The following is a 72,089-nucleotide window of genomic DNA, read 5'->3' on the forward strand; positions in this document are numbered from 1 at the left end:
AGGTTTCCTAAAGCAAATAAAAATATTTTTCATTTCTTTATTATTTTTTAAAAAAACTCTTCATCTCCCTGAGGCAGCTCTGTACCTCAGGGAGATTATCAACTGCACACTCTCGCGCATGCGTGAAGTTTGCACTCGCCCTGCCTGCACAGGCAGCACTGAGCGTTGCCACTTGCATTTCACGCTGGGCGAGCCTTAGTTGGCCCGTCAGTGTGAAACCACCTTCCAGCCTCGATCGTGGGCAGCAGTCGGCTTCCCGATACCCCTGCCCATCCCCACCAAGTCCGCCTGGCAAGGGCTAAATTCTGCCCCGGGAGTTATACATCCTGTGCATTTCTCAGAATGGGCAGCACCCATAGTCCCCGTACTTAAATCTGACCAAAGCATTCTAATTTGTGGAGACTACAAATTGACTGCTAATACAGTGGCTAGATTGGACAGACACCCTACACCAAAAATTGAAGACCTGTATGCTAAGCTGGCAGGAGGAACTGCCAACACAAAGCTTGATATGAGTCATGCTTATCAACAATTGGATTTAGAGAAGGCCTCCCAGAAATTTGTCACAATTAATACATACAAAGGGCTGTACTAATATATCCATTTGCCTTTTGGTGTATCCTCTGCATGTGCCATATTCTGGAGAACAATGGAAAGTTTACTGCAGAGATTGCCTCATGTTGTAGTTTGTTTAGATGATGTTCTGGTGACAGAACTCACAAAAAAGGAGCATTTGGCAAACTTAGAAGAAGTTTTAAGACGTTTCTCACAGGTCGGTGTGTGTTTAAAAGACAAGTGCTTGTTATAAATGAAAGAAGTAACTTATTTAGGTCACAGGGTAGATTCACAAGGCCTCCACCTGGCTGAGGAAAAAGTGAGAGCCATTAGAGAGGCACCAGCGCCAAAGAACACCTCCAAGCTCAAATCATTCTTGTGGATGATCAATTATTATGTACACCTCTTGCCTAATTTCTTGACAGCACTGGCACCTCTGTATTACCTACTCAAGAAAAACCAACGCTGGTCCTCGTAAACACTACAGAAGCTTTCACAAAGGTGAAACAACTGTTACACTCATCCACCCTTTTAGTACATCTTGACTAAAGGAAAGAGTTAGTTTTGACATGTGACGCATCACCCTATGGAGTGGGAGCAGTTCTCTCCCATCAAATGGACGATGGCTCAGAATGATCTATTGGATATGTATCAAGAACACTTAACCCAACAGAAAAGTATTCTCACAGATAGAAAAATAAGGTTTGTCAATCATCTTTGGTGTCAAGAAATTTCACCAGTACATACACAGCCGTCATTTTGTTATCATTTCGGACCTTAAACCCTTGCTAGGATTGTTCATTGAGGACAAGGCTATACCACCCATAGCCTCAGCAAGAATACAGAGATGGGCATTGATTCTGGTAGCTTATGGGTATGCTTTCATCCACAGGATGAAATCAGATTGAAAATGCTGATGCATTTAGTCATTTGCCTTTGAAACAAAACAATGAGGATGTTCCAGTTCCTCAAGAACTTGTTTTATTATTGAACTTCTTAGATTCAACACCAGTATGTGCTAGACAGATCAGAGATTGGACAAGTTAAGACCCAGTCTTATCCAAAGTACGAGAACAAGTTCATCACGGTTGGTCACAAGAACAGGAGTCTGACAAAATGAAACCATATTCTCACAGAAGAGACTAGATAACCAGCCAGAATCGTATCTTATTGTGGAGAGCTCAAGTGATTGTTCCTCCAAAAAGATGAAAGCCATTGTTAACTGAACGACGTAATGCGCATCCAGGTATTTCCTGAATGATGACCATAGCATGCAGCTACCTATGGTGGTCTGAAATGGTTTGTGAAATAGAGAGCTTAGTGAGTTGTATGCAGTATCAGCAAGTGGAAAAGTTACCTCCAACAGCTCCGTTACACCATGTCAAAGTTTTGCCATCAACGACTACCAGAAGTGATTGTTTCAGATAACAGCATGGCATTTACGAGTGCTGAGTTTCAAGGGTCTATCAGCCTCAAAGGTATCACTCATATAAAAACTTCACCGTACCACCATTCATCGAATGGACTGGCCAAGAGAGCAGTTCAAACATTCAAAACTGGCATGAAGAAATTAACCAGACTTCATAGCAACTAAGCCAGCGCGTTTTCTTTTCCATTATAGGAAATTTAGTAGGGAAGGTGGAAAGGAGTCAGGGAAGTCAGAAAACTGGACATGACTGGCATAGGTGTGACAAAAAGTTTACCGCAGGAGAGACAGTATATGTGAAAAACTTTGGAGAAGGACCCAAGTGGTTTTCAGGCGAAATAAGTGCAGTGACTGGACCTCATTATTACCAGGTGAAAGTGGAAGACTGAGTCATATGGAGACATATAGATCACATAAGGAGGAGAGAAACAAAGTATCAGGAAATGATTCCTCCAGTGTTCATGACTGCATCAACACCTCCCGTTGAAAGAACTCAATTGAGTACAGATGTGTCTGGAGGATTGGTTGTGCCTGCAAAAGTTGAGGAAACAGACTTGCAGGTGCCCACTGAAGAACCTGATGTTCGGACAACACCAGAAAAGGAGGCTTCTGAATCTGTAGAGCTGAGACATTCTACATGCATAAGGAAACCCCCAGAAAGACTGAATTTGTAAATTACTTATATGTATAAATAATTTGTATTTTGAGAAAAATTGTAATTGTAACCGTAAAATGTAATTCTAAGTAAAGGGGGAGGGATGTGATAATCTGATGTGTAATATACGTTTAAGAAGAATGTTATGATGGAAGATCACATGATCTTAGTAACTAATAGCAGAGTAGCGCAGGATACCTTAGTAGTCAATAGTCAGTAGGAGTAGTCTAGAGTTAGTCTGTAATGTAGAGATAGGATTTGATTTGTAAGCACATAAGTGTAACTGCTGAGTTCCTTTGTAAATAAATAGAATGTGTTCTACATAAGAACTATCTGCTATTCTACTCTGTCTATGGTACCAACTCAGTCATCACGAAACAAGAGTACAACCTGGGTCCATTTGTTCAAATAAACTAGTGACCAGGATCCAACAGGCATGCTCATCATTTTCTTGTAAAGGCAAACGACTAAGGGCCTTAGTTTTTGTGATTTGATTGCCAGGCCTATGTATGAAAGTATATTCATATGCTGCCAGAGTTAAAGCCCATCATTGTATTCTTGCTGAGGCTGTGGGTAGTATAGCCCTGTCCTCACTAAACAATCCTAGCTGGTTTGTGGTCCAGAGCAATTGTAAAATGGTGGCCGTGTATGTACTGGTGAAATTTCTTGACACCAAAGATGATGGACAGGCCTTCTCTTTCTATCTGCGAGTATCTCTTTTCCACTGTGGTGAGCATTCTTGATATGTAGCCTATTGGCAGTTCCGTGCCGTCGTCCATCCGATGGGAGAGAGCACTGCTCCCATTCATAGGGAAATGCATCACATGTCAGCACTAATTCTTTCGTTTGGTCATAATGCACTAATAGGTTGGACAAGTGCAACAATTGTTTCATCTTTATGAGAGCTTTCTGGGTACCTCCCAAGACCAACGTTGGTTCTTTTTGAGTAGAGAATGCAGGGGGGCCAGCACTGCCCAAAATAGTTGATCATTTCTAGAAATGATTTGAGCTCTGAGGCATTCTTTGGTTCAGACACCTCTCTTATGTCTCTCACTTTCTCCTCAACCGGGTGGAGGCCCTGTGAATCTACCCAGTGACCCAAATAGATTACCTCCCTTGCTCAGAACATGCACTTTTCTTTCTTCTAGCACAGACTTGATTCTTGGCCTTCTTTTTGACTTCACTATTGGCCAGACTTCTCTCAGTTGCCAGCTCAACTTGCCTGAGCTCAGTGGCTGAGTCTCTCAAAATTTCATTATCTGTCTGCTTCTTGGGAAATTCTGCAACATTTGCTTTCAAAACCTCACTGGCTTCATGTAGCTGATTCTTCAGCTCTTCCATTACTTTTTGTATTTGTTTGCTGCCTCCTGGAAATTGAACATTGTTGTGTTTTCTTTGCCAACTCATTCTTCAGTTTGTTCAGAGAGGTGCTGATTTTTTTCTGTTTCTCCTCATACTTTTCCAGATGTACAAACTTTGACCTGAGGGGATCTTGTAATGGGTGAAGGTCTTTCAACAAATTTTCTTTTTCCCTGCAAAGGTTGCTCATCTCGTCTTAAACGCTGTCATCAAGCAGGGTCTCTTTGAGTTTCTTCTGCTAGTTCTTCCAGGTTTTGGCTTAGGACAGCCTGCATTTCTTCAGGTTGTCGAGTCCTTACACACTCCTTTTTCAAAACAGGAACGCTTCCAGCTTCCTTTTGGAATCCCAATGGCCAATCAAAGTTGATTTCCCTTAGTCAATTTCGCCCTAGAAGGCTTGATCCTCTGCTTCGCAATACTAACACTGGTAGCTTTGCCGATTGGCTTTCATAATGGACAGTTACTCTGTTTATGCCTTTTACTTGAATGTCTTCATCCATATATGTTTTTAGCTTGGCGTCTGTTTGTTTCAAACTTAATTGATGTTAATCATTATTCAAATATCTGAAGGTATGTTCCCCAATTACTGCAGTGGAAGGTCCTGTGTCTACTTTCATTCTAAGAGGTTTGTCATTTACTTTCACGGTGACAAATATTGGTTCTGTTCTTCCAACTTTCAGATTAAACAACGATTAAATGTCTGAATTTGTTGTTTCAGGCTCTTCTACATTGTAGATTTCATTGGACTTCTTATTTTGTTTACAAGTCTGCTTCAATCTTTCGTTGCACTGCCTCATCATATGTCCATTTCTGTGCCAATAGTTGATTTTTTTAAAATGCCAATTGCTAAAAGACTGTTTGTTTCTGCCTCTATTAAAATTATTCTTCAATTTCACTGCTAAGTTTTTTTCTTTATTCTTCAGTTGGCACAGGCTGTTTCCTGCTTCTCAGCAGAGTCTTGCTTTTTCACTCCTTTTTCGGCTGAGGTTTCCTGCCCCATGTGGAGGATGGCGTCATTTTGTGTGCCCTGTATTACTTTTGAATCTCTTACTGTGCTTTCTGTAGCCAACACTATCTCTAGTGCTTTCTTGAAAATCCAGATTCACTTCGGACAATAACCTTTTCTGAATAGAGTCCTCTTTCACACCACACACTAAATGATCTCTGAGCATGTCGTTCAGAGTCGTACCAAACTCATAATGTTCCATTAACTGCTTCAAGTCTGCCAAGTAGCGTGCAATTGTCTCACCCGGGGCTCTATTTCATAAATTAAACCTGAACCTCTGCATTGTGACTGAGGGCTTGGGTTGAAAGTGACCCTTCACGAGGTCCACAATTCATTGAAATTCTTTGAATCTGGGGTACTGAGTGCCATCAAACTTCGAATCAGACTATAGATTTTGCTCTCACAAGTACTCAGGAGGATCGCTCACCTCTTCTCTTCACCCATAATCTCATTCGCTTGAAAAAAGTTTGTGACGCATTTTATGTATTGAGACCAATCGTCTGTGGCTGGTTAAAAAGGATCAATTCTCCCAAATTGTGGCATTTTGATAGAGGATAACTTCTTCGAATCTAATGGAGCTTGCTACTTACAATCACTTACAATCTTCTGTTCAATCTTGTTTTATCCTCATTGCCAGTCTGTTGTAGAGTGGTTGAGTTGTACTATTAGTGATAAAGTTAATCTGCAGACACTTCTTGAGTGGAAACATTATGTTTATTTACAATATACTGAGCAGCAACTACAAGTGTGTTTTCAACTCCAACTCTATCTCTACACTGACTGCTGAGGTAGCCTGTGCTACTCTCCTATTGGTTACTACAGATCATGTGACCTTCCCTAACAAGTATTATTCTTAAAGGTACATTTCCCCTTAAATAAAACCATAGTTACTACAACTACTTTCCTCCCTCAGCCTCTGCACTGGATGATTTCTTATCACCAGTGATTTCAATCTCCTACATCATCTCCTCATGCTTTCTCTCCTGAGTTCACTGCCATCTTATCTTCCTTTGATCTCTGCCTCCATATAAACTTGCCTACTCATATTCCTGATCACCCCCTTGACTGCATCATTTCACATGGTTTTTTAATCGCCTCGAGTCAATCGCAGATAAATCCATTTCTGAACACTTCCTTGTATCACCCTCTACCCACATCCCACTTCGATCTCCCAATCCCACTTCCTTCTGCCTCCACCCCTAGAAAAACCTCCCCTGAAGAAAATTAGAACTGCACTTTCAAATTGCTAATTGTCTAGCCTTTGACTGTCCATTCACCAGAACATTTCTGCAGCTACAAAACTGCTCAATCACACTCTAACCTCCACCTTTGATGCCCTTGTCCCCATTAAAACCATTACTCTCTCCCCTACTGGTCATTCCTCTTAGTATAGCCCTCATCTCTACTTCTTTAATTCCAAAGGATGAAGACATGAACATTTATGGTGCACAGCTGGTTTAGCCATTCACTGTCAGACATGACTACACCATATAAAGCACTGATGCGTCCTGCTTGCGTCTGTGAAAAATGCTCACTATTCCTGGATCCTTCAACCGGCATCTGACCGGCACATGTTGGGTCCTGATTTCATAACCAAATGCGCCTTCCAAGCCCATGTAGACAGATGATGGGGTGGTGGGGGAAATTTGACTGGTGGTGGTCAATTAAGGTCACAGCTGGGAGAGTGGCCTGGTTCTCCATCCCTTCCTTATCAGGGAACAGGCCAATACATGTGGCCACTGCTGAGGTTGTAAGAGGAAGGAGAGGGAACCTCTATGTTGAGGCGCACTCAAAGGGCTGGAAAGTCCTTCATGGATGTGGCAGGGGGAAGGCAGACAGGCCCCAACAATCAGAGAAGTGAACCGTCCAGCAGGAATGGGGTCAGCCACTGCTGTCGGGCAGCCCCACTTGGGCCATAGAGCCTCAGGAAAGAAAGACTCCTGGGAAGCCGCTCGGAGGTCACTTCGATGCAGCTGGCAGACTCACCATGTGCCGCGGGACCCAACTGAGGCTCGTAACACCTTTGCTGTTGAGAACTACTTTGGTTCTGCCTTCATGGAGGAAGACATAAATAACTTCCCAGAAATACCAGGGAATCAAGGGCTTAGTGAGAAGGAGCAGTTGAAGGAAATTAGTAGTACTAAAAAAAGTACTGGAGAAATTAATGGGACTGAAAGCCGAATAATACCCAGGGCCTGATAATCTACATCCCAGGGTACTAAAGGAGGTGGCCATGGAAATAGTGGATGTGTTGGTTGTCAAGTTCCAAAATTCTGTAGATTCTGGAACAGTCCCAGCAGATTGGAGGAAGGCAAATGTAACCCCACTATTGAAGTGAGGTGGTGACGTAGCGGATTTGTTGTTGGGTTAGTAATCCAGAGACCAGGGCAATGCTCTGGGGACCCAGATTTGAATCCTGCCACAGAAGATGGTGATTTTGAATTTGAATTTAATAAAAATCTGGAATTAAAAGTCTAATGATAACAATGAAACCATTGTCAATAGTTGTAAAATCCCATCTGGCTCACTAATATCCTTTAGGGAAGAAAAATCTGTCATCCTTACCTGGTCTGGCCTACACGTGACTTCAGGCCCACAGCAATGTGGTTGACACTGAAGTGGCCGAGCAAGCCACTCAGTTGTGACAAACGACTACAACGTCACAAAAAAAGGAATGAAATTGCACGGACCACCTGGCATTGACCTAGCCAGGCACTGGAAACGAAAATGGCAATCTCAGCCCTGTCGACTCTGCAAAGTCCTCTTTATTAACATCTGGGGGCTAGGGCCAAAACTAGGTAGCTGTCTCACAGGCTAGTCAAGTGACAGCCTGACATAGTCATCCTCATATCTTACAGATAATGTCCCAGACACCACCATCACCATCCCTGGGTATGTCCTGTCTCAGATGCAGGATGGACCTAACAGAGGTGGCGGCACAGTGGTATACACTCGGGAGGGAGTTGCCCTAGGAGCCCTGAAGATCGACTCCGGACCCCATGAAGTCTCATGGCATCAGGTCAAACATGGGCAAGGAAACCTCCTGCTGATTACCATGTACCACCCTCCCTCAGCTGATGAATCAGTACTCATCCATGTTGAACACCACTTGGAGGCAGTGCTGAGGGTGGGAAGGGCACAGAATGTACTCTGGGTGGGGGGCTTCAATGTCCATCACCAAAAGTGGGTTGGTAACACCACTACAGACCAAGCTGGCCGAGTCCTAAAGGACATAGCTGGTAGACTGCGTCTGCGGCAAGTGGTGAGGGAACCAACAAAAGGGAAAAACATACGTAACCTCATCCTCACAATCTGCCTGCTGCAGATGCATCTGTCCTTGGCAGTATCGGTAGGAGTGACCACCACACAGTCATTGTGGGGACAAAGTCCTGCCTTCACATTTAGGATACCCTCTATTGTGTTGTGTGGCACTACCACCATGCTAACTGGGATAGATTTTGAACAGATCTAGCAACACAAGGTTGCAGGGCAGGGAAAACAATGGACCCCTACAGTTCCAAACATGTCATCTTCTGGGCTTCACTTTCTTGTCCCTTGAATCATTAATGTCTTCAATGTTTCCTTCCAGAAAGAAGGCCAAAGAACATATGGGTCCAGCGCTCAATGCTGCCTTTGTCAGGGTCCAAATGCAATTGATGAAGCAAAGCAGATAGAGGCAACTCCGTGCGCTACTCCAGCAGGAAGGACTTGGTCAAGCAGAGCCAGAGCATGAGCAGGAGGGTCAGGAGGAGAGACTCAGACAATGGAGGCAACGAGCCAGAACTAGTGTATATTGTAGAAGAGTCTCCCATTTATAAATGAGTGCAAGGCACTGCTGTGCACGTCTGCACTTGCCCCAAGCTCTGGTACATCACATATGCCACATTCTTCATGAAGACCTGATGCCACGTGGAGTTGGAGGGTATCCCCTGCCAGTGGCTTTGAAGGTGACCGCAACATTCAAATTGTTGGCCTTTGGTTCTTTCCAAGGATCAACAAGGGACCTGCACGGTGTGACTCAGTCTTTAACACATAGGTCATAGGTGCCCTTTACAGGAAGATCCATCACTATGTCAGGTTTGCTCTGGACAAAGATAGTCAGGCTGCAATATTCACTGGCTTCACTGCCATCTCAGGCATCCCAAGAGTTCAGGATGCAATAGACTGCACCCTTGAAGCTGTACAGGCTCCATGGCAGCAGCCCCTAATGTTTATAAACTGGAAGGGTTATCATTCCATCAATGTACAACTGGTGTGTGATCACCGGAAGAACATTTGTGCATGTACCCTGGGAGTTGCCATGACTCCTACATCCTGAGGCACTCCCATGTGCCTGAGATTTTCGAGGGGCCATTATGTCTGCAGGGATGCTTGTGGATAAGGGGGACCCACTGAAATGCTGGCTGATGACACCAATGCATCGCCCTTAGAGTCCTTCTGAGGAGTGGTACAACACTGCTCACAGCTTCACACCCTCCCTTATAGAGCAGACCATAGAGCATCTGAAGCAAAAACAAAAATAGCTGGAAAAACTCAGCAGGTCTGACAGCATCTGTGGAGAGGAAGACAGAGTTAACGTTTCGAGTCCATATGATTCTTCATCTTCGACTCCACAGATGCTGTCAGACCTGCTGAGTTTTTCCAGCTATTTTTATTTTTGTTTCAGATTCCCAGCATCCGCACTATAGGGCTTCTGAAGATGTGTTTCAGATGCTTGGACAGCTCAGGTGGCTCAATACAATGCACTCCTGACAGGGTTTCCAGCATCATTGCAGTGTATTGTGCCCTTCATAATCTGACAATGCAAAGAGGTGACCCCCTGCCAGAGGGTGAACTGGAGGAAGATGAGAGATCATCAGAGAATGAAAGTCTGGAGGCCCAGGAACCTCACAAGGCTGTGGAGGGTTTCTAAAGACCATAAGATGTAAGAGCAGAAGTAGGCTTCTCGGACCATCGAGTCTGCTCCACCATTCAATGAGATCGTGGCTGATCTGATAATCCTCAATTCCACTTTCCTGTCTTTTTCCCATAACCCTTGATTCCCTTACTGATTAAAAATCTGTCTATCTCAGTCTTGAATATACTTAATGACCCAGCCTCTACAGCCCTCTGTGGTAAAGAATTCCACAGATTCCATGACCCTCTGAGAGAAGAAATTCTTCCTCATCTCTGACTTAAATGGGTGACCCTTTACTCTGAGATTATGCCCTCTAGTCCTAGACTCTCCCACAAGGAATCTCAGCATCTACCTTGTCAAGCGCCTTAAGAATCTTATATGTTTCAATAAGGTCACCTCTCATTCTTCTAAACTCCAATGAGTACAGGCCCAACTTACTCAACCTCTCCTCATAAGAAAATCCCTCCATATCTGGAATCAACCTAGTGAACTTTCTCTGGACTGCCTCCAATGCCAGTATATCTTTCCTTAGATAAGGGGACCAAAACTATTCATAGTATTCCAGGTATGATCTAACTAGTGCCTTGTAATGTTTTAGCAAGACTTCCCTATTTTTATACTCCATTCCCTTTGAAATAAAGGCCAACGTTCTATTTGCCTTCCCTATTACCTGCTGAACTTGTATGCTAGCTTGTGATTCATGCATGAGAACCCCCAAATCCCTCTGTGCTCCAGCTTTTTGCAGCCTTTCTCCATTTAAATAATATTCAGCTCCTCTATTCTTCCTGCCAAAGTGCATAACCTCACATTTTCACACTTTATATTCTCTCTGCCAAGTTTTTATCCACTCACTTATACTGTCTATATCCCTCTGTAGACTCTTTGTGACATCCTCATCATTTGCCTTCCCACCTATTTTTTTCTCATCTACAAACTTGGCGATAGTACATTCACTTCCCTCATTCAATTATTAATATATATTGTAAATAATTGTGGCCCCAGTACTTATCCCTGTGGCACTCCACTAGTTACAGGTTGCCATCTGAAAATGCTCCCTTTATCCCAGCTCTCTGTCTTCTATTAGTTAGCCAATCCTCTATCCATGCTAATAAACTACCCCAACACCATGGGCTCTTATCTTATTAAGCAGCCTTATGTGCAGTACCTTATCAAACACCTTTTGGAAATTCAAATATATTACATCTACTAGTTTCCCTTTATCTATCCTACTTGTTACCTCCTCAAAGAATTCTAATAAATTTGTCAGGCATGATTTCCCCTTCATGAAGCCATTCTAACTCTGCTTGATTATATTATGTATTTTTAAATATTCTGCTATTATATCCTTTATAATCCCACCAACAGATGTTAAGCTAACTGGCCTATAGTTACCTGCTTTTTGTCTCCCTCCCTTTTTGAATCAGGGTGTTGCATTGGAAATTTTCCAATCCTCTGGGACTTTTCCAGAACCTATGGATTCTTGGAAGATTACTATCAGCACATCCACTATCTCTGTAGTTAATTCCTTTAATATCCTAGGATGCAACCCATTAAGTCCAGGTGACCTATCAACCTTTAGCCCCATTAGTTTCCCTAGTACATGTTCTCTAGTGAAAGTTATTGTATTTATTTCCTCCCCCCTTTTGCCCTTGATTGTTAAGTATTTTTGGAATGCTTTTAGTATCTTCTACCATGAAGACTGATGTAAAGTATTTAATTAACTCCTCTGTCTTTTCCTGGTTCCCCATTATTATTTCCCCAGCCTCATTCTCTAAAGGGCCCATGTCCACTTTGGCCCCTCTCTTTCTTTTTATATATTTAAAGAAGCTCGTACTGTCCATTTTTATATTACTTGCTAGTTTACCCTCAATTTTTATTTTCTCCCTCTTTATTTTTTTTGGTCATCTTTTGTTGGTTTTTAACTTTCCCATCCTCTGGCTTACCACTAATCTTTGTCACATTGTGTGTTTCTTCTTTCAATTTGATACTACCCTTAACTTCCTTGGTTAACCATGGTTTATCCCCTTCTAAGAATCCTTTTTCCTTACTGGGATGTATCTTTGTTGTGAGTCATGAACTATTTTCTTACATGTCTGCTATCCTTCATTAAATGTCTTCTCTGCTAAACTCCTTTCACAGTCCACTCCACTCAACTCTACCCTCATTCCTTTGTAATTACCTTTAAAGTTTAGCACAGTTGTTTCTGACCCATGTTTCTCACTCTCAAGCTGAATGCCAAATTCTACCATGTTATGCTCACTGTTTCCTAGGGAATCTTTTACTCCAAGATCATTCATTAAACCTGCCTTATTACACATTACCAGATCCAAAATAACTTGATCTCTGGTTGGGTCCGCATATATTGTTCTAGGAAACTATCCCGAATGTGTTCTATGAATTCTTGCCCGTGTCTACCTCTGCCAATTTGATTTTCCCAATCTACATGAAGATTAAAGTCACCCATGATTAATATATTGCTTCTTTACGTGCCCTCATAAGCTCCTGGTTTATCCTCTGAACTACAGTATAGCTATTGTGAGGGGGCCTATAGACTACTCCCACCAGTGTCTTTTTCCCATTGTTATTTCTTACCTCCACCCATATGGATTCTATATCTTCCAATTCAAGATCATTTCTTCCTACTGTACTTATTCCATCTCTTACTAACAAACCTACCCCACCACCCTTTCCTTCCTGCCCATCCTTTCCAAAAATCACAATTCCATGAATATTTAATTTCCAGCTTTGATCTCCTTGTAATCACACCTCCATAATGGCAATAAGATCATACCCATTGGCCCCTATTTGTGCCATTAATTCAGTTATTTGGTTCTGAATACTATGGGCATAATTTTCCTGTTGGCTTGCGGGGGCGGGACACTCACACCAATGTGTATAATGACACGTGGTGACATCGGGTGAGCGTCCCAACATCACCCTGCGCCATCATGATATTTCGTTGGGCAGGCGCGCGATGATCTCTGATGCTCAACCGCCATTAATTAATGGGCTGCTAAAGGCCCTTGAGGCACCAATTGACAGTGATTTTGCTGTACCTGTGCGATCTTCAAGTCGTCGCATGGATACAGCAGGCCGGCAGGTTGGAGGCATTTGTATAAACTTCATCCACGGGAAGGATAAGAGGGCTCAGTGGGGTTGCGAGTGTGCTCTGTCAAATATTGATGTTTCAAAGTTACTGATACTTACCTGTGTGATCTGCAATAGTTCAAAACACATACCAGCTGCTTGGTCTGGACTTACAACCTTCAGGTCAGCACTCTGCAGTGAAGAATCGTGTCTGAACCTGCAGGTTTCAGGAAGCCTTCCCTTAGCCTGGGAATGGGGGTTGAACTTTCCACTGGAGACACCTCCTCTGAGGAGGAAGGGGGGCTAGAAGGGGGAGGCGGTCAGGAGTGCATGTTCAGCCTCCAGGGGAGCCACCTTTGGGAGGAGAGTCGCAGGCACAAGGGGTGCAGGGCCAAGAGGTAGTCCAAGGTGGAAGGGGCTGTAGAAGATGTCCCTATCCTGCTGCCAGGGTATACAGGTGGTGAAGCAGCTACCTCAATATGTCTGAGGTGCAGTGCCGAAGGAGGCTCCGTCTCTCAAGGGAGACAGTCAACTATATCTGTCAGATGATTGGGCCTCCGCTAACTGTATGGGTGGACACCCATGCCAGTGGCTCTAAAGGTCACAGCTGCCCTCAGCTTTTATGCCTCTAGCTCCTTCCAGGGGTCGGTGGGTGATCTTTGCGGTGTCTCCCAATCAGTAGTTCTCACTATTGTGGCCGAGACCGCTGCCAAAACTGCCCGTCACCGCACTGATTCTCATAAATGGAAAATTCCGTCCGCAGTTCCCAAACTGATGTTCGAAGTCTTTCAAAGCCTACGCTTACTTTGGCGATTCTTACATGTCTCATCATCAATATAGGCAGGTCGAGAGAATGTGTTGCTGAAATAATGAACTTATTTGCTGTTGACAGGTTCTGGTCATAAAGCTTGGGCTCGAGATCAGACCTTCCTGGAGCAAGCTACAGCAGGCCTGAAGCGAATACAGAGGTGCAGCTGAAGCCTCAAAATTCTTATGCCCCTCCCCAGTCTTCTCATTGAATTCCACACATGGCTGTAATTTTATGTAGATTGCTCATCAGTTCCTCCGGAGGTAAACAGAGTAAATGGCTGGGAGTTGTTATTACATGACTATGACAACTGCTTGCATCAACAAACAATGGACTGAGAATCCCACAAGATAAGTAGAAGAAAGACATCTGTTAATGTTGCTCTTTTGAAATTCAAGATAGCTCAAATTCTGATGAGAAAGCAATTCTTCACTGCACATTGTTGCCCAGGCTGTGGAAAATCTATCTCTATTGTACTAGGATTCTGGCCTTTATGAACTTGGTGCATGTTTTCAAATGAAAACAAACAGTTGTTTATTTTATTTAAGTAAAGTTATTAAGAGCAATCAATCTCCATAGTAGTTCCCATTCACAAATTTTCGCTTTAAAACATTGCACACTTTGTTTAAAATGTGAAACTTTGCTGCTTGATGAAAATTCTCCAATAATCCATTTAGTTTGCTGCTTTAGCTCCAATTGCAACTCTGAAGTCAACAGTAAGCAGATAATGATATTTATATAATGCATTGAATAGCAAGCATTGATTTGCAGGATTGTTATGCTTTGTCCAGCTGGTAAATGGGTCAACCACATGTTTTTTAATGACTCAACCATTGAAAGGTTTTACAGTTACAAAGTTTTAGTCTATGTGTTCTGTGAAAATAACGAGGCACCGAGCATTACTGAAGTTACTTGAATAAGAGACATCATTACAGGATTTATCAAAATTATACACCCTGCTTCTACAATCCATTAAAAATACTCTATTGATTCTGGCAGTGCTTCATTTTTATTTTAGTTGCTAAACTTATTATAATTGAGTACCAATTGTAATAGATTTGATTATATCAAGTATGATGAATAACAATCAATTGTAGTCAAGGCAGTGGCACTTTTGACGAGCAATCCTCCCTGATTGGCAAGGCCTGACAAGGGTTTTTCAGTCAGTTGCGAGCACATATTGCAGTACATTGGTGCATTAAACAGACATGTTCATCTTAGGTAGCTTATTATCATCATACTCCTCATGAGCACAGCCATTACTCAACTTCAATGTTACCATTTTCTGATGTTGCATCTAATTCAGTCATAGGAGAAGAGATGGAAAGTTGCAGTTAATTTGACCATCAGAGAACGAGCAGCAGAAATTAAATCATGGTGTACATTCTGTTTTTCATTAAGTAGGATTAAGAAGCTCCTCCAAAGGGCCATTTGATAGATACTACTGCAGCAAATCATACAGACTAAAAAAGTCTTAGATTTAAATCTCAGCCTATACTGATGGTGTCAGCTGGGTTTAGAGGCATTACTAAGATAAAAGCAAAATACTGTGGATGCTGGAAATCTGAAACAAAAACAAAAATTGCTGGAAAAACTCAACAGTTCTGACAGCATCTGTGGAGAGGAAGATGAAGAGTCATACAGACTCGAAACGTTAACTCTGTCTTCCTCTCCACAGATGCTGTCAGACCTGCTGAGTTTTTCCAGCAATTTTTGTTTTTGTTCGAGGCATTACTATTGGTTTCAGTAACTATAATCCAGGAAGGGGAAATGAAGGTTCCTGCTTGTGATTGGTATCCAGTGGCCTTCACTGGTTAAGGAGATCAAGGAAATATGTGGTGCCCATCGTGGTCAAATAGTGCAGCGACATTGACAATCTTGCTCCAGAGATACAGCAGACTTTTCAATTTTCATTCTTTTGGAATAAGATCCATTCACTGGCCTTAAACTATGAGTAAATGGACAGGGGTGATGGGTAAGCATTGTCATGAAAATGAGGCAAACAATGTAAAGGTATTCAGAGCAGGAGTGAGACAGGATCTCCCAGGTCAATAGCTGGCCTCGCCCACAGATTTCCCTTAAAATACATTCTCAATTCTGATATTATCTTTTTTTTTGGTCCAGCTTCCACTCTGATATTTTATTTCAACTCCTGGCCCATGTTTCTGTTTTCTAAATAGTTGCATCTTAATATATGAGAAAGGATTAGCCTTCTTTTCCATCTTTTCCTCCTCAGATCCTTCTCCTGATGTTTTTTTTTACACACTTCTGTCATGTTTTTAACATGAACCTGCCTTTTTTACTTTAATTTTCCCACACTGAAACTTCCATTGCCCTGAACCCCCAAGAATCCTCTTCCTGAGTCTTAAACAAAACCCTTACTTTTTCTCTCTCTTCATTGTGACTACACGCATCCTCTGTAACTCCTCTTCCTACTTATACCTTATGCCACTAACCTCTACTGTGCTCACTACTTGCCACCCACTCCCTTCCTAACAGCACTGTGGGCATTCACATATGCTTACAACAGTTCAAGAAGGCAGTTCACCACCAACCTGTCAAGGGCAATAAATACTGACCTAGCCAGCGACACCCACATCCTGTGAAAGAATATATTTTTTAAAACACCCAACTAGCTGGATCTTGACCTTCTTTCTTTTGTAAGCTTTTGTGGCCTGATGGGAGTTTTTGAAATTATGAAGGGGTTTGATAAGGATGTAGGCAAGGTATTTACACTTTACACTTGAATCCAAAACTAGAGGTGAGATGAAGAGAGGTGGTAGAGGCTCTTGTGGAGCAAATAAAAACAGTTCAATCTCACAAGAATACCAATATAAGAGGAAAGCAACAATTTATATATGTGTATGTGAAGAGAGTGCTGATTTGTTGTCAATTGGCATTGCCATGAAGAATGCACTATTGATGGTGACTGATAGTTAACTGCCAAGCATTTTTTTGAAATTTAAACCAGGCAGCCTGACCCTGATTTGTCAAGTTTTTGCCCTGAGGAACGATGGCTGGGATATGCTGTTTGATCCATTTTCTTACCATGTAAGCTTGATGCTGAAATAGGGTGCATCAAAAGCATCTGGCAGGATGATAGCTACCCTGATCAGAAAATTTTGTGCTGTATATCACGCAAACTCATGACGGGTCTAAGGCCGTCATTTTTGGCCCTGAAAAGTGACCAGTCTACCTTAGATTACCCTGGAAGGGCAAGGTATCTCAAAAAAATTTGAGCAACAGGTGAAGCTAGCTGTTTCACGTTGCTGCTATGCAGTAGCAGCACGAGTGGTATTCGCCACTAACGGGATGCTACTGTCAAGCCAAAAAGACATTCTACCTTTCACACAAGTGAGTAATGTGGTCAATAAATTTCAGTGCCAGTGCGATGATAGGTATGTAGGCTATACATCCCAAAGACTGTGGATGTCAAACAGCATGTTCCAGCGCTGTCCGCAATGGGCAGGGTACAGACCGTACCCAACCAGTCGTGCTTGCAAACTCAAAACATGGTGTTCAACATCAGATATGATTCTGTGATTGGACATCATTTACTAAATAATCTTCAATGTGCCAAGAATTACACTGACAACCAATTTAAGGTTTCCAGTCAGGCTCACAGTTTGGCACATTTGCATGTATTGGAAGCTACATGTATTAATACACAGGGCCCTGTTCTTTGCAGACAGAAAAAACGCGTACACACATTGCGCCTGTTTCAGCTAAAGTAAATAAGTGACAGCCGTTCACTGACTCATTCCTCAAGGCAATGCCTTGACCAATCAGGATCAAGCTGCCCAATTTAAATTTCAAACAATGCTTGGCAGTTAACTGTCATTCACCATCAATGGTGCATTCACCATGGCAATTCCACTTGCCAACCAATCAGCACTCTCTTCACATAGAGTATAAATTGTTATTTTCCTCTTACATTGGTATTCTTGAGAGTGTCCTGATGAGTGCAAGACAAAAAGCTTAGACATTTCTCTTTTTCAGCAATACTCAAGTTCAGTACAACCAAATGACTATCAGCTTAGATTTGTTAGGCTGAATGACTTGTTTCTGTGCTGTGAATTCTCTACATTTAAATATGTGCTCAAGACCAACTCCTGATCTGCAAAAACAAAAAACTACGGATGCTGGAAATATAAAACAAAAACAGAATTACCTGGAAAAACTCAGCAGGTCTGGCAGCATCGGCGGAGAAGAAAAGAGTTGACGTTTCGAGTCCTCATGACCCTTCGACAGAACTGGTTCTGTCGAAGGGTCATGAGGACTCGAAACGTCAACTCTTTTCTTCTCCGCCGATGCTGCCAGACCTGCTGAGTTTTTCCAGGTAATTCTGTTTTTGTCCTGATCTGCAAGCTCTATTGTTTACTCTTTTAACACTTCACATTTTTCCATCAATCAACTGAAACTCCCTAATCTGCCCCCATCTTATTTGCTATGTAAATTGATGAAGTCTGAATTTATTTTTAGTGGTGGGTTCAAATATGTAGCCTTTTTTGTGGAGAGGAGTTGGAAAGTGATTGGCAGTTAGATGCATGATAGGGGTGGGTGGCAGAATCTTTTTTGGTTCTGACCTGAAACGTTAACTCTGTTTCTTTCTCCACAGATGCTGCCTGACCTGCTGAGTATTTCCATCATTTTCTGTTTTATTTCACTTTTTGGTGTCTGCACTTTGTGTTTGGTGCCAAGCTGATTCAACCATCCATACTTGCAGATTTATACAATGAGTCTGGATTCCAAGGCTCACCATAATATACTAGTCTGTAGACTATTTTGGGTAATAAATTTATTTCAATTCCAAAACACAAACAGCTTAGCAGCAGAGACGAGATAATGGCAGCACTTCATGAGATTTATGCATTGTAAATTGTTTCCCCCCGTGATCAAAACTATTTTATCCTTCAGGCAAATTGTTAGAATCTTGTTTGACAGCTTTTCATAATGCAGCCTGCTAATGATAAAACACTCTGTGAACAAGGGACTTGTGTGAGTAGCTGTAATTATCACCTATCATATGTGCCAATATATTCCAGAAACCTGCCTAATCCCCCATGCTGTTTTATCACTTGTAGATGCCAGGTTGATTGATTGCACAACATGCTGCAAATTGTAACAGCTTTATACCATTCCAAATATGAAAAAGATCCATTTTTTCAAATTTGTAACTTCAACAACATTTTATTGGGTAAAATCCAGCTACAAAGTAGGTATTAGAATGAGCTGGAGTGAGAATAGTGGAGTAATTAGCTGTCAAGGATTTTTATTTCTGCGTATTTTCTCTTGTCTCCTAAAGATTCTGAACTTTGCTGGTAGACATTTCCAGCGACATCTGTAGTCTTGTTCATTCTTCAAGGTGAAGGTGACAAAAGTAGGGTTCTGGTGGGTATGTAGGTGACAGCTAAGGTCGATCTGTGCCTGAAATGTTCTGTTGCAAACAGGACAAGATACTGTGGGCGAGTGAGTTTTGGAAGAATTATTATTTTGGGATTTCCTTTCCTTGCATTTCCTCTCTGCCTCTGCTATGCCCTTTCTTTCCAAGGAGGCTGCATCATTTTTTATTTGGTTGTGTCAGGTATGGCAATCCTGGGCGATCTTCTCCCAGGACAAGGGTTGATATCAAAACTGCTTAGTGAAGCCTTCGGATTGCCCTTTCAGCACTTCCTATGGCTGCCATGAGACCACACTCCAGACTCAAGATCTCCATAGAAGGTTCAATTTGGTAAGCAAGTGTCAGGCATTCTGGCTACGTGAGCAGCCTAACTCAGTTGTAACTGTCTCAATATGCTGTGGATGCTTGGCATGCCAGCTTGGGTGAGCACCTCAGTTTCTGTTATTTTGGCCTGCCATCTGATCTTCAGGAGCTTCCAATGGAAGCTCAAGTCAAAATAGTTGACACCTGTAGCACCTTGCCCAAGTGAACACTTTGCATCTGGATGGTGAACTCTGTCAGACTACATTGGTGCAATGTGTGTAGGAGCTGGAAGGATGCAGGTTTGATTTTGGAGTTCTCCTTCTCCCGAATGAGCTGCTGAGTAGGCTGAAGAGCTTTATCTACCCTTGACATTGTCGTCCAGTCCATTGGCTCTATTTGTGAATTTCCGCACTGTCAACCAATATATGTCTTGCAATTAACCCATAGCTGGGGGTTTGAAATCAGACTTAACTTCTCCTGGGTAACTACCAATTAAGACTGATGGGCCCTACTAATCCACAGCTAACTGGTTAAGAGGCACCAAACACCCACCTTCGCATCTCTGCCCACAGTTCTAAACAAAGATCAGTACATGAAGCAGGGCAGTAGGAGTTTGATTAGGAGAGGCTATTTGTGATGCTGACCATGTGAGATATTTTGTGAATGAAGAGCATCTGAACCCTTCCCCATCCTGGTCCTTCCTAACCCTTTGACCTCCAATACAACCTATAAAATCATATAATAAAGGAACTGAAAGTTCACAAAGTTGCTGTTCATTGTCTGAAAGAACATTTAGAATAATCAAAATAAGTTTCATTTGCCTAGACTGACTGGGAAGTTCCCTATAACATGCCTCTGTAAAGACAAACAGTACATTCACAGCTTGTGACGTTTTACACTGTGTCATTGAACTGAACCATAGTAATGGAGGGTGCTGAACTACTCGAATCTACTTTTCAAATGACGCTCTCTCCGTGACAACAGGATAAGAAGAACCTAGATATATTTTTCATTAAATAATTGAATTCACACTGTTACAGCTATGTTAGGAGGGGTAAAAATGGCTCCCCTATTATACCACTCCAAGTCTGCCCGTAACAGGTTTTTATTTTGAATTTAGCAAGGATGGGCTTTGACAATACTGCGGGAGTCCCACTATGTATGCTTTCAAATTATAAAGATTTAGCCAGATGGGTTTTCTGAATTTAAACTAAGGACAAGATAAGTTTATTGACCCTATTTCCCAAATTAAAAAAAGATTAGGTAAATCGCAACCGCCATTCATACATCACACACATTCCCAAGGCCCCCACACACACTAGTACATATGGTTGAATAAGAGGATATACTTAAAGATGTTTTACACTTAGTGAAGAAGATAAATAATCAAAGGAGTATACAGTTAGTTGTCCTTTGGCTGGTCTTGACATGGTGATTCCACATTATAGCCATTTTGTTCAGTCATCTTCCGAATAGGCACTTTACAGCCTTCCGGAGTGAATATTGAGTTCACCAACTTTAGATCATGAGCTCTTTCCTCCATCCAGGGAGCAGAGTCAGAGGGTGGAGTTCCAGAGTGGTGAGTATAAAAATCTGACCTCGGGGACTCATGGCCTAGTTCCAGGGAGCAGAGTTGGAGGGCAGAGTTCCAGAGTGGTGAGTATAAAAATCTTACCTCGGAGATTCACGGCCTAGTTCCAGGGAGCAGAGTCGGAGGGCAGAGTTCCAGGGCGGTGAGTATAAAAACTTTACCTCGGGGATTCACGGCCTAGTTCCAGGGAGCAGAGTCGGAGGGCGGACCTCAGGTCCTAAAAAAAATATTAAAAGTGGCGTCACGGTAAATCTGTGACCTGATTGGCTGGTAGAGAATCTACACTGAATTTGAAACTAAAACATTATTAAACTAATTAAACCAAATAAATTAATCATTTAATTAATAAGTAGAGGGTATCTAGACCAGTAGCAGGTGATTACTGTTCTTAGAATTTAGCATTTATAGTAGAGATCTAGCCCTAGGGAACGTATAGTTAATAATGAGTCAATAAGCAGTTATTAGATTTAAATTAATTTATTAAATAGTTCTAGAAATGGCAGTTCCTGGGGTGAAGTGCTTCACCTGTGGGATCTGGGAAATCTGTGATGCTTCAAGTGTCCCGGACAACTACATCTGCAGGAAGTGTACCCAATTGCAGCTCCTCACAGACCGCATGGATCAGCTGGAACAGCAGTTGGATGCACTTAGGAGCATTCAGGTGGCGGAAAGCATCATAGACAGGAATTTTACAGACGTGGTCACACCCAAGGTACAGACAGATAGATGGGTGACCGCTAGAAGGGGCAGGCGGTCAGTGCAGAAATCCCCTGTGGCTGTCCTCCTCTCTAACAGGTATACTGTTTTGGATACTGTTGGGGGGGATGGCCTATCAGGGGAAAACAACAGCAGTAGCCAGAGCAGTGGCATCACAGCTGGCTCCGTTGTTCAGCGGGGGGGTCAAAGCACAGAAGAGCAATTGTCATTGGGGACTCTATAGTCAGGGGCTCAGATAGGCACTTCTGTGGTCATGAAAGAGACAACAGGATGATATTTTGCCTCCCTGGTGCCAGGGTACAGGATGTCTCTGATTGGGTATGGGACATTCTGAAGGGGGAGGGAGAACAGCCAGAGGTCGTTTTACATATTGGTACTAACCACATAGGCAGGAAGAGTGACGAAGTCCTGCAGCGGGAGTTCAGGGAGTGAGGTAGAAAGTTAAAAAACAGGACCTCTAGGGTTGTAATCTCAGGATTATTCCCTGTGCCATGTTCCAGTGAGGCTAGAAATAGGAAGATAGTGCAGCTAAACACATGGCTGAACAGATGGTGTAGGAGGGAAGGTTTCCGATATCTGGATCATTGGGATCTCTTCCGGGGCATGTGGCACCTGTACAAGAAGGATGGGTTGCATCTAAACTGGAAGGGCAACAATACCCTGGCTGCGAGGTTTGCTAGTGTCACTCGGGAGGGTTTAAACTAGAATGGCATGGGAGTGGGAACCAGAGCAGTAGGCCAGTAGGTGAAATAAATGACTGGGAACTAATGAATATGGCCAGTAGGACTAAGAGGAAGAGCAGGCACGGAGAAATTACTGAACACAGTGGGACTGGGAGTTTGAAATGCATTTATTTCAATGCAAGAAGTATAACAGGCAAGGCAGATGAGCTTAGAGCTTGGATTAGTACTTGGAACTATGATGTTATTGCTATTACAGAGACATGGTTGAAAGATGGACAGGATTGGCAGATAAATGTTCCAGGATTTAGATGTTTCAGGCAGGACAGAGAGGGATGTAGAAGAGGTGGGGGAGTTGCACTGCTGGTTAAGGAGAATATCACAGCTGTAAGACAGGAGGACACCTCGGAGGGCTCATGCAGCGAGGCAATATGGGTAGAGCTCTGGAATAGGAAGGGTGTTTATGTTGGGGTTTACTATAGGCCTCCCAATTGCCGGCAGGAGATTGAGGAACAGTTATGTAGGCAGATTTTGGAAAGATGTAAAAGCAATAGTGTTGTTGTGGTGGGTGATTTTAATTTTCCCTATATTGACTTGGAATCACTTAGTGCTAGGGGTTTGGATGAGGCAGAATTTGTAAGGTGCATCCAGGAGGGCTTCCTGAGACAATATGTAGGTAGTCCAACTAGGGAAGGGGCAATACTGGACCTGGTATTTGGGAATGAACCTGGCCAGGTGGTCGAAGTTTCAGTAGGGGAGCATTTCGGGAAAAGTGACCATAATTCAGTAAGTTTCAAGGTACTGGTGGATAAGGATAACAGGAGTCCTCAGGTTAAGGTGCTTAATTGGGGGAAAGCTAATTATAACAATATTAGGCAGGAACTGAGGAATCTAAACATGAGGCAGATGTTTGAGGGCAAATCATCAACTGACATGTGGGGGGCTTTCAAACTTCAGTTGATAAGAATTCAGGACTGGAATGTTCCTGCTAGGATGAAGGATAAGTATGGCAAGTTTCAGGAACCTTGAATAATGAAGGATATTGTGAGATTAGTCAAAAAGAAAGGGGAAGCATTTGTAAGGGCTAGAAAGCTGGGAACAGATGAAGCCCATGGAGAATATAAAGGAAGTAGGAAGAAGCTTAAGCAAGGAGTCAGGAGGGCTAAAAGGGGTCATGAAAAGTCATTGGCAACCAGGATTAAGGAAAATCCCAAGGCCTTTTACACATTTGTAAAAAGCAAGAAGGCAGCCAGGGAAAGGGTAGGCCCACTCAGGGACAGAGGTGGGAATCTGGGTGTGAGCCATGTGGAGCCAGAAGAAATGGGAGAGATACTAAATGAGTACTTCTCATCAGTATTCACCAAAGAGAAGGACTTAGCAGTCGATTTGTCTAGAGAAGAGTGTGGAGATAGCCTGGATCATGTTGAGATCAAAAACGAGGAGGAGAAGAATATTAAGGTGGATAAGTCCCCAAGGCCAGATGGGATCTACCCCAGAGTACTGAGGGAGGCAAGGGAGGAGATTGCTGGGGCCTTCACAGAAATCTTTGTATCCTCACTGGCTACGGGTGAGGTCCCAGAGGACTGGAGAATGGCCAATGTTGTTCCATTGTTTAAGAAGGGTAGCAGGGATAATCCAGGATATTACAGGCCAGTGAGCCTTATGTCAGTGGTAGGGAAATTATTGGAGAAGATTCTTCATGACAGGATTTACTACCATTTGGAAGCAAATGGGTGTGTTAGTGAGAGGCAGCATGGTTTTGTGAAGGGGAGGTTGTATCTCACTAACTTGATCGAGTTTTTTGAGGAAGTGATAAAGATGATTGACAATGGAAGGGCAGTGGATGTTATATACACGGATTTCAGTAAGGCCTTTGACAAGGTCCCTCATGTCAGACTGGTACAGAAGGTAAAGTCGCACGGGATCAGAGGTGAGCTGGCAAGATGGATACAGATGGCTTGGTCATAGGAGACAGAGGGTAGCAGTGGAAGGGTGCTTTTCTGAATGGAGAGCTGTGACTAGGGGTGTTCCGCAGGGATCAGTGCTGGGACCTTTGCTGTTTGTTGTATATGTAAATTATTTGGATGAAAATGTAACTGGGCTAATTAGTAAGTTTGCAGATGACACTAAGGTTGGAGGAGTTGAGATAGTGAAGAGGATTGTCAAAGGATATAATGGGATATAGATCGGTTGGAGACTTGGGCGGACAAATGACAGATGACAGTTTAATCCGGACAAATGCAAGGTAATGCATTTTGTAAGGTCTAATACAGGTAGGAATTATATAGTAAATGGCAGAACCCTTAAGTGCATCGATGGGCAGAGGGATCTGGGTATACAGGTCCACAGGTGACTGAAAGTGGCAACGCAGGTGGATAAGGTAGTCAGGAAGGCATATGGCATGCTTACCTTCATCGGCAGGGGTGTTGAATATAAAAGCTGGGAAGTCATGCTGCAGCTGAAAAGAACCTTGGTTAGGCCACACTTGGAATATTGCGTGCAATTCTGGTCGCCACATTACCAGAAGGATATGGAGGCGTTGGAGAGAGTGCAGAGGAGGTTTACCAGGATGCTGCCTGGTCTGGAGGTTATTAGCTATGAGGAGAGGTTGGAGAAACTCGGACTGTTCTCACTAGAGTGACAGAGATTGAGAGGTGACTCGGTAGAAGTTTACAAAATTCTGAGTGGCATGGACAGAGTAGATAGTCAGAAGCTTTTTCCCAGGGTGGAAGAGTCAATTACTAGGGACATAGATTTAAGGTGAGAGGAAAAAACTTGAGAGGAGATGTGCGCGGCAAGTTTTTTACGCAGAGGGTAGTGAGTGTCTGGAATTCGCTGCCAGAGGAGGTGGTGGAAGCAGGTGCGATAGTGATGTTTAAGAGGCAGCTTGACAAATACATGACTAGAGTGGGAATAGACGGATACAGACCCCGGAAGTGCAAAATGTTTTAGCTGACAGGCAAGATGATCGGCGCAGGCTTGGAGGGCCAAAGGGCCTGTTCCTGTGCTGTACTTTTCTTTGTTCTTTGTTCTTTGTTCATCCCCAACCCCTTTCCGATCCCCCTTTTCCAATAATTTATATATATATATAAATTATTGTTTTCTATTTTTCCTTAGTTCTGATGAAGAGTCATTCGGACTCGAAACGTTAACTGTATTCCTCTCCGTAGATGCTGTCAGACCTGCTGAGTTTTTTCAGGTATTTTTGTATTTGTTTTGGATTTCCAGCATCCGCAGTTTTTTGCTTTTATCTTATTGTTCAGTTGTCTTCCTGGGTCTAGTTGTATGGAGCAGACTTACACATTTTTTATTCCCAAAAGATCTCAGTTTGCAGTAAATTTCTTTTCTCAGGATGGTTACTGTGCAGGCCTGGGTGCAATTATTCTAAGAAAGAGTGAGAGAGGAAAACAGCTTCCTTGCAGCTTTTCAGTACAGCATTCTGATCTCTCTCCTTGTGCTCTCCATGGCTTGGTAAAACAGTTTTTTAAAGCCCTACTGACTGCATATTCTAGAATTTGATTACCATGTCTGCTGCAGTCATTGGGCAGAATCGGCCCACATTTGCACTAAGTGTGGTAGCAGTCGGGTGAAACGACGTTTTATCTGATGGCCACAATGGCAGCTTTTCACGCTGTATCATCCCAAACCTGCCGTATTAATTATGCGTTCCAGGGAAACATACCTTTTCCATGGCAGGCAGGCCCTCAATCACCTGTCACACCATCACCTCGCCGCTTCAGCATGCTGGGCGCCATATTTAAAGTCCAGCCATGTGCACACACCTCTCAGTGCTTCCAGTCCATGACTACTGCAAAGAAGTCATGGCCGCGAAAGGCAAAGCTGCAGCCCCAGGTTCAATGATGCGTCCTTCAAGCGCCTAATGGATGCAGTGGAGGCTTGCCGTGATGCCCTCTATCCCAGCTCTGGCAGCAACCTCACTAATCTGGCTTGGGGGGTGGTGGCAGCGGTGGTCAGTGCCAATGTGCTGCAAAAGAGGACAGCCACCCAGTGCAGCAAGAGGATGAATGATCTCCTCTGTTCCACCAGGATGTCACTCTCCTCATCACTTTCAGCTCACACACTCACAAACCCATCACATATCCACAGGGATCTAAACCTCAAGGGACAACACCACTAACTCTCACACTCATCTTCACATCTCCATCAGGCTCATATCCTCTCGAGCTCACGTCCTCATCCTGTCCATGTCTCTGCTCACCAAACAAACTTCCCACAGTGTGCCATATGTCCTGCTCACACTCTCTCCATCTGTTTTCATGCAGGAGAAGCCTGCTCGCATCAGCTGGAAGAGGACCCAGACTGGGGGTGGAGTGGCCCACATTAGGTCCCTCACGCACTTTGAGGAGTGTGCCGTCGCACGGACTGGTGAGGACATGGACCGTGTCTGTGGTGACAGTGAGGTCAGTGACGAACACCCTCATAAGGGTCCTGCACTACATCATCCCTCTCTCAGTATCACAGCATTACAGTGTCCTAACAGTGCAGAAGGGTCTGCCACCTTGTCTCACTCCCCTGCCCTATCCCTGTAACCTTGCACATTCTCTCTTTTCAGGCAGCATTCCAATTCAATTTTGAATACCTTGATCGAACCAGTTTCTACCATCCTTTCAGGGAGTTTGTTCCAGACACCACCACCCTCTGGGCGATAAAAATTTTCCTCACATCACATTTACTCCTTTTGCTAATTATTTTGAATCTGTGCCTTCTAGTTCTTGATGTTCTCTTGAGTGGGAACGGTTTCTCACTATTTACCCTGTCCATACCCCTCAGGATCTTGAATACCTCTATCAAGTCTCCTCTCGACCTTCTTTTCTCCAAGGGAAACAGTCTCAACCTCTCCAAGCTATCCTCATAGCTACAGTTCTTCATCCTGGGAATCATTCTTGTGAATCTCCTCTGTACTCACTCCAATACCTTCACATCCTTCCTCAAGTATGGCACCCAGGACTGAATGCAGCACTCCAGATGAGGTCTAACTGGTGTCTTATACAAGTTCAACATGACATCCTTATTCTTGTACTCAATGCCTCTATTAATAAAGCCTAAGATACTAGATGCTTTATTAACTACTCTCTCAACATGCCCTGCCATCTTCAATGACCAATGTATGTATACACCAATGCAAATATGAGTGCTCTCTCTCTTACTTTTGGCTCTGCTGCCATCCAGTACTTAACCTTTCTTTGGTTCATAGGGAGCTCTGCCAAGTGACTGACATCCTCAGCCACCCATTCCCTCAGCTCCATCCAGGTCCTCATCTCCAGCCAAGAGGACACCTCCTCCATTGAAGAGCTGGAAATAAGCAGCTTCGAAGACCCATCACAGTGCTTACCCACATCCTGCACTAGCACAGAGACATACACTTCGGTGGAACCAAGATCTAGAGCAGGTTCGAGTTCACAATCTGGTGGTCACACTACAGACACGTGTCTGTAGCAGCAGGAGGCAGGTTTATGCAAGCTCCCTGGCACTTGGAGAACTGCTGGGGATGAAGAATCCATGAGGTCTGAGCTATTAATAAATTAGGTATTTGCTTGAGACCCAGGACTGTCTGGAGCTGATGCTGCCAAAGGTCACATGATTGACAACGGCAATTTTAACATTTTTGTTAAACACTTTTGTTTTAACTATTTTTGTTCAAAATTTTGAAGTATTGTCTGAAAATTCATAATATACTGGAACATGACACTCTATTGAAATATTTTTGGAAGTGAAGTTGCACAATTTCCAGACCATGTGCAACGGCTGAGGAATCAGAATTAACTGCAACTTCTACCTGGCCTCACCTCACCAAAAAAAATAGATCTTCAGGGCATTGGGAAAGTTCATGCCTTGCTCCTTATTGACTAGCTTGACCCACTTTCTGAACTCCAGTGGTAGCCTCTACTGCCCATACTGGAGGCATGGGTATACAAAAGGACAGAAGTCTCAATCATCCACTGATGGTTGCACAATTCCATTTGAAAATCTTCAGATAACGAAGCAGTCCATGACAACATACAGCAACACCTTGTCAATATTCAGGCTTGGGCTAATAAGCAGTAAGTAACATTTGTGCCACATGAGTGCAGGTAATGACTACCCCCAACCAGAGAGGAAGTCTAACCACCTCCTCTCAGCATTCAATGGCAATACCATTGCTGAATCCAGTACCAACAACATTCTGGGGCCATCATTGACCAGAAACTGAACTGGACCAGCTACAAGAACAGGTCAGAAGCTGGGAATTCGGTAGAGAGTAACTGACGTCCTGATTCCCCAAAGCCTGGCCCCCATCTACGAGGCATAAGTCAGGAGTGTGATGGAATACTCTTCACTTGCCTGGATAAGTGCTGCACCAACAACACTCAAGAAACTTGACACCATCCAGGTCAAACCTATCCGCTTGATTAGCACTCCATCCACCACCTTAAACATTCACTGCCTCCACCATCGACACATGGTGGCAGCAGTGTGAACCATCTACAAGATGCGCTGCAGCAACTTATCGAAGCTCCTTTGACAGCACCTTCCAAACACATGACCTCTACCACCTGGAAGGCCAAGTGCAGCAGGTGCATGGAAACACCACCACCTGGCAAGTTCCCCTCCAAACCACACACCATCCTGATTTGGAACTATTCAACATTCCTTCACTGTTGTTGGGTCAAAATCCTGGAACTCCCTTCCTAACAGCACTGTGGGTGTACCTACACCAGATGGACTGCAGCGGTTCAAGAAGGTGGCTCACCAACACCTTCTCAAGGGCAAATATTGATGGGCAATAAATGCTGGCCTAGCCAGCGATGTCCACATCTGATGAAAGAATAAATAATAGAAAAAAATCCTGGGGGTCACTATTGACTATATACTTAACTGGGCAAGCCAGATTGTGGCTAAAAAAGCAGGTCAGAATCAAGGTATTCTGTGGTGAGTGACTCCCCAAAGCCTTCACACCATCTACAAGGCACAAGTTACAGGAGTGCAATGGAATACTCTCTAACTGATTGGATGAGAGAAGCTGCAACAACACTCATGAAGCTCAATATACTCAAGGACAATCGACACCTCATCCACCACCTTAAAAATTCATTCCCTCCACCATTGATGTGCCATGGCTGCAATGCTGTACTATATACAAGATTCACTGCAAAAGCTCGCCACAAAATGAATGATGATGTGAGTTTGGATTGAGTAGAAGGTTCACTTATCCTAGTGGAGCAGATTAGATCATTAACCCATTTCCTGCAGTGCAGGGTGGCCCTCCTATGGATCCCACAGGCATTGACCGCCCTGACGATCTCCTCCCAGGCTTCCATGGTCAGTCAGGAGGGTTGCCTGCTGCCCTCCCTTGGAAGGAGGACCTCTCACCTTTCCTCAACAGCCTGGAGGAGAATATCCATGGAGGCATCGCTAAATCGTGGGACCAGAGGTTGCTGCTTTCCGTTGCACATCTTCCTGCAAGGGTCCTGCTGCTTTTAACGAAGGGCTGTCTGGGTTTTTAAATACGGTGCCCAAACATGATGGCAGGATGGGTGACTTCCTGCCCACCCCACCATGAGACTTGACGTGAACCGCACGCATACATAAATAATGAGGCAGGGAGCACATGTCGTGCACAATAGCCCGCCCTGTTCAAGTCACTCTGACTTCCTGCTCCTGCCATGGGACTTAGACTTGAGTCCCAGAGCAGAAAATTCAGCTCCATGTTTTTATCCATCTTGATATATTGCATATAGTTTAATGAAATTATCAATAAAATGTAATGTTATGACCACAGCAGATGTTAATTATTGAGCAAAACAAATCCCAGAAGGAAACTTGGCTTACGGCTCATACCCTTTCTTTGTATTCTGAAAATGAGAAGAAAATGTATTGATCTCAGCAGTGACATTTCTGGGATTTTAAAAATTAATAGTATAAGTTTTATTAACAAGAGAAGAAAACCTAAGCACACAAAATTACAGTTACGCAGTTAAAATTAGTCTTAGAAAACATTCCTCTAAAAGACTCCCTACTAAGTCAAACCCATAAGTAAATAACTTCCAGGCAACATTCCCTTATAGATGCTTAACTATAAAACTCCAGTAATATTACCCGACGCAAACTGCTGTAGCTTTAATAAAGGCATACCACATGACCTCTTAAACTCTCTTCCACTCTTCTGTGGAAATCCAAGACTTCAGAACAAGACTGTTTTTTGTAGCCCAAGAATTGTCTGACTTGACTGGGTGGCTGATTCAAACTGCATCTTCTTCCCAGCCTAGAGCTGTTTCCAGGAAATCTTCCTCACACAGCCAACAGCCAACAACTAAACTCTCCACAGTAACTCTAACATACCTTTTTCCCCCTTTCATCTCATTCAATTGTTCTCTCACCTCTTCGAAACTCAAATCCTTTCAAATACAAAAACTTAAATGTTTCTACTTTGTCTCTGCTAAATAAAATGTAATATTCCCTCTTCTATTTACCCATAGAACTCCTGTAAGAAGCAAAAAATGTATCTCGGCACCTCTGACTTCCCATTGATATTCAAACAAACTTTGAACTTACCTAAAAATGCAAATGTTAGATCCAATCTATTTATTTGTACTGCAAACCCACCATAATATCTCACCACAAATGCACACCAAATGCTCCTATCCTTTCATGTCTTACCTCCCAGGCAAACTGTCTCTAGCAACCTTTCCAGCTTAATTAAATCATTTGCACACAGAAACACACAGCCTCCTTTACAGAATGCACAACATTCTTCAAAAATATTTTTAAAAAATACATCCATTCTCACAGTAAGTATGGAGGCCTTTCCTGTTATGTTGATCTGAGACTACCACAGGCTGATCGGGGGCTCAAATGATATGATGGAGACAACAAAGAAAGGGTTTCTTAAAATTCATTCATGGGATGTGGGCATTGCTGGCTAGGCCAACATTTATTGCCCATCCCTAATTGCCATTAAGAAGGTAGTGATGAACTGCCTTCTTCAACCATGTGGTATAGGTGCACCCACAGTGCCTTTGGGAGGGAGTTCCAGGATTTTGACCCAGCGACAGTGAGAACAGCAAGGATGGTCAGTGGCTTAGAGGGGATGTTGCAAGTGATAGTGTTCTTATGTGTCTGCTGCCCTTGTCCTTTCAGATAGTAGTGTTGTGGGTTTGGAGGCATGGTGAGTTTCTGCAGTGCATCTTGTAGATGGTACACTCTGCTGCTACTGTGCGTCAGTGGTGGAGAGTGAATGTATGTGGATAGGATGCCTTTCAAGTGGTCCTGGATGGTGTCAAGCTTCTAGAGTATTGTTGGAGCTGCACTCATCCAGACACAAGTGGAGGGTATTCCATCGCACTCCTAACTTGTGCCCCATAGATGGTGGACAGGCTTTGGGGAGTCAGGTAGTGAGTTACTTGCCGCAAGATTCCCAGCCTCTGACCTGCTCTTGTAGCAATGGTATTTAAATGGCTCATCCAGTTCAGTTCCTGGTCAATGGTAACCCCCAGGATGTTGATAGTGGGGGATTCAGCAATGGTAATGCCATTGAATGTTAAGGGGTGATTGTTAGATTCTCTCTTGTTGGAGATGGTCATTGCCTGGCATTCGTGTGGCATGAATGATACTTGTCAAGTGTCAGCTCAAGCTTAGATATTGTCCAGGTTTTTCGGCATTTGAACATGAACTGCTTCAGTATCTGAGGAGTCGTGAATGGTGCTGAACATTGTGCAATCATCAGCGAACATCCCCACTTCTGACCTTAGGATGGAAGGAAGGTCATTGATGAAGCAGTTGATGATGGTTGAGCCTAGGACACTACCCAGAGGAACTCCTGCAGTGATGTCCTGGAACTCAGGTGATTGATGTCCAACAATGTCTTCCTTCTACCTTTGTGCTAGGTATGTCTCCAACCAATGGAGAGTTTTTCCCCTGATTCCCATTGACTTCAGTTTTGCCAGGGCTCCTTGAAGTCACACTCAGTCAAATTTTCTCTTGATGTCAAGATCAGTGCCGAAAATGCCCTTGTGGGTTCCCCCAACTGGCTTCCATAACTTTGCTAGAGGATGGTGCAAATCCTGGATATATGTATAAATATCCTGTCAAAGTTATAGTGGCCAATTAGAAAAAAGAAATTGCTGGCAGAGAAACAGTAGCCACACTAATGGTCTTTAAAGAGACTGTTGGTGGTTGCTGCCAAAAAGATGAGTAATTTTTTTTTTCAACATACCGGAATGTGGAACCGGATGAACCCTCTTCCCGGTTCAACATTAAAACAGAATCTCCCCACTCCTGAGCTCCACCCAAACCCTGGACTCAGGGTAGATACTGTTTTGGTCTCCTGATCAGCTGATCTTCAACTTCTTTGTGAATAGCTGCCTCAGCATGTCAGTCACATCCTGATCACACAACATGACCAATCTGGTGAGTTCCTCATGCTCCTCAATTCAGGTTTGACAGATCATGGCTTCCATTGCGTTCATGACACGGACTAATTTGTAAGCCAATGTCTTCAGAAGAAGAAGACCATGGAAAAAAAAGTGGCCTCTATTTTTAACTGTGATGATTGTGGTAATGATAAAAATTACTGGCATAACTTGTGAGTTCAAATTGTAAACAATTCTGCCTGAATTGCAAAGTTAAAGGGTAACCAAATCTAAATTATAACTGTGTGTGGGCTGAAAGGTCACTTGCCACCTTGTTTAGTGTTTGTTTTTATCCGGCTGAGTGCTGCTGGTGCTGGAAGCTGCCCACAGCCCACCCAGGTTTCTGAAATCAGCCTTTCTCTGTGGACTCTTCCTGTTGAGAAGTTACAAGGCAGATGATATCAGGAAGTGCTTTCTCTCTTCTTCACTTTTCCTTCTGATTTTTTAAATCTTGCTTCTCATTTTTTTGAGGGAGCTAATTAATTCCAGTGTGGTCAAATCTCAGTGGCTCAGCAATTTTCCCCAGTAAATAAGTACACTTTCAGGCAGGTCCTGGGATCGATCTGTGGTGGATGCTGAGTTAGTTGATTTCAGCCAGCATGGCAGTATAGGTCTCACAGCTGGCATCAGCACCTCAGAGAGAAAAATCAGCAGGCTTCTAATCCTCATTGCTGTTCAGACACTTTGCTGGTAAGTTTGTTGTTATGATCTGCTTGAAAGGATGATGAAACCAGACTCAATAGCAATTTTTCAACATATTGGATAAGTAATTGAAAAGGAAAAATTTCTATGGGATAGCTCTTTCAAAACACCAGCTTAGGCATGATGGGCTGAATGGCCTCCTGCTGTGCTGTATGACTCCAAGGGTTGGATTTTCGTTACCAAGATGGATAGATCAAGTTGGGAAATTTCCCAACTTGGATCCACCTTGGTTTAAAGGGCCCCATTAAACCCAATTTTCACTCTGGGGTAGCACGGGCGGCATCGAGTTGGGCCTGCCATCCCCAGAGGTTGGCCCCAGGCGGTCATGAGGACAGACGAGTGCTGAGGCAGCTGGTTAGAATTCCTGCCTCAGATCTCTAGGTCTTTGTCCTAGTTGTTTTAGAAGCTATCAGGCCCTCTAGCCCGAACCCCTCACACCCCCTCACCTCCAAACCAACCCCCATGGACACTCATGCCCCTATGCCTTCTCCATCCCCGTTCATGCCCCCCACTCACTCCCAAGCCCCTCATACCCATTATGTAAACTCCATGCTAATTCATGTCAATTCATGCCCCTCCAACAACACACATGCCCCCTCTTCCAAATCCATATCAATTCATCCAGTATCCACCACGGACAGACCTTCTGAGTCATGTGGTGATGAACAAAACTTCTAACAATCTAATATAGATCTCACTCCAACACACTTGTTAATGAAAAAAACCTCACTAATGAAACCCATTCAAAGCTTTTAAATCTTCTCAAGTGGTTCTATTCAGATCTCACATCAATGATAGCTAATCCTTTAATAAATATATAAACTGTCAATAAAACTGTGAACTCTGAACCCCCACTTAGATAAATACTCAGCCAAGCATTCATAATGACATAATAATAGCCCTTGGGAAAATGCCAATAAGAACTGTATTGAAACTGCATGGCCAGATGGTAATATTTTTCTAACCTAAACCAGGTGGCCTGTCAATCAAAACAGACCCGCAGAGAGTTTTCCTGATAGCTTCAGATTGGGGGAGTTAGAAATCTTCGAATCATGGCATTTAAATAGACCTTTTCTGCCCTTCAAGAGCATTTATGTCCACTGCATGAATTTGTGACTCCCACAATGCAGGTTAAGATTCTTGGACCAGTCAGAATGCAATCTGTTATAACACAGCACTGAGTTCAAATGGCTCTACTGAGTTTGCATTCACCCCATGCGAGTCACACTCTGCCCCCTTCTCCCTGCCAGCAAAAACTGTTGGAAATGGGGACTTTCACATCCAGGTCCCGCCTGCCATTTTTAGAGGTCCGGGGAGACTTCCTGACTCAATGAAAATCTGGCCCTTTGTGTAAAGACACAACCTGATCTGCCTTTCATAAAAGAATAGCTTGTTGCCTTACAGTTGAGTTTTTTTTATTTCTTCAACTACAAAAACATCAATTTTTGGTCAAAAATTCTTTCATGGGATGTGAGCATCACTGACGAGGCCAGCTTTTGTTGCTCACCCCAAATTGAGAAGGTGGTGGTGAACCATCTCCTTGAGAACTGAACAGCTTACTTCATTTCAGATAACAATTAAAGAGTGAGACAAAGTGCTGGAGTCACATAAAGGCCAGACTGGATAAGGGCAGCAGATTTCTTTCCCTAAAGGATATTAATGAACCAGACAGGTTTTGATAACAATCTGGTAGTTACACGTTCACCATTATTGATATGGCCTTTTTTTTAAATTTCAGATTTATTTAATTAACTTAATTAGTTTCCCAGTTGTCGTGGTGGGATTTGAACTCTTGGCCAGAGTTTTATGGCTCCGCCACAGTGTGGCTCCCCCTGGTGGATGCAGCGAGCCACTTAAATTTCTATTCATGTTCAGCGGGACCGTAATACCCCACCAGGCGGGAGGGGCCGTAAAATCCTGGCACATGTCTGTGGATGATTAACCCGAGATTACTACTCCAGTAACATAGCCATTATATTAGCAGCCCATGAATTGTGTTCTTAAATGTCCTGCCTGAAAGGCAGAAGGAAGTGGATTGAATAGCATTAATTGAATAAATACTTCAAGAGAAATAACTTACAAGATTACCTAGTAAAAGGAAGACATTTTTCATCACCTCCCTTGTGAAATATTTCATACATCCTTCCTTTCCCCACCAGAAGAGAAAAACAACATCTTCTCGATCATATTCAGTCACTCAGCCACTGATTTCCTGATACCAAATGGCTGCTTGCAAGATCTGAACGACTTTACTAATTGATTCCCCCACCAACCCAGCAACTATGTTTTGAGATTCTGCAATGGTTTTCCTGTAAGATTTCATCATTGCTAATGAATGACAAAACTGTCCTGCTGACTATCATAAAATTGCAGAAATGTTTCAGGTGGTCTGAAACAACAGGCAGAATTGGAGATTTCACCTGCTTGGCTGGAGATCCAGTGAGAGATCCACGCTGCCTCTTTCCTGGGAGGCCCACTGGGCTACACGTCAATCAGGCAGTGGCCATGTGGGTCTTTCTCTGGAATCATGTCCCTGGGGATGGAAGTCTGTCCTAGCAACAACTGCCAGTTAATCAGAGGGCGGCAGATCTTGACCTCAATAGTGCCATGGATGAGGCTGTGGCTGCAGCCAGAAAAACACTGCCACTCACCCAATAACCCCACCCCAGCCCCATAAGGGAAGTGAGAAACTGGCCACTGGGTCATGGCGTGACACAGGACAAAGATAAGTAATGTGGGGGGAGGGGCGTTTCGGTAGGTTGGGGTCCCAGGGGGAGGGTGCAGGGGGTTTGGAAAAAAGGGCAAGGGGGTACTTCTCAGCAGCAATCCCCTTCCTGAAGTTAAGTTCCTCAATCAGGCAATCCAGTGCCTTTGATCAAAAGACCCCTTCCTCTGCCCCAGAGGTGACACATTGACAACAGGGTAGCAGCTGTGATGGACACTGTATGGCGACAGCTAGGTTAATCTCAGTGGTAGTCAGATGTGGCCTTAAGTGGCCCTTAATTGGCCACTTAAGGTCCTCAACTGGTGGTGGGGCAGGAAAGATGACCATGGGCCTTCCCGTCCAAAACTTAATTTGGGTGGCGACGTGAAGGTGGCGGGGTTCAAGTATGGCGCCATCCCACCTAAATACATGCCCTACCTGCCCCCAAATTCACCCAGTGAGAGCAGAAGATTCTACCCAATGTCAATACTGTCACAAAATAAATATACAGAAAATAGCAATGACTATTTGCTGAAAGGTCTGTATCCATTACCCCAAGTCTGGAACAATTTCTTCATACCAAGTTGTACTTGTGAAAAACATGTCAATAAAACTGGGAGCAACTCAAAACAGGTCATTTTTTTCTCGTTCGTTATTGTCATTGAAAGGAATCCTATTTGTGCATGTTTAAATTCATGGAATTCTAAGAGATTTACAAACTACCACGGATATGTTTTCTAAAAATCATTCCATTCATAATGTTTATAGGTTTTTATAATTTGTGCTCCTTTTGGTCTCAAAGGTTATGATGTACAAGTATTTGTTTACAGTCCACTATGGCTACAATGGAGGTCCAGATCGATGTCACAGTAATGTATCTTATTCATCATCTTCAATAAACTTGTACCATCCAGAGTTAAGGATACCTACAATTCTCCAATGAACCATCGTGTGGAGGAGTTTTGATTAAGGTAATATAGGGAGATCTTTTACTCTTCTCCACTTTTCCCAGATTTTCTCCTTTTTCTTCTCCTTTGCTCAGGATGCTGAGTCATTTGGGGCCATTCACTCAGCAAATGGGGTTTCCTTTCCTTAGGCACTGTCAGCTTTCCATTTAAAACTATTATCATTATTCGCCTCCTCAAAAAACCCAAACTTGACCCTCCATCCTGCACCTGTCACTCCATCTCTGATCTTTTTTTCTGCAAAATTCCTGTATATATTGTGTCATAAAAGCTGATTACAGCCACAAATTACTTATGGGCACATTGAACTTTTTAAGGAAGACTTGTGTGTTTTTAAAGAAATACAAGCAAGGACACTGAGCAAAAGATGGTTGATAATATAAAGTGACTACTTCCTGGAAAATTCCTATCTGGATTATACTGACAGACCTGTCCTGAGAGAACATGGAATGTTGCACCTGAAAAGGTGTCATGACCTTCTTCAAGCAGAGACACTTAAAAGGGAAATAGGAAAGATGCAAAAGACTGAACTTTAATCTCCTGTGGTTGCAGAGACAAAAGACTGATTACCACATCTCAGTAGTCATCTAAAATCCATATGTCAGAATGCGCAAAATGGTCGGAGATCAAAGAAAACAGACTCTGGGTGCAAGACATGTTTTTTTTTCCCTTACAGGAATACAAAGGGAAAAATGGGTTGAAAAGCTAGCTGCAGAGCAGTGCTAGTGTGCTATGAGAGTGAAGCACAAGAAGACCAACTAGTCACCCCTGCAGTTGCAGGCAAAATCTCTCTCTCTCATTCTCTCTCTCTCTCTTTCTCTCTCTCTTTTTCTCTGGTGCTCTGGAGATTTGGACACTTATAGCAGAAGCCACAATCAAAAAGGAAATAGGACAGCCTCTTCCTCTAACCTGAAGAGACAAGTGTCTCCAAACCCACTGTGAAACTGCCAAAGTTAACTCTACTGGAATCACCCAACTTAACAGCCACAAGGTTTCACTATCTATGCTTTATGGACAAGCTTTTATTGGACACTTAACTTCTCATTTCTGGTGTGTGTGTGTATGTGTGTGTGTGTGTGTGTGTGTGTGTTGCGTTTTTATTATTTTTTTTCTCAGTTTTTAGTAACCAATTCTTTTCTTGACTCAAGAAAATCTGGTTAAATTGGCTTCCTCTAAAAAAAATACATTTGGGAAAACATATTGGGGGGAAGGGATCCCTTCTAAATTAACTTTGTTGTGACCAACTGAGGGGGTTGAATTCCTCCTCACCCGGGAACATAACAAAATTGGGGTCCCGTTCAGGAAATAAACAAATTGGGGACCTCACCCAGGGACCTGTCTTAACAGTTGTCCCCTCCCAAAACTGCTCATTTTTCCTGCAATTTCGCATTTGAACCACTCCAAGCAGGATTCCACCTCTGCCACATCATTGAAACAGCCCAAACTAAAATCATAAATTACCCCAGCACCAATGATAACAAGTTGCATTTACTTAGCACCTTCAACATGGTAAAATATCCCAAGACATTTCCCAGAACAAAATTTGACACCAAATCATATAAAAATATATTAGGACAGGTGACCTATAGCTTGGCCAAAGAAAGAGGTTTTTAAGGAGGGTCTCAAGGAGATGGAGAGTTGAAGACGTTTCAGAGGGAAGTCTAGGTTTAGGGCCTAGACAACTGAAGGCATGGCTGCCAATAGTGGAGTTAGTAAAATCAGGGATGTGCTGGAGGCTATTATTAGAAGAGCACAGATATCTTGGAGTGCATTGTCCCTCATTGGCACATCTGAATTCTTTGGCATAGTAGATGCCACCAATCTCCTCCAAAGCCTTACCTCTGTTGTCCAACCAATTGTGTTTTCTCTTACCTGGTCCCCCTCTTATCTTCTTGACTGTAGCCAGGTCATCCAGAGCAATGGTTTCAACCATTTGGGTCCCACACACTGGACTTCCCTTCCTAAACCCCTCCACCTTTCCACCTCCCGTTCCTCTTTTAAAATCCTCCTTCAAACCCATTTGTTTGGTTAAACTTTCAGTTGCCCAGCAAATATTTATTTCTTTGGCTTGGCATAATTTCTGTCTGATTATACCATGAGAACATTTTTTTATTTTTAATTTAAATGCACATTTGGAAGATAAACAAGCGCAAGGAGAGCAGCGGAGACACAGGATAAAAGAGCATGAGGAGAGCAGTGGAGACACAGGATAAAAGAGCATGAGTAGAGTGGATCTGCAGAAGAGCGGCAATGGTGGGAGATAAAAACCATCAGCAGAGAGCCCCTTCAACCTGTTTCTACCTGTCAGAGCCAAAGTGTGGCAGCACAGCAAAATAGGTGGGTGAATGGTGGGTATCTCTTCCATGTCTCTTTTGATTGGCCACGTGGTGTAAATTAGGAGACATTATTACAGCTGAAAAGTACAGTTAAGAAATTCACATTTAAAATATTTAATGTCCAGATTAATTAATTAAATAGAATAGAGATGGCTGGACAGGCGATGTATTTCAGCTGTAATATGTGCGAGCTGGTGGACACTGGTGCGATCCACGTTGACCACATCTGCAGCAAGTGTTGGATGCTCGAGGAACTTTGGTTCAGAGCTGATGAGCTGGAGTCCGAGCTGTGGGCACTGTGGACACAGGGAGGGGGAGAGTTACCTGAATACTGTGTTTCAGGAGACAGTCACACCCCTTAGATTCATTCCATCAAATTTGGACCATGGTCAGGGACAGGAGCGTGTGACTGTGAGTGAGGCAGTATGGGGATCCAGAATTTAGCTTTAGAGGAGCCTCAGCCAGTACCCTTATCCAATAGGTTCTTGCTCCCAGTGTGAATGAGATCACAGACTGTAGGGAGGATGAGCAAACTGACCATAGCACCGTGGTACAGAGCGCTATTCAAGTAGGGGGAGAAAAGAGAAATGTAGTAGTAATAGGGGATAGTATAGTTAGGGGAATAGATATTGTTCTCTGCAGCAAAGACAGGGAGTCCTGAAGGCTGTGTTGCCCACCTGGTACCAAAGTTAAGGACATCCCTTCTGGGCAGGAGAGGAACTTGGAGTGGGAGGGGAAGGATCCAGTTGTTGTGGCCCATGGAGGTACCAATGACATAGGTGAGACTAGGAAAGAGGTTCTGCTGAGGGATTATGAGCAGCTCGGGGCTAAATTAAAAAGCAGAACCGGATTACTACCTGAGCTACATGCAAATTGGTAGGGTAAATAAGATTAGAGAGGTAAATGCGTGGCTCAAAGATTGATGTGGGAGAAATGGGTTCTGATTCCTAGGGCACTGGCACCAGTACTGGGGAAGGAGGGAGCTGTTCCATTGGGACCGACTTCATTTGAATCATGCTGGGACCAGTGTCCTGGCGAATTGTATAATTAGGGTTGTAGATATGACTTTAAACTAATTAGTGAGAGGGAGGGTTCAATTGAAGGGAAGTTTTAAAAATCAAAAGGAACTGAGAAAGAAGAGGTGCAGCATAATGAAGGAGTGAATGATAATCAAAGTGTGACAGGAAGGGACAGAAAATATAAGCAGAAGAGTGCAGCAGAAATTAGAACCAGAATGAGTAATGATGGTAAGAAATCAAAGCTTAAGGCTCTTTATCTGAATGCAAGCAGCATTTGTAACAAGATAGATGAGTTGACAACACAAATAGAAATAAATAAATAAGACTTGAGAATTATTACATGGTTGCAAGGTGACCAAGACTGGGAACTCAATATTCAAGGGTCTTCAACGTTCTGGAAAAAGAGGCAAAAAGGAAAAGGAGGTGGGGTAGCTTTGTTAATAAAGGAAGTGTCAGTGTGGTGGTGAGTAGTGTTATAGGTGCAATAGATCATGATGTGGAATCAGTTTGGGTGGAAATAAGGAATAGCAAGAGAAAGATGTCACGGGTGGGAGTCATTTATAGGGCCCTGAAGAGTTGCCTCACAGGACAAAGTATAAATCAGGAAATTATGGCAGCATGTCATGAGTGATTTTAATCTGTATATTAACTGGACAAATCAGATTGGCAAGGTAACATGGAAGATGAGTTTATAGATTGCATCAGGGATTGTTTCTTAGAGCAATACATTGCAGAACCTACCCAGGAATAGGCTATTTTTGATCTAATAATGTGTAATGATGTAGGATTCATGAGAGATCTCGTAGTTAAGGATCCTCTAGGGGGTAGCGATCACAACATGGTAGAATTTTAAATTCAGTTTGAGGGTGAGCAACTCAGGCCTCAAACCAGTGTCCTCAATTTAAATAAGGACAATTACAGAGGTATGAAGAAAGAATTGTCTAAAGCGGGCTGGGAACATAGCCTAAGGGGAATGTCAGTGGTTAGCAGTGGCAGACATTTAAGCAGATATTTTATAAAGCTCAGCAAAAACTTATCCTGGTCAAAAAGAAGGACTCAATGAGAAGGATGAATCCCCGCCGTGTTGAACAAAGGCGGTCAAGGAGAGTATCCAATCAAAAATTAAGGCATACAAAGCGGCAAAAACTAGTGGTAGGATTGGGGATTTTTAAAAAACCAGCAGCGTATGAGTAAAATGCTAATAAAGAGGGAGAAAATTGATTATGAAAGTAAACTGGCAAGAAATATAAAAACAAACAGCAAGAGCTTCTAAGGATATACAAAAAGAAAGGGAGTGGCTAAAGTGAGCATGGGGCCCTTGGAGGATGCAACTGGTGAATTGATAATGGGGAACAGGGAAATGGCAGATAACTTAAGCCAATATTTTGCATCAGTCTTCACAGTAGAGGACACTATAAACATCCCAAAGATACCAGATAAGCAAGGAGCTATTACAGAATCACACTGTGCAGAAGAGGCTCTTTCTCCCATCAAGTCTGCACTAACAATGCCAGTGGGAGGAAAGATCTTTTAACAGTCTCCATCACGAGGGACAAAGTATTTGACAAACTAATGGGACTAAAGGCAGACAAGTCTCCAGGACCTGATGGCCTGCATCCAAGGGTTTTAAAAGAAGTGGCTGCAGAGATAGTAAAGGCATTGGTCAAAATATTCCAGAACTCACTGGATTCCGGGAGGGTCCCAGCGGATTGGAAAACTGCTAATATGACCCCCTGTTCAAGAAGGGAGGGAGACAAAAAGCAGGAAACTATAGACCAGTCAGCCTAACATCTGTCTTTGGGAAAATGCTAGGGTTATTATTAAGGGAGAAATAGCAGGGTGTTTAGAAAAGCTTAACGCAATAAAACAGAGTCAACATGGTTTTGTGAAAGGGGGATTATGTTTGACAAGTTTGCTAGAGTTCCCTGAGGATGTAACAAGCAGAGTTGATAAAGGGGAACCGGTAGATGCAGTGAATTTGGATTTCCAGAAGGCATTTGAAAAGGTGCCACATAAAAGGTCATTGTACAAGATAGGGGGCAGAATTTTGCCCTTGGTGGGCGTGCGGGCCCCACCGGATTATTGGTGGGCAGACGGTCGACCCCTGCCGCCGAAATGGGGGCTGCCGCCACCATGAGTGGGCAGGCCAGTTAAGGCCCGCCCAGCGGCTTTCCTGACAGAAAGTGCTATGCGCTCGCTGTGCAGGGAGGGGAGGGAATCCCCAGCTGTCAAAGTGCGCTCTTTCACGCATGCGCACAAAAGAGCACACTGCTCCCTGAAACTAAGTGCTGTCTCAGGGAAATTAGTGACAGTGCACAAAAGTTAAAAAATAAAAAAATAAAAATATTATGTCACACAAGATGGGACATGTTAATAAAAATGACATAAATTTTATTAAACTTTTTAAAAACGGACTTGAAACCTCATCCTGCCAGTGGATGAGGTTTCATGTATTATCAGGAGCCCGCTGGGGCTCCTGACCTGCCCACCAGCCTTAAGGTTGGACGGGCAGGTCTTTAATGATTTTAATTAGCCTGTCAATGGCCTCAATTAGCCATTGACAGGTTGGCGGGCGGACAGCTGATTTCGCTGTCTGCCCGCCTTCCTAAACATTTAAAGGTACTGGGATGACATCATTTTCCCATTGGCAAGCGCGCCCCGCCCCCAAATTGCCAATGGGAAAATTCTGGCCAGGAGCTCACAGTGTTGGGGGTAATGTATTAGCATGGATTGAGGATTGGTTAACACACAAAAGACAGAGAGTCGGGATTAATGGGTCTTTTTCAGGTTGGAAAGACATAACTATTGGAGTGCCACAAGGATCAGTCCTAGGGCCTCAATTATTTACTATCGATATTAATGACTTGGAGGAAGGTACAGAATGTAATGTATCCAAATTTGCTGACAATACAATAATAGGTGAGAAGGCATGTTGTGATGAGAGCATAAGGAATCTGCAAGGGGATATGGATAGGTTGAGTGAATGGGCAAAAACTTGGCAAATGGAGTTTAATGTAGGAAAGTGTGAGGTCATGCACTTTGGTAGGGAAAATCAAAAGGCAGACTTTTATTTAATGGAGAGAGACTCCAAAAAATTGCAGCACAGAGGGATCTGGGTGTTCTTGTGCATGAAACACAAAAAAGTTATGCAGGTGCAGCAAGTAATTAAGAAGGCAAATGGAATTTTGGCCTGTATTGCTAGGGGTTTGGAGTTTAAAAATAGGGAAGTCTTGTTCCAACTTACAGGGTGTTGGTGAGGCCACACTTGGAGTACTGTGTACAGTTTTGGTCCCTGTATTTAAGAAAGGATATACTGGCATTCGAGGCAGTTCAAAAGAGATTCACTAGGCTGATTCCTGAGATGAAGGGGTTAACTTATCAAGAACGGCTAAACAGCTTAGGCCTTTATTCATTAGAGTTTAGAAGAATGAGGGATGATCTTACTGAAACGTACAAGATTCTGAGGGGTTTGAAAGGGTAAATGTTGAGGAGATGTTTCCACTAGTGGGAGAATCTCAAACTGGAGGACAGAATTACAGAATAAGGGGACACTCATTTAAAACTGAGATACAAAGGAATTTCTTCTCTCAGAGGGTAATAAATGTCTGGAATTCTCCACCCCAGAGAGTTGTGGAGGCTGGGTCACTGAAAATATTTAAAGAGGAGGTAGATAGATTTTTGAAATATCGGGGAGTTGAGGGCTATAAGGAGCTGACATGAAAGAGGAGCTGAGGCTTGGGGCAAATCAGCCATGATCTTATTGAATGGTGGGGCAGGCTTGATGGGCTGAATGGCCTACTCCTGCTCCTATTTCTTATGTCCTTATGTTATTGTTATACTTTTAGATTAATCTCTGTCTGCAATTTGTCATTAATATGACAGAAATCATCACTTTTGTGTGTTGCACAATTGTTTTTATTGGCATTGTCACACACCCATTAGCATCCTTGACCTTGGATTCTGCATTCATACAATACATTCAATTACTTTTAACCACATCCACTATATTAAAAATACACCAAATTCAAAAAAGTGATATGTTAGGAAATACAAGTTAAAATGCATCACAGCATTCCTAACATATGACATCTCTAGCAAAAATGACTCCTCTCTGCCTCAAATATTAAAGTTTACATCAAGACGGGAAGTCCGGTTTTTCAGATAAATTATTAAACCTGCAGCTGCTTATTCAGGTGGCTGCAAAGCATCCTTTTGCACTATTCAAGGAAAAGTAAGCAGTTCTCTTGTTGTCCTGGCTAACACTCCTTCCTTAAACACCATAAAGAAACAGTTTTAGCCATAATGCATTCATTTGCTGTATTTGGGACTTTGTTGTCTACAAATTTGTTTGCCATGTTTGCATACTTAACAGTGACTGTACTTAAATAATAATCCATTATTTGTAAAGCACTTTGGGATGTCCTGAGGTGTAGATTAGGTGAATGTAAATTCTTTCATTATCTTCTGCTCTCTTTTATGCTTTTCAAACCTTGCAATGTCCTGCACTGTGGACTTTGGCCTTTCATTTCAGTTTATCGATCTGGAAAGAAACAGTCTATGTTCCTTCAATAAAACAGATATAACAGTTGTCACCTCTGAAACAGAGTTTTAAATATTTTTTGATGATAATCATGATTTAAATGAGGGCAGGAGAGCAATATGAACAGGAGATTGGATAATTGTGGTTGAAGCTCCTGATGAAAATTCTTTAATAACTGATGTCTCCACATCATAACTATAGAAGTAAGCCAAAAAAGAAGCAGATAGCTGATTACCCATCAGAGAGTCCCAGTGAAATGGTCCTCAGAGGGAGGATGCTCAGAATGCTGTTTGGGACATCACAGGCATAATAGCTGCATTTGGTGCCGTTTAAACTATTGCCCCTTGTTTGAAGTTTGCAATCAAGTAAACCAGCTCTTTGATGTTTTCGTTATATCTTAAATATTTCCAGGCAGCCCTAACAAAAGCTGGACTTTGCACTCCAAAAGGGGCAGAATTTACCCAAGAGGTTTATCTCAGTTTCAAATTCTAATACCAAATAACTCACATTCATTTTGAAATTGCTGTTTTTTGCTGAGAAATCTGGTCTGGGCCATGCCAATCTCAGGCCCATTAATCAATTTTGATGTCATTTAAATGCCACTCAGTGGGCGTCAAATTAATGCCTTGTTGCAGCTCACCTGTTAAAAGAGTGAAAAAACGTCTGGCTCCTACACTGAGCCATTATCGGGGCAGTTCAGAGAGAAATCCCACGGTGAGAGGAGAGCCCTCAAACATGCTGGAGGAGCTTGAATTTTGCTCCCCTCCCCATTCGGTAAACACCAACTCTCCACTGCAAAGTTACACCAGAAAACACAAGCGAGATCAAGAACGCCCCAAATGGGAAAGTCTATCCAATCTGACGATGGCGCAGCATTATTAAAGTATCAGTCTCCAAAAAGGGATCCCTATTATGAACACAAAGGTATATGATTTTTTAAAAATAGTTTATGAATGTTAAGTGCTAATAATACAATGAATAGATCCAATGGCTGGAATTTTCTAGCCCCCCTGCGGCGGGTGTTGGCAAGTCATTGAATTCTTCATTCACATCGGCGGGGCCAGAAGATCCTGACAGCGTGAGGGGCTGGAAAATTAGTCAGTGAGTCTGACAGTGTATCAGAACCAAACAAACTAATGAAGAAACCAAATTAATTTGACATTACACATGAAGTTGCAGCCTTCACAATGGCTAGCTCAGTTTCCATCCATTTCCAAACCACTTCTGTCAATTAACATATCCCACTATTGTTCATTTAAAAAATATTTTAAGAGGCCATCATATAATTCAGTTATTTAATGCACCACATAGAGGCAGGCATAAAAGCCAAGAAAACCCCAGGTTCAATTCCAAGTGTTTGAGTGATGATCTCAGGCTGACAGCAGTAAGGTCGCCACAATCCTGGATTAGAGAGCTTCGTTAGGGTCCCCGGTCCTAATTATTAATCAATGGCCATTGCTGGAACTGAGAGCATCAACAGGGTGAAGGATGGATAAGGCTTAGCTGTGATCCCCCTCTAATAGTTTACTGATACCTTGTGCCTCGGCTTACACATGAACAACAGCAATTTGAATGAGGCATTAGAGGCTGCGGCCTGTTGAACTGTATGTGAGTCAATGCCTTTGGAAGGAAGGAGAGAAAAAAGAAAAGATTTGTGGAAAAACCAAGGAGAAACCATGTCTGAAAATCAGTGAGCCTTTGATGGCTTAGTCAAGTGGGTATTTTGAAGAAGAGCTGGGGAGTTATTTCTAGAGTACTGGCTAATATTTATTCCTCAATCAATATTACAAAAACAGAATATCTGGCTGTTATCATATTGTTGTTAGGAGTTTGCTATGCGCAAACTTGCTGCTTCATTTCCTACATTACAATAATGGCTACACTTCAAAAGCACTTCATTGGCTGTAAAATGTTTTGAGACATCCTGTGGTCATGAAAGGCACTATATAAATGCAAATCTTTCTTTATTGTTATCTGTGAGACAGCACCATTGACAGTGCAGCACTCCATTAGTACTGCACTGAGTTGTCAGCATAGATTATGTGCTCAAATCCCTAGGGCAGAATTTTCCCAGATTTGCACTAAGTGTGGTAGATGGCAGGTAAAACAATGTTTTACCCATTGGCTGCAATGGTGGGTTTTCATGCCATATCATCCCAAACCAGCATCATTATGTATGCATTCCCAGGAAACACGCCGTTTCCATGGTGGGTGGGCTCTCATTTGCCTGCCGGCCATCACCCCGCCACTGCATCACACTGGGTGCCATTTTTAAAGTTCAGCCACAAGCACAGTGCTCATTGCTTCCAGCTCACCACTGCTGCATGGAAGACATGGCCAGTGAATGAAAAAAGACTGCAGCCCCCCGCTTCAACGACAGGTCCCTCGAGCGACTGCTGGATGCCGTGGAGGCCCGCCGGGATGTCCTGTACACTGGCCGCAGGATGGGTAGCAACGTGAACAATCCAGCATGGGAAGCAGTGGGAGTGGTGGTCAGCGCCAACGCCCTTCAGAAGCCACCCAGTGCCACAAGAGGATGAATGATCTCCTCTGTTCTGCCAGGGTAAGTCACTCTTCTCACACTCTCAACTCACACACTCACAAACTCATCACACACCCACAGAGCCCTCACTCACAGCCAGTTCAAAGAACATCACCATTCACTCTCTCACACCAATTGTCATTGTCCTCATTCCACCCATGGCACCACTCACCATTCACACGTGCCAAGCGTACTTATCATCTGGCCTGCAGGCGTCTTGCTTACTCTTTCTCCATCTCAATCCATGCAGGACAAGCTGGCACACAAGAGAGAGAGGTCATAGACCGGTGGCCTAAAGCCCAAAATCAAGGCCCTCACGGACTTTTAAAACAGAGCCATCCAGCTGGCCAGCCACGATCTGGACCAGTCTGGAGCTGATGGTGAGGTTGGCGCTGCTCTACAACGTGAGGATCCAGCAGTGTAACATCCATCAGATAACCATGCCATGAGTGATGTGTCCTGTTTCGCAGGCCACTGCTGTGCATTAAGCATCTCTCTTTGCTTTCGCAGGCACATCTGTCAAACAGCCGAAGAAGTCCATGACACAGGGCCTCCGATCAAGCCCTGAAGAAACCTCTGGAGAGGAATCTGGAAGCACCCTCCCTGCAGTCCCATCACAGCGCTCACCCACACCGTCCAGCAGCACAGAGACACACACCTCGGTGGGTCCTAGCTTTAGAGTAGCTCTGGGATCACAATCTGGTGAGTGCATCGCACTGTCTGATCCACAGCAGGCGGCTGCAGGGACTTCCCAGGTCCCCAGCACTCAGAGGACTGCTGGAGGCCAGAACGTTGCTGAGACCAAGTCAGATGACGAGCCTCTGGACTCGGTCATGTCACAGTTGCTGCAGCTGCAAAGACAAGCTCGGGAACATCAGGAAGGGATGTCCGCTGCACTCCTCAGATTACAAGGCACAATGGAGGAGTCTGTCCACTTTCAGGCTGAGGTGATAGCTCCTGCAAACCAACACACCAAGGTCAACACTAGTGGGGTGGCGGCTGCCATGGAGACCTTCATCCAGGACTTTGCTCCTGCACTGCTGCGCGTGCTCAACTCCATTGCTGATGCCATAGTTGGCCTAACACAGTGTGTACGTGAGAGGGATATCAGGCAGCTCAATCTCACTCCAGCTACCCCTGCTCCTCAAGGAGTCATCCTGAGGCCATCCCGAGCACCCATAGGGAGGAGGATCAGCAGGAGCACACTCTGGGCCCATCCATCCAGGTGACTCCGAGTGTGTCAGACCAATCTGACTCCCCTCTACCTGTGACCTCAGCAGCTCCAGCTCCACAGGCCAAGAAGTGTGTCACTGCCACACAGCAGGACTCCAAAAGCAGACCAGGGCTCTCCAAGTCTCAGCTTTCCAGAGGACGCTAGCCAAAGTCATGACAGATAGGCTGTCGCAGTCAGTAGGCTGCCTCCACCTCCGCTGTGGATGTCCGGGGACTACCAAGACATAGTGGCAGTGTTGGGAAAGTTAAGGAGATTTAACTCTTTTGAGTCCAACCAATTAAACTAAATTATCAAAATCAGGCACAAAGTAAAAGCAGTCCCTTAAATTAGGGAATCTGTGAAAACAAAGACAAAATTTAAAGGAAACTTACAAACATTAAACCAAAATGTGTTTAAGGGGGTCAATAAAACACCTCAGTCCCTGCGAAGCCCACTGTGCACAGAAGGCCTCGATGGTGCCGGCAGACACCGCGTGCTCCCTCTCCAGGGACTTCCGGCTGCGAACGTAGCCGCAGAAGTGGGGCAGACAGTCGGGAAGGACGACCCCCTCGATCGCCCGCTGCCTGGGCCTATTAATGGCCAACTTGGCGAGGCCCAGGAGCAGGTTCATGAGGAGGTCCTCCTCCATCCCGGTCCCCCCCTGCACCAGGTGTCTGTAGATCAGGAGCATGGAACTGAAGTGCAAATAAAACTACAGTAGAAGGTTCTTCAGGGAACTGAAAAGTGGGTGCAGCCTACAACAATTAACATAGACCTGGTCCACGGACTCCACAAGGCCGCAAAAGATGCAGGTAGCTTGGGAGTCCGAGAACCAACACAACCTATGGTTGTATGGGACTGCTGCGTGCAACACTCTCCACCCCAGGACCCCAATGGAAAGTGGGAGGGCACCCCCGTAGAGGACCCTCCACTGGGGACCTCCGCCACCGGACGGTAACAAGGCACATCAGGGCGTGTCTGAGCGACAGGCGAGGGCAAGGAATTGAAGGGTATGCAGCAGCCCATACAGGAAACCCCTCCATGCTGTGCTAAAGGACACGGAGGGCATTTCCGTGAGGCGACTCAGGTTGCGAGGCACCGGCTCCTGAGGGAGGGTTCAGGGGTTAGGGCCAATGCGGAATTCCATCTGAATAGGGGTACATTCAGACAGAAGACTGCTGCCCACCTGTGCCACCTCGGATGACATTGGGGCCGAGCACAACAGTCCTAATGTCATGAGTGGCATTGGCCGCGAGCCAGCCGTCCACAGACGTGCGATGTGCCAACTCCTGCGGCAGTATCCAGCCCACTCCTCTGTCACCCAGCACGTCCCTGATCCTGGTCACCCCGGCAGCCACAGCCCTCTGCTCCACCAGCCACTGAAAAGGGTAGAGGGCGGAGTCCTGAGCAGCAGGTCTCTGATGATAGCCACTACTTCTCTCAGCGGAAAGCTGCATCACGAGGTGATCCTGTTCCAGACTTTGATCAGGTTCTGGTAATAGGTGGGCAACATCTGCAAGGAGTCACAAAAGCACCTGTGGATAAGAAGGTGTAACTCTTTTGGAGTTAAAACAATTAAACTAAATTAACAAAATAAGGGATAAATCAAGCACAGCCCCTAAGTCAGGTCAGTTGTAAAAGTAAAGACAAAGTTTAAAGGAAACTTACAAACATTAAACCAAAATGTGATTAAAGGGGTCAATAAAACACCCCAGTCCCTGCGGTGCCCACCGAGCACGGAAGGCCTTGAGAATGCCGGCAGATACCGTGTGCTCCCTCTCCAGGGACACCCGGCCACAAATGTAGCCGCAGAAGAGGGACAAACTATCGGGCGGGCCTCCCCCCTCGATCGCCCGCTGCCTGGACCTGTTAATGGCCAACTTGGCCAGGCCCAGGAGCAGGTTCACGAGGGGATCCTCCTCCTTCCTGACCCCACCCTCCGCACTGGGTGTCCGTAGATCAGGAGTGTGGGGCTGAAGTGCAAACAAAACAGTAACAAAAGGTTTTTTAAATAACTGAAAAGGGAGTGCAGCCTATCACACCCTATATAAGTATGGTCCACGGACTCCACAAGACCACAAAAAGGGCAGGTGTCCTGGGAGTCCATGAACCTATACATTCTTCGATTGTAGGGGACTGCTGCGTGCAACACCCTCCAACCCAGGTCCCTGATAGAAAGCGGGAGGATACCTCCGTAGAGGGCCTCCCATCGGGGACCTCCACCGTTGGATGGCAACAAGGCACGCCAGGGCGTGTCCGGGTGGTGGACGAGGGCAAGAAAATGGAAGGTGTGCAGCAGCAGTCTGTACAGAAAGCTCCTCCGCGCCGTGCCAAATGGCACGGAGGGCATGTCCCCGAGGCGGCTCATATTGCGGGGCACTGGCACCTAAGGGAGTTTTTGGGGCTTGGGGCCAATGTGGAATTCCGTCCAAACAGGGGTACGCTCAGACGGAAGACTGCTGCCCACCTGCGCCCCCTCGGATGACATTGGGGCCGAGCACAACAGTCCTAAGGTCATGAATGGCATTGGCCGCAAGCCAACCATGCACAGACGCGTGATGTGCCAACTCCTGCGGCAGTATCCAGCCCACTCCTCTGTCACCCAGCACGTCCCTGATCCTGGTCACCCCGGCAGCCACAGCCCTCCTCTCCGCCAGCCACTGAAAAGGGTAGAGGGCGGATTCCTGAGCAGCAGCTCTCTGATGATAGCCACTATTTCTCTCGGCGGAGAGCTGCATCACGAGGTGATCCTGTTCCAGACTTTGATCAGGTTCCGGTAATAGGTGGGCAACATCTGCAAGGAGCCACAAAAGCAGCTGCGGATAAGAAGGTGTAGTTGCACAGCCTGGGCATGGGTGTTAATCACTCGTACAAATACTCTCTATTGTAAATAAACTCCCAAGAATGTCTCCGTGCCTTTGGCTCCTGTTCTGATGTGCAGTGTTCTTGTCACTCAGATGTGAAAGCTTTCTGCACAAGATAAAGGTAGGTGTCTCAGTCCAAGGCCTCTTCCCTTCAGACCAAAGTGAAGGTTCAGCCTCACCATCGCTGGAAACATTACTGATGCCTGCACCTCAGTGGTGTTAGTCATTGCTGCCAGAATGTAGTGGGCAGAGGCCACAGAATTCTTTCATTCTCTCACTTGCTCTCAGCACCTTTAAGGAGGGGTTGTCCCTCATTTCTTTAGCATCTGTGGCCAGTGATGCTATGCTCCAGCTCCTGAAGGGCTCTGGTGCTAAAGGCGGACAAAGCATCAGAACTTCTAAAGTTTCATGGCTACGTCTCTATGATCTGACCCTGATATCAGAGTGCAAGCGAGCTGCCCTCACCAGACAGGAGTCAGACATTCTCAGAGGCTTTGTGAAGATTTATGAAGTGTCCTCACTGCACGACGACATCATCCTCCTGCAACCGAGCGATTATTAGAGCCTCCACTGCATCTCCATGATAGGACCATTCTCACAGGGGGTATTCATGCTGCCATAAGCCAGATTGGAGTCAAATGTTCACAACTGTGATGTAATCCAATTGCTCCAGGGTCCAGTAAAGTGGTCATGGACTCGCAGTCAGTGCCAGGGGGTGGGGGGGTTGCTGTGGCGTGGGATAAGGTCTGGAGCGCTTGGTGGCACTTTGGTGCCTCCGTGTTGCTTGCGTGGGTGGGCAGTGAGGACTCCGACCCCAATCATATCACTGTGGCTGCATCTAATTAGTCTCAGTTGCAGAGGAATCGTCAATTTTACAGGTATCCCTGCTGCGTGGTCACTTTCCTCGCCTACTCTGCCCCCCCCACCTCGATTTCTTGTGCACGGGATCCAACACCAGGGCAGCAGTTGCCCCACCCTCTCTGACAACAGTCGCCTGTGAGGCTGGGCAGCAGTTGCGCCCAGACACCCCCCCCCCCACCCCACCCCCCCCCCCCCACTCCCCCCCCCCCCCCCCCCCCCTCCCCCCCCCACCCAGCCTCCCCCACAGAGAACAGTCACCTCCAAGGCTGGGCAGCAATTGCCCCCGGACAACCCCCCACCCCGACAACAGTCACCTCTGTGGCAGGGTGGCACTTCACCCCGCCCTGCCCCGGCACCCCTGAAGCCTGCAAAGCAACAGGCGACCCTGGCGAGCTCTGCGGAACAGTGCTGTTCACTCACCTCCAGTTTCCCGAAAGTGAAAGTCGCCAAGTACATGTTGCCTTTGTGCTGATGTGAAACATGTTGGCATGCTTTCCCGCCGATGTGGACAGGCAGTCCAGCGAGGCTGCAAGAACCTGGTGGGCTGGCCTTTTAATGATATGCTGATGTATTAAAATGAGTTTCCCGATGACCATTGGAGGGAAACGAGCCTGCCATCAGAGGCCTGAGCAGACGATCGCGACCTGCCTTCCCACCATCGTGAAACCGATCGCGCCATATTGTCTGTGAATGCCACCTATCACGCCCGCTGCTAGCGGGCACGGAAAATTCCACCCCTGGCGAGTGGCCTGACCACCACAATATCCTGATTCAGTGTAAAAGGTGGGAATCAACTCATTAAACCAAACGTAACAAGCGCAGATTCACGAGTGTGAATTGTCCATGCTGAGCGAGCTGATGTCAATTGGAGCAACAACAGAGCAGTAAATAATGTTAATTAATGTTAATTAATCCCTGCATCCAGGATTGTGTTGAAAAGTAGGTATTGTTCCCACTCCAGATCAATGTCCAGTGATCTCAGGTATGTGTGCTGTGTGCATGTGCACTTCTGCATGTATGTGTTGAGTGAGGGTTGGTTTGCTCTCAGATCTGACACTTGCACAGCAAAATACTAAAACTCATTGTCTGTGTTCGTATTTTGCCACCGGAGGCGAACCAATAGAGAGCTACTCAGCCATTAACTTCAATGAAACTAAAAATTGGAAGAAATGAAAATGGGCTGCCAACTCACTTTCACCCATTTTTCACTATTGCACAAAGTCAGAAGGCGGGGTATTTGAATATTTTAAGGTGAAGGTAGATAGGTTCTTGTTAAGCAAGGGAATCAAAGTTTATCGGGGGTGGATGGGAATGTGGAGATCGAAACACAAGAAGATCAGCCATGATCTTATTGAATGGCGGAGCAGGCTCCAGGGGTCGAATAGTCTACTCCTGTTCCTGTTTCTTATATTGTATGTTCTCATGTTAAACCTACTCCAGTGCTTCTGATTTGGGTGGTGGCCATAGACGAGAGTCTCTTTGTGATGAGTATTGTTAGAGGTGGTACTTTTTGTGATAAAAGGGATGAATAGGACTATCTGTGGAGTTTTTGGGAAATACAATGGAAAACCCATATGTGATTTACTTTCCTTTTTTTAAGACTAAAAGCGAAATACAAAAGTGTTTACATTAAGCAAAATGTACTACTTTTTATGTAAAAATTCAAACTTCTGGGTGTTGGGGAAACACGCCACCTTAGAAAATAGATTTTGTGGGTTCAATACATGTTTTCCTTCAAGAATTTTACGTACATGGCTTATTTTCTCTAATCTGAGTATAGGAAAGTGAGGAGCGCTTAGAGCTTAAGATACAAGTTAATTTCCCACTCCACTTTCAATGAAATAACTGTGTTTCAAGTATCACAGGCTTATAGTCAAGGTATTTTTGTGTTGTCAGTTATTTGGAGGCTGTGCCAACCTTTTTTAAAAGTTATTGATCAGCTTTTGAGAGTTGGCCAGAAGTTTGAACATAGACACACACACACCTCTTGTAATTTCTCCTTTTTATTTCAAGTTTCTAATATTCATTGCTGATCTTTTTATCTTCACAATCATGGTATTTGACATCACCAGTTCAATCCAACATGTCATAGAAATTTTGCAATTTAAGAAAAAACTGGATTTCACAGCATATTTGATGCAATCTTGGGACATAATACACCCCCATAGGTTTGATGTTCACAACATTGTGAAATATTGCACAGCAGGCTAACTAATGAATATTGAGTACGGTTTGACATTTTGCAATGGCACTATGACATCCAGCTTTGAACTGCACAAGCACAGTTTATAAAGTGATTTACCATCAATGATCTTGCCAGAGGAGTGCAACTCTCTCTCTCTTCCTCTATCTCTTTCGGCATTTCGGACGAAAATTTTTTGGAAGGTTGTATTTTTCTTCTCATCAGTCGCAGGCCCGCTGGTGGCTAGTCAGGCCTATCCATGACCAGCAGATGCTCCCACAGGGGGTTTGGGTAAAGGTGTAGTCGCTGCTGAGGGGCAATTGGAACTATCCTTCTCCTCCTTTTCTCTTTCATGCTGGCTCTTTGCTTAGTCTCAAAGGTGACTGTAGCACTCCCGGTGTGGCATCTTCCAGGCATCAAAATCTATGGTCTGCCCTTCCCATTGGCGATGGTCGATGTGGGACACAGAGAGCAACTTCTTCAGAGGGTCCTTGAACTAATTGCGTGGGGCCCCCTGTTCCATTTACCAGTAGTCAGCTCTCCAAACAATACAACCTGGGGCAGGTGACTATCATCCATCTGGGCAACGTGGCTCACCCAACGCAGTTAGCTTTGCAGGAGGATGGCCTTGATGGTGTATTAGCAGCTTCCAGGACTTCAATGTTTATGATGCTGTCCTTCCAACAGATCTATTTTTAAAATTTATTCATTCATGGGACAATGGCTTCGCTGTCTGGGCCAGCATTTATTGCCCATCCCTACTTGCCCTTGAGAAGGCGGTGGTGAGCTGCCTTCTTGAACCACTGCAGTCCATGTGGTGTAGGTACACCCACTGTGCTGTTAGGAAGGGAGTTCCAGGATTTTGGCCCAGCAACAGTGAAGGAGTGGCAATATATTTCTAAGTCATAATGGTGAGGGACTTCAAGGTGGTGCTGTTCCCATCTATCTGCTGCCCTTGTCCTTTTAGATGGTAGTGGTCGTGGGCTTGGAAGTTGCTGTCTCAGGAGCCTTGGCAGATCCCTGCAGTGCATCTTGTAGATGGTACACGCTGCTGCTACTGTGCGTCAGTGGTAGAGAGAGCGAATGTTTGTGGATGTGATGCCAATCATGTGGGCTGCATTGTCCTGGATGGTGTCAAGTTTCTTGAGTGTTGCTAGAGCTGCTCTCATGCAGGCAAGTGGGGAGTATTCCATCACAGCCCTGACTTGTGTCTTGCAGAGGGTGAACAGACTTTGGGGAGTCAGGAGGTGGGTTACTCGTCGCATGATTCCTAGCCTCTGACCTGCTGTTGTAGTCAAAGTATTTATATGGCTAGTCCAGTTCAGTTTCTGGTCAATGGTAACCCCCAGGATGTTGATAGTGGAGGATTCAGCAATAGTAATGCCATTGAATGACAAGGGGTGATGGTTGGATTCTCTTTTGTTGGAGATGATCATTGCCTGACACTTGTGTGGCTCAAATGTTACTTGTCACTTGTCAGCCCAAGCCTGGATATTGTTCAGGTCTTACTGCATTTGGCCATGGACTGCTTCAGTATCTGAGGAGTTGAGAAAGGTGCTGAACGTTGTGCAATCATCAGCGAACATCCCCACTTCTGACCTTATGATAGAAGGAAGGTCACTGATGAGGCAGCTGAAGATGGTTGGTCTGAGGACACTACTCTGAGGGACTCCTATGGTGATGTCCTGGAGCTGAGATAACTGACCTCCAACAACCACAACCAGCTTCCTTTGTGCTAGGTATGATTCCAACTAGTGGAGAGTTTCCCCCTGATTCCCATTTATCTTAGTTTTGATATGGCTCCTTGATGCCACACTCTGTCAAATGTGGCCTTGATGTCAAGGGCAGTCACTCTCATCTCACCTTGGGAGTTCAGCTCTTTTGTCCGTGTTTGAACCCAGGCTGTAAAGAGGTCAGGGGCTGAATGGCCCTGGCGGAACCCAAACTGGGCATCAGTGAGCAGGTTATTGCTAAGCAAGTGCCGTTTGATAGCATTGTTGATGACCCCTTCCATTACTTTGCTGATGATGGAGAATAGACTGGTGGGGTGGTAATTGGCCAGGTTGGATTTGTCCTGCTTTTTATGTACAGGTCACATCTAGGCAATTTTCCACATAGCCGGGTAGATGCCAACGCAGTAGCTGTACTGGAATAGCTTGAATAGGGGCGTGGCAAGTTCTGGAGCACAAGTCTTCAGTACTATTGCCAGAATATTGTTAAGGCCCATAGCCTTTGCGGTATCCAGTGCCTTCAGCCATTTCTTGATATCATGTGGAGTGAATCGAATTGGCTGAAGACTGACATCTGTGATGCTGGGGACCTCCGGAGGAGGCCGAGATGGATCATCCACTCAGCACTTCTGGCTGAAGTTTGTTGCGAATGCCCCAGCTATGCCTGTCTCTTTATTGGGTTCCAGTCCTACTCTGGCCCCCTTCCACAACTTTTTCTCCGGTACATCGATGATTACTTTGGTGCTGCTTCACGCTCTCATCGGGACCTGGAAAAATTTATTAATTTTGCTTCCAATCTCCACCCCATCATTTTCACATGGTCCATCTCTGACACTTCCCTTCCCTTCCTTGACTTCTCTGTCTCAATTTCTGGTGATAGACTGTCCACCAATATCCATTACAAGCCTACCGACTCCCACAGCTACCTCGACTACAGCTCCTCACACCCCACTTCCTGTAAGGACTCCATCCCATTCTCTCAGTTCCTTCGCCTTCGTCACATCTGTTCTGATGATGCTACCTTCAAAAACAGTTCCTCTGACATGTCCTCTTTCTTCCTTAACCGGGGTTTTCCAGGTAGTTGACAGGGCCCTCAACCGTGTCCAGCCCATCTCCTGTGCATCCGTCCTCACACCTTCTCCTCCCTCCCAGAAACATGATAGGGTCCCCCTTGTCCTCACTTATCACCCCACCAGCCTCCGCATTCAAAGGATCATCCTCCGCCATTTCCAATTCCAGCATGATGCCACCACCAAACACATCTTCCCTTCACGCACCCTGGCGGCATTACATAGGGATCGTTACTTCTGTGACACCCTGGTCCACTCCTCCATCACCCCCTACTCCTCAACCCCATCCTACGGCACCTCCCCATGCAAACGCAAGGTATGCAACACCTGCCCCTTCACTTCCTCCCTTCTCACCGTCCAAAGGCCCAAACACTCCTTTCAAGTGAAGCAGCATTTCACTTGCACTTTCTTCAACTTAGTCTACTGCATTCATTGCTCCCAATGTGCTTTCCTCTACATTGGAGAGACCAAACGCAGACTGGGTGACCGCTTTGCAGAACACCTTCGGTCTGTCCGCAAGCATCACCCAGACCTCCCTGTCGCTTGCCATTTTAACACTCCACCCTGCTCTCTTGCCCACATGTCTGTCCTTGGCTTGCTGCATTGTTCCAGTGAAGCTCAACGCAAACTGGAGGAACAGCATCTCATCTTCCGACTAGGCACTTTACAGCATTCCGGACTGAATATTAAGTTCAACAATTTTAGATCCTGAACTCCCTCCTCTATCCCCACTCCCTTTCCATTTCTTCCACCTCCTTTTTGTTTTTTCCAATAATTTATATAGATTTTTTTCCCACCTATTTCTATTATTTTTAAATCTATACCTTGTATGCCCTTTTAGTCTTATTTCACCCCACCCCCATTAGAGCTATCTGTACCTTACTTGTCCTCTTAATTAACACATTCTTTTAGATAATATCACCACCTACAACACCTCTTTGTTCTTTGTCTGTGACATCTTTTGGTTATCTCCTCCTCTCACTGCTTGCTTGTCCCAACAACAAACCCCCCCCCCCCCCCCGCCAATCAAAACCAATTTATATTTCACCCCTCTCCTATTTTTACTTAGTTCTGTTGAAGGGTCATGAGGAGTCGAAACATCAACTGTGCTCTTCTCCACTGATGCTGCCAGACCTGTTGAGTTTTTCCAGGTATTCTGTATTTTTCATTTTTTGTTTTGGATTTCTAGCATCCACAGTTTTTTGTTTTTATATATGTATTGTTGCAAATGCTTCAGCTTTATCTTTTGCACTAATGTGCTGGGCTCCTCCATCATTGAGGATGCGGATTTTTGTGGAGCCTTCTCCTCCAGTGATTGTTTAATTGTCCACCACCATTCATGACTGGATTTGTCAGGACTGCAGGGCTTAGATCTGATCCATTGGTTGTGGGATCGCTTAGCTCTGTCTATCACTTGCTGCTTATGCTGTTTGACACACAAGTAGTCCTGTGTTATAGCTTCACCAGGTTGACACCTCATTTTTAGGAATGCCTGGAACTGCCCCTGGCATGCCCTCCTGCACTCCTCATTGTACCATGGCTGATCCTCTGGTTTGGTGGTAACAGTAGAGTGGGGGATATGCCAGGCCTTGAGGTTACAGATTGTGATTGAGTACAAATCTGCTGCTGCTGATGGCCCACAGCACATCATGGTTGGCCAGTCTTGAGTTGCTAGATCTGTTCAAAATCAATCCAATTTTGCACAGCGATAGTGCCACACAACATGATGGAGGATGTCCTCAATGTGAAGACGGGTGTTTGTCTCCACAAGGCCTGTCCAGTGGTCACTCCTACTGATACTGTCATGGACAGGTGCATCTGAAGCAGGCAGGTTAGTGAGGATGAAGTCAAGTATCTTTTCCCCTTTTCTTGGTTCCCTCACACCTGATGCAGACCCAGTATAGCAGCTATATCCTTTTGGACTTGGCCAGCTCAGTCATTAGTGGTGCTATCGAGCCAATCTTGGTGATAGACATTGAAGTCCCCCACTGAGAGTACATTCTGCACCGTTGCCACGCTCAGTGCTTCCTCCAAGTGGTGTTCAACATGGAGGAGTGATGATTCATCAGCTGGGGGGATAGTACATGGTAATCAGCAGGATGTTTCCTTGCTCATGTTTGACCTGATGCCATGAGACTTCATGGGGTCTGGATTTGATGTTGAGGACCCCCAGGGCAACTCCCTCCCAACTGTATACCACTGTGCTGCCACCTCTGCTGGGTCTGTCCTGTCGGTGGGACAGGACATACCAGGGATGGTGATGGTGGTGTCTGGGACGTTGTGATGTCAAGGAACTATCATATTTTCGCTAATATTATTGCAGGATACTGTAAAGCAGGCTTATATTTGTGTGTGTATGGTTCTGTGTGTGTGGCCAATTTAATTAAACAAGAGATGATTAGACTGCAAGGTTTAAATTATCAAAGAATTGAGATGTAAAACAGGCATATGAAATGGAGATGAGTAAAGCTAGCGTGAGATTAGCAGATACAGTTTGAATGAAATTTACATTTTTAGATAAGTGGAGAGGCGTTTGATTTTCAAAAGGACATGGAAAATGTTTACAACTGGCAAGATAAATAAGACAAAGTTATTACACTGATTATTCCCAAAAGTGCTGGCCATAATGAGAATATGAAAGACTTTTATATTCTGAGAAAAGTAACTTCTAAAGATAAGTGGGAAGAATGGGATTTACAAATCAAAAGGGCTAAAATATATTTAAAGGAGGATGGAAGTCTGTCTGAGGTATGGCCATGTGAGATTTTGAAAGGTGACTGAGAAACAGACTTGTGGAAAAGCCTCTAGTCACCTTGAAGAAGTTTGCTGTTCTAGTAACCAAAGTTGTGTTAAAAGCCTTTGGAAGTCCATTGTCCAGTGGGTGCTTGTGGTAATATTTCTGGATGACATTATATATTTGAAATCTATTTTGGACTCTTGCCTTAAAGGGGGTGTGTAGCTGGGAGTCTGGTTTAAGCAGAAATTTTGGCAACTGTTATAACTGTAAAACTGTAATCCTGTGTGTTTAAGTTTTTTCTTCTTTTTTTAATAAATGTTTTCATTTAATCTTTAAAATCTCTAATGGTGTTAGTGGACTCATTACTTCTGATGTCAGTGCACCAGCCTTCTCGTAATAAACACAAATTGCAAAAATTTCCCTTGTGAATTTCGTCAGCCTGGCAAATACCAACTGCCATATCATAACAGTAAGGCATGTTTCTGTGAGTATTACTGTCAGGCTGTTGCTTGACTATTCTGTGAAACAGGTCTCCCAATTTGGGCACCAGCCCCCAGATGTTAGTAAGGAGGACTTTGCAGGGTTGACAGGATTGACTGTTGGCATTTCTGGTGGCTAAGTCGATTCCAGGTGGTCCATCCGGTTTCATTCCTTTGAGGCTTTTTAGCAAATTGATACAACTGAGGGCAGTTAAGAGTCAACCACATTGCTGGAGTCAATGTAGGCCAGAGCAGGTCAGGCAAGCATATTCCCTTCCCTAAAGGACATTGGTGAACCAGATGGGTTTTTATAACAATCGACAATGGTTTCATAATCCTCATTAGAATTTTAATTCCAGATTTTTACTGAATTCAAATTTCACCATCTGCTGTGGTGGGATTTGAACCCATGTCCCCAGAGCACTACCCTGGGTCTCTGGATTACTAGTCCAGCCACTACACCATCGCCTCCCCCAAGAGTACAAGAGAAAGCTGGCTAGAAATATAAAGATGGATAGTAAGAGTTTCTGTCGATATTTAAAAAAAGAGTTAACAAAGTGAGCATTGTTCTTATAAGAAGTGAGTCTAGGGAATTAGTAATGGAAAATAAGGAAATGTCTGGTGAATTGAACAGGCACTTTGCATTCATCTTCACTATATAGGATACAAATAACATCCCAGAAATAGCTGTAAATCAGGAATTGGAAGGAAAGAAGAACTCAGGAAAATTACAATCATCAGGGAAGTGGTACTTCACAAAAAGTTGGAGCAGCGGGATGACAAGTCCTCGCAACCTGATGGATTTCATCCTAGTGTCTTAAAAGAAGTGACTAATGAGATAGTCGATGCATTGGTTTGAATTTTCCAAAATTCCCCAGATTCGGGGAAGGTGCCATTAGATTGAAAAATAGCAAGTGTAACTCCTTTATTCAAAACGGGAAGGGGACAGAAAGCAGGAAACTACAGGACAGCTAGCTAAACATTTGTCATAGGGAAAATGTAGGAAACTATTATTCAAGACGTTATGGCAGAGCACTTCGAAAAATTCAAGGCAATCAAACAGATTGAACATGGTTCTGTGAAAGGGAAATCATGTTTAACCAATTTATTGGAGCTCTTTGAAGGAGTCACATGTGCTATGGATAAAGGGGAACCGGTGGATGTACTGTACTTAGATTTTCAGGAGGCATTTGATAAAATGCCATATCAAAGGTTTTTGTGGAAAATAAAAGCTCATGGTGTGTGGGGTGGTGGAGGGGGGGGTAACATATTGACATGGATAGAAGATTGTTTCCTGTTAGCTATCAGAGGGTTGCCATAAATGTGTCTTTTTCTGGTTGGTAGGACGTAATGAATTGTGTGCCACAGAGGTCAGTGCTGTGGCCTCAACATTTTACAATTTACATAAATGACTTGGATGAAGGGATTGAAGATGTGATTGCTAAATTTGCAGATGATACAAAGGTGGGTAGGAAAGTAAGTTGTGAAGAGGACACAAGGAGGCTACAAGGAGACATAGATAGGTTAAGTGAGTGGGTAAAGATCTGGAATATGAGTATAATGTGGCAAAATGTGAAATTTTCCATTTTGGAAGGAAGAATAAAAAAGAAACATATTATCTAAATAGTGAGAGATTGTAGAACTCTGAGATTCAGAGGGATCTGGGTGTCCTAGTGCATGAATCGCAAAAGGCTAGTATGCAGGTACAACAAGTAACTAGAAAGCTAATAGAATGTTATCCTTTATTGCAAGAACAATTGAATATAGAAGTCGGGAGGTTATGCTTCAATTGTACAGAACACTGGCGAGACCACATCCGGAGTATTGTGTATAGTATTGGTCTCCTTGTTTAAGGAAAGATGTAAATGCATTAAAAGCAGTTCAGGGAAGCTTTACTAAATTAAAACTAGAAATGGGCCTTATGCCTTATGAGGAAAGATTGGACAGGCTTGTGTCAGCTGGAGTTTAGAAGAGTAAGAGGCGGCTTGATTGAAACATGAGATCCTCAGGGGTCTTGGTTGGTTGGATGTGGTGAGGATGCTTCCTCCCAATCGAGAACTTGGGGTCATTGTTTAAAAATAAGGAGCCGTCCATTTAAGACAGAGATTAGAAGAATTTTTTTCTTTCAGAGGGTAGTGGATCTTTGGGACTCCCTTCCTTAAAAGACAGTGGAAGCAGAGTCTTTGAGTTAAGGCAGAGGTAGATAGATTCTTGACAAACAGGGGGTAGGTGGGAGGTGACAGCCAGATCAACCATGATCTTATTGAATGGCAGAGCAGGCTTGAAGGACCAAGTGGCCTACTTCAGCTCCTAATTCATATATTCATATGAGTCACCTGCATACAGGATTGGAACTGTGGCTGCCAGTGTCATATTACACCACTTTCCTATCGCTACAAGACTTTCTTATTGAGTTGCAGTTGGGGTGGATTTTTTTTTCCTCCTACCTGCACAGTTCAGCTTTAAGTTGGAGCACAGTTCACACTGACTGACCCCCACCCTTTAAGCCTGAAGATCATCTGGCATAGCCTGGCAAACTAGGATGGCAGCTACATGCTATTCAAGGTGTAGGTTTGGATTCAGAGTTTATCTCTCCTAGGTGGGTTGCTGACCAAGGCTTGAAGGGACCCTCCTTCCCTTGGTATTTTATCCATAGCTGCTATACCAACAACCATAGTCCATACAATATGGTGTGGCATGCCTTTGGTCCAGTACATGATGGTCATTTGAACCTCATGGAATCCTTCCACCTTGGCCGTTATCTTTGTCAAGGAAGACATCCACCCAGGTGGTGTCATGTCCATGAAACTGTGTGCAGGGGTGTGGCACTTGGAGCCAGCTGTGTGGGTTGGGTATAGATGAGGATCAGTGATCCCAGTCTATTATACAAGTAGGATGCTGCTGAGCATACAAGGACCTTACCACAATCTGAACACCCCAAAAATGTGTAACAGTACAAGACTTACTTACTAGGTACGTCCCAATTTGCATTCTTAAGTATGTCAATTAACTTAGCCAGCTGGTTTCCTGCTACCACTCTTAGTTACTGAATTGTCCTGAGCTGTTAATGCTTTGCTAAAATGCTTAAAATATAACTCTTAGAGTCACCAAATCTTCAGGATTCACCTGGAGACTCCAGGAATAAAAGATTAATTTCTGGGACACTGCAGCAAAAAGACTTATAGGGCAGAAACCAGCTAGCAGGTTTGCAGGCGGCGGTGGACAGCGGTGGGCGGGGGACATGTAAAATTCCCTAGGTGGCCTTCCCACTGCCGTTCTGTCTGCCCCTGATCTGTTCACAATTTTACATGAGCTGAGCAAGGCCTCAGGCAGCCCACCCACCCTCGCCCAATTGTGGCTGTTAGTCGCCTCCTGCTCAGCCTCAATTTTGAGGCTGGCTGGAGGAGTTCAAGGGCAGGGGAGAGGCCTGGCAGGTCACCCTGCTTGTGTCTCAGGTGAGAAGGGGTGGAGGGACATCCCTCAAAGCTCCCTTTCAACACCGGACTCCCCCCACTCCAAAGTCTGCATCCTGCGGTTGTCCCCTCCCCTTCGGCTTTTAAATCATGACCCCTATCGCCCTCCCCCCAGCTTCCGGGCCTCATCTCCCCTTCCTGCCTTAGGAACCCCCCCACCCCCTTCACTTACCAGGTCTTGGACTCTGGGACTCAGAATCTGGAGACTGTTTGTCATCCCAATCCTGGCCACTGTTGCCACTGGAGTTGCCAGGCCTACAGAGCTGCCAACCAATCAGATTGGCCAGCAGTTCTCTGAGGCAGGACTTCCTCCTGAGTGAGGGGCAGAAGTCCCATTGCCAGCCAATTAATACCCCTCAGAGCTGCAGGGTTGCTGTGATTCCTGCCAATTCTTCAGGTGTGCAGGTCTGAAAAATCCTGCCCAAAGATTTTTTTTTAAAAAATGTCTTTGATTTATTTTTGTTCATTAGTTATAAAACATTGGAGTTGGGGAAAGAATGTAGTTTGACTGTGCAGGATAATTGCAGGCAGATGGTCATGTGATCAAACCTCTAGGAATACACTCAAATAGAGCTGACAAACCTAAGGTCAATCAATGGCTCATTTAATAAAGCAGTGTGTCTCAGAGCCACATAGGTCACAAGATCTCAGGTTTAATTCCTAATCTGTGCTGAATTAGTTGATATAATTCGGAGTGGCATTAGCTCAGACTCTATGTTCAGTATTACTGAACAAAGCCAGTAATCACTGAGCCTTTAAAGTCCAGAATTCATGATTTATCCAGAAAATAAGCAGCATTTTTAAATAAAAGAAATATAGAAATTATACTTTTGTCACCAACTTCTAAAATGCAGGTCCTGTTGACAGTACATACTTGGCTTTTAAGGGACACGAGGGTGAAAGTAAATCCATCAGCTGCACCTATCTGGAAATTGTCTCATGGTTTTCTATCCATCTCTATCCAATCAATGGATTAAAAATCGTGGACAATGTGCTGGCAATTTTCCTCATATGCACAGCTGGTAAACAAGGCCCTTTGCAATATGGCACACATTTGGAAAGCCATTCCACAAATTTCATCATGTCATAACTCAAAAACCAAATAACCATCTCAAAAAACAATCACTGAATTCTGGATTAATTCTGACACAGCTCAGTCCAACAACTAATTAGGTAAAGGACGACATCCCAAAATGTTCAAACTATTGTATGCATCTGACTTTTCAAGTTCAATCATTCAGGTCCACCGCAATGTGGAGATGTTGTGGATTCAGTTTGATGTCTGCTGTTGCCATAGAGGCAAGTTGCACATCAGAACTGGAAACCTGAAAATTGCACTGAGTCCGTAATATCCCACCAACTGTGCAGTCACATTGATTTGAAATGCACAGGTAATTTTGGGAGCTGAAAGTTTGTGCTGATATTAGCTAAAATTGCACCTTAATGCTCCAGTGCCACACAGATATATTTAAAGCTTTTAAAATTTCTTGTCAAAGTACTTTACTCACTGGATATTGCATTTGAAGTGCAATCCATTTAGTGGGTTTTTTTTCTAAAGCAATGTTAGGTTGGAATTGAGATCTTGAGCAGTGTGTTTTATTTGCAGAGTGTTGACCTCTTTATGCTGACAATTCTTATAAATCACAGTACTGTACTGTAAAGCAGACTACAATGGAGACCAAGGCCATTTTGTCAACAAAATATGAAGCTCAAGATCCTAATCAGAATCTCAATACTTTAAAAGTAATTTTTTGTGTGTAAAGTAAACTTGAGAATACTGACATTTATTTGTGCGCTGTCCAACTCACATGCTTTTTTTTGAAGCTGAGATTTTCACTATCACATTGTAAATGAGAAAATGGGATCTATTAATGCAATGAGCAAGTAGCACTGGAGGTGTCTGCAGCATGTGCATTTATTGGATACACTGCTAAAGTAATGAGGAAATGTTGGACGTTACTATTTTTATTGTTCACTTCTTGCTGTTAACTTTATACTTTCATCAGTAATATTCAATCACACTGATCAATGGGAGGAAGAGATCAATTTGATCAGCAATGGTACCTTTGGTTATGTGTGGCTTTTGTAAAATTCTTAATGAAAGAAAAGAACGATATATACATTGAGTTTGAAGCACAGTATATTCAAACTCAGTTGAACACCGTAAGCATTCAATACCAATACCATCAGGATGTTTTGGAACATGGCACAATCAACTAACCATCCCCTTCAACATTTCATCAGCAGCAACATGCATTCAAGCTACCAGTTATTGTGCAAATTTGTACTAATTTGTTTCAATGTCATTTTGGTAATACCAGGAAAATCATGTGCATTTTAGTTTCCAATATTGATCCAGTGAATGGGAAGTAACAATTATGGACTTGCTCCCTAGCACCCAGCCAAAGTGGGCATTGTAGGCAATGAGTATTGGCAAGCTGTTCACCAATGGAGGGTAACACAAGCAAGTCTGATGCAGTCCTTAACACAAATAGATTAATTTAATAACTTCACAAGTGAGAAATGGCCTATGGGAAGTCATTGGTACCTATTCAATTGTACTGTTGGAGGGGTATTATACATTATTGACTTCCTTTGCATTGCTCCAGCCCTACAAGATTAGTAAAATGCTTGAGGAGTTGAGGCATGAAAGTTTCCATTTATCTGGATTTTCCCATTATTGAGATAATATTGGGTGCATAACCTTAGAGCGAATGGAAAGCATGGGTGAAAATGAATCCAAACCACAAGGGCTGTCGGTTTAGGTCTCTGAATGTCCAAACACATTTCCCAGTGAACAAACTATTAAACTTCCTTTTGCCTGTATAGCTTACAGAACTGCATCATTGTGCTATTGTCTATTAGACTATCTTGCACCTTTAAAACCAAAAGTTAAAAACAGCTCTTCTGGAATATTGGCCTAGCAAAAAGAAATTAGGCTGGGTTTTCAATCCATTGACAAGGAAAGATCAGAAAATAACGTTCTGTTACCATCTGGGCCACACAAATGTTCTGATTACTATTGTTCTCATTCCTTGGAGATACAAAGCGCTTTGGGGTTTGAAGGATGTGAAATTTCAGCAAAGAACATTGGTCAGGTTCAAAGTGTGCCCATGGTGAACAAAACGGAATAAAACAGCATGATAAAAAATGACAAATATTAGCATATAGGATATAGGATCACAGGCTCGAACCATGGTGTATAAATGGAAATTAATCACACAAAAAATGTCAAAACCACAAAGAAACAAGAATAGAACACCTAATAACACATCTAAATGAACATTGCATTGTCCTCAGGAAGTAATGTCATGCATCATTGTAAGGTAACCCTGAACTGACTATAACTGTAAATTTCTAACGAATTAGCTCTTATACGCCATTACAAGGTAACCCTGAACTGATGAGTGCACCACTGTAAATTTCTAATGTAAATGGGTCGTTTTATTGCACTTTACAAAGTAACCCTCCTGAGATGGCAACCCTGCTATAAATAACAGCCAGAAGCTGACTGTAACATTTCAACATGATCTATAAAGCAATTTCTAAAGCTGTTTCCCAATTTCCTGTGCTTCTTCCCCCTATACTTGAGATACAGGTTGTTGTTAATTATGGAAACATTGGCCATGATTTGCTTTATCAGCACGCCTGCCACAGGCACCTCCAGACTATGTTTGCCCACTATTCTTTTTAATGGTCAGAAAGTCATGGCCTGGGATGCAGAATTTCCCAATATAACACTGAACCTCTGCATACATTTTTAGAGAAGACTTTTTAAGAAGATATATGGAAGCCCGAGATGCTCGGTTTCAGAAATGTTAATATCAGAAGAAATGTTATTGTTATCAGATGGTGGAGTGCATTAGAATATTATCCATTCATCTCTGTGATCTGTATTTTGACCTACTCAAGGAGATGTATCCAAGGATAAGGTAAGACAAACAGATATGGATGTATTTCAAATGGTTCCTCCAGTGGCAATTATTCACATTCAATCTTGATGGTGAATATTATCAGGCTATTGAATGTTGAGAGGATCACCGAGGTCTGTTTCTGACCTGACGTGTACAACACCAGGTGGGCACACTGTATGGGGGTAGAAACAATTCCTCATCAATTTTCTGCTCCCTAGCACAAGGACACTGGGACCAATTTTATGCATTTTTACCACTGCCTTAGCTGAGATGAGCTAACTCAACACAGTCCAAGGATTGAATCTAGGACTTTCCTGATTTGCATGACTCTTTTCTTAAATAGGGGTAGTAAGATGTAATAAAAATCACAAGCTACACAAACTATATTATCATTATTGTTGCAATCATTGCAAAGTATATTACATTGTCATAAATGTCTCTTTATATATTAAGTTTAAATTTTACTTCTACAGTTTTTCTGAAAACTGTTTTACTTATCAATTGAATTTTTATTTATTTAATTATGTCAGTAGCTTAATATCTTAGCTAGGTCTCCTCCCACCACCCCAGTTTTTCAAAGGCACAGGCTGAAGGAGTGGGTAGGTTTCGGTTAATCTTTAGTCTGTCAGTCAAATGGTCATTCTTATGGGTGAGCTGAGATATTTAGTAACAGGAAGCTAGTCAGATTTGAAGGTTATATCACACCTAATTCTAATTCCATTTACACACATGCCAACATGTTTGAAGAGACCTAGTCCAGAAAACCTGCAGAAACCCTAGTCCAGGAATGTTGAGTGTATCGTAGTGTCCCCCCACCACCCACCTCCCCACCCCCTTCATTCCCCCGTTTATTAAATGAGAACAGGTAGCTCATCCAAGGTCAAATGGTGGGTAGTTACATAATATAATGAATGTTTAAAATGTGGTCAATTAAATATTACAGATTATGTCTGTAGTTAAGCAATATTGCTGCTGTTTACCATTCCTGTGCTTCCTGTTTAAACCTGCCATTTCACCAGGAACAAAGATTCTACAGTACTCACCTTCGCCCACACATCTTACTTCAGTAGATCTATCGACTGTGATATCAATGGAAATTGGTTCTCTAGGAAAAATGGAGAAAAAAATAAAATATTTTCCACAGAAACTGTCAGGCACAATGGATGGAAAATCATGAAAAAATGAAAGCATTTTACCACCCCACCGCCCCCATTTTAATGACATTCATTATAAATGGGTCAGCCTGCTTAACTCAATGGCATTGATTCATACACGAAATAAGACCATGGCACTGGGCCTCAGTGTACTGCTTTCTTTTTACTGTGGTTGGATTCATTTCTGCTGCACAGATGAATAACAGTCAACTCTTCGTCAAAGATTTATAATTGTGAAGAAACAAATATGGCTGATCAAAAACTGTAACTGTGAAACTCGATATATTCAGTGAGTAAATACATTATGGGCAGAATTTTACGGCCACGTTTCAGCAGGGGCGGGGTCATAAAATGCGACGAGCTGTTCAAAAGTCCATTGACTTAGGCAGGACCATAAAATCCTGCCGGCGTAAAATTCTGCCCTTTGGCACTGTGGTAGACACACCAGAAAATTTTCCGATTTAGTGGTCAGTGCTGAGTTAGTGAGTCTAACCTGGGACTCCAAGAAGGCGACACAGCTGGGTTCAGCATCCCTAGATTACAAGAATGGGGAAAATAAAATCACTTGGATTTACTCTACTGAATGCTATTCTGCTGGACTGTACAAGTCTGTGAATATCGAATGAAGACAGGATCAGGCTCATCTTTGATGGTTTTCTGAAATTCATTATTTAGGAATTCACAACCAATTGAGTGGGCTTCTGGTATTTGTGGAAGCAAATTACAGGGTGAGTCTTAGAATAGGACTGGAAGAATGGGAAGGCAATTGGTTCGCGAAGATTAGGACTACAATTTCCAGCATTCAGTGGGAGTATTCACTCATATTCAGTCACCTGAGAGCTGGCGCTCAACTGAACTGAAGTTTAGGTTTCAGCTTAAACTAGAGCAATTTTTGAATCGCAGTCTTGTTTGCAATGGAAATGTAATTAGTTTTCATTGAAAGATATCAATTTCTGCCAGCAAGCTTCTCCCCAGCAAGGCAAGAGACATCTGTATAATTAGAAAGCAAACACCAGATCACTCACAATAGCCTTCCTTCTTCCCCTCCCCAGTGCCAACTATATATCAACTAAACTTATAACTAATGATGCAAATTGATGGCAGTCAGTAATACACATACTGGAACCTCAAAATATTCCACAATTAGTAAGCATATACAACAGTTAACTTTCAGACATGTACCTAAGTGAAAGAGGTTAGAGGGCAGTGCATAATTGGATAACGGCCCACAGATGTAGTCCAGTCCTCATCTTAAAGTCCTGCTTTGTTGTGCTGCAGCACCTCCCTTGGGGAATAAGAGTGTAATTTACAGCATGACAAGTTTACATGGGCAGTTTCATTATAAATCGGGACATAGGAAGTTGAAATGGTAAAAGCTGACAGGAAGTGCATGCAGATTCAAGACTTGGAATATATTAATACATTTGTTTGATTGACACATTCTTTGAACTTGATAGACAGTCAAACATATATTAAGGTATTAAAATTGTTCACACCTCTTGTCAATTTTTTCCAGTAAGTTTCTATGTCCACATTCATAATGGAACAGTGTATATAAAGTTACCAAACCATAAATTACACTCTCTTGATGGAGATGTGTCAGTGTAATAAATTTACACAGGCAGTTTCCATTATAAATATAGACATGAAGCTGATATTGGAAAAAGTTGGCAGGAAGTGCATGTGGATGCAAGATTTTTAATATGTTAAAAGTTGCTTTTTGTTGTCTTTAAATTCATAGTTTATTTGGTTTCGGTCATCTTTTGAACATATTTACCAGCCTGTTTTTTTCAAACTGGAGAGTCAGTCCAGCCTCCAAAAAGAAATAATTAGTTGGCTGGTAAGAAAAGAAAAAGAACCTTTATTCAAGAATATACTTTGTATCATGGCCAGAATTTTACCTTCGGCGTGCAGGCGCACCCCTGGCATGCCCAAACGTAATATGATGCATGATGATGTCGGGCGTGCGTCTGGCATCTTCGCGCACTCACGCGCCAGAGTCAGCTGCACGCCTGCCTTTAATTGAAAGGCCCATTAAGGCCATTAACAAGCTAATTAACTTGAAATTTACGCTGCCTATCCAACCTAATGGTTGGTGGGCAGGCAAAAAGGACAAGCGGCCTTTACATTTTTTTGGAAAACATCATCTGCAAGTGGGATGAGGTTCCCTAAAGCTAATACAAATTAAATAAAAACTTTATTTTGACAATAAAATCATGTCCCATCTCATGTGACACAATCACATGAGGGGAGCTGTTTCATTAAATTTTTAATGTACTTATTTATTTTTTTAAAAAGCACTTCAAACTCCCTGAGGCAGATTGAAGCGCTCTTTCTGCACATGCATGAACTGCGTACCAGGCCTGCTCTCCATCTTCCTGCCGCACGCACAGTAGCGCAGCACTACCGCTCGCAATCCATGCAGGGTGGGTCTTAATTGGTTCACCCGCATGAAATCGCGGTGCAGGGCCGATCGCGGGTGGCGGCCGATCGCTTCTGCTGAGCTCGCCCGACGGGGGAAAAATTCAAGCTGTAGTATTATTTTCTTGCACACAAGAACTTAGTTATAGTTAATTTCTATAAAAATATATGTATTACTGCAAGTATTCACTTGTTCTTTTACTACTGAATAAATGTTCTTCGAAATGAGGTCCCAATTAAGTAAAAAATTAATATAAATAACATTATTTAATACCGTCCAAAGCTAAGG

This window comes from Carcharodon carcharias, chromosome 14 (genome assembly GCF_017639515.1).
Source record: "Carcharodon carcharias isolate sCarCar2 chromosome 14, sCarCar2.pri, whole genome shotgun sequence".
Taxonomy (NCBI): Eukaryota; Metazoa; Chordata; class Chondrichthyes; order Lamniformes; family Lamnidae; genus Carcharodon; species Carcharodon carcharias.